The sequence below is a fragment of the Zingiber officinale genome, chromosome 5A, assembly GCF_018446385.1.
Source record: "Zingiber officinale cultivar Zhangliang chromosome 5A, Zo_v1.1, whole genome shotgun sequence".
Lineage (NCBI taxonomy): Eukaryota > Viridiplantae > Streptophyta > Magnoliopsida > Zingiberales > Zingiberaceae > Zingiber > Zingiber officinale.
This window is the reverse complement of record NC_055994.1, coordinates 94,294,530-94,366,618: the sequence shown is the minus strand read 5'-3', so window position 1 is coordinate 94,366,618 and position 72,089 is coordinate 94,294,530. Positions and strand designations below refer to the sequence as shown.

At 41.7% G+C, this 72,089-nt stretch overlaps 2 protein-coding genes across 3 annotated transcripts; both read left to right on the top strand.

Annotated features, from left to right (window-relative positions):
- Positions 1–45,166: 45,166 nt before the first annotated feature.
- On the top strand, positions 45,167–54,300 carry LOC121981039 (DUF21 domain-containing protein At2g14520-like). 2 transcript variants are annotated; one of them, XM_042533370.1, is made up of 13 exons: positions 45,172–45,512; positions 45,592–45,668; positions 45,804–45,887; positions 46,044–46,157; positions 47,149–47,235; positions 47,740–47,879; positions 47,944–48,031; positions 48,569–48,642; positions 50,597–50,769; positions 50,935–51,203; positions 53,044–53,090; positions 53,171–53,408; positions 54,001–54,300. In XM_042533370.1, exons 1-13 carry the CDS (start codon positions 45,329–45,331, stop codon positions 54,052–54,054), a joined length of 1,629 nt encoding a protein of 542 aa, XP_042389304.1. In that variant the 5' UTR covers positions 45,172–45,328; the 3' UTR covers positions 54,055–54,300. The 2 variants fall into 2 exon arrangements, with proteins under 2 accessions (XP_042389305.1, XP_042389304.1); XM_042533371.1 differs by lacking the exons at positions 53,044–53,090; positions 53,171–53,408; positions 54,001–54,300 and having other exon boundaries at positions 45,167–45,512; positions 51,023–51,204.
- A 951-nt stretch (positions 54,301–55,251) lies between these two features.
- Positions 55,252–56,688, top strand: LOC121981041. Its single transcript, XM_042533372.1, has 2 exons — positions 55,252–55,912; positions 56,399–56,688. The coding sequence occupies exons 1-2, from the start codon at positions 55,473–55,475 to the stop codon at positions 56,463–56,465; spliced, it is 507 nt and encodes a 168-aa protein (XP_042389306.1). The 5' UTR covers positions 55,252–55,472; the 3' UTR covers positions 56,466–56,688.
- Positions 56,689–72,089: the final 15,401 nt, after the last annotated feature.

The window sequence follows — 72,089 nt, the reverse complement described above, 5'->3', positions numbered from 1 at the left end:
TTCATCTTGTACTGTTGGTACTAAAGTAGACGTGTCCTCTCTTATTTCTTCTAGAACAATTTTACTCATGGAGTTATGGTTCATTACATAATCATCTTCTAAAAATCGAGCATTGGTGCTAACAATGATCTTCTGATTTTTAAGATTATAAAATAAACCACCTTTCGTTCCCTTAGGATATCCCACAAACAGACAAACTTCTGTACGTGATTCCAACTTGTCAGTATCTCCCTTCAGCACATGTGCTGGACTACCCCATATCCGGATATGATTCAGACTAGGCTTGCGTCCATTCCATAATTCCATGGGAGTAGAAGGAACTGTTTTAGAATGTACCATATTCAGAATGTACACTGTTGTTTCTAAAGCATATCCTCAAAATGAATTTGGTAATTATGAATAACTCATCATCAATCTAACTATTTCCATAAAAGTCATATTCCTTTGTTCTGCCACACCATTTTGTTGGGGTGTACCAGGTGCAGACAATTGAGATTGAATCCCGGCTTCTGATAAGTAATTCCTAAACTCTCCAAAGAGGTATTCGCCACCACGGTCAGACCGTAGTGTCTTGATACTTTTACCAAGACGTTTCTCCACATCAGTCCTATATTCTTTGAACTTATCAAAGCATTCAGACTTGCGGCGCATCAAGGAAATGTATCCGTATCTTGAATAATCGTCTATAAAGGAGACGAAATATTCATAACCACCTCTTACCTGGATAGACATAGGACCACACAAATCAGAATGAGCCAGTTCTAACACATCTTTGTCTCTATACCCCTTGGCCTTAAAAGGTCTCTTGGTCATTTTACTTTCCAAGCAAGATTCACAGGTTGGAAAGTTTTCCAACTCTAATGAACCCAAGAGTTTATCGGCTACAAGCCTTTGAATCTGACTTAAGTTAATATGACCAAGCCTTAGATGCCAAAGATATGTTTGGTTCATTTCCGAAGGTTCTTTTCTCTTATTAGAGTTAGAAGATGTGTTATTAATTTCCATATTTTGCATTGTGGGAGAAATTAGATTTAGAGTATATAAATTGTCAATTAATGCACCAGAACAAATAATAACTTTATTTCTCTTTATAACTACATTGTTACTAAAAGAAACAGAATATCCATCCAAATACAGTTTAGAAACTGAAATTAAATTCTTTCTAAAACTGGGTACATAAAGGCAATTTCTTAAAACCAAACTTCTATTCCTATCAAAAGATAAGTAGACATCTCCCACTGCAACAACCACCACCTTAGTAGCATTGCCCATGTAGACAGTTATCTCTCCTTCAAATAGTCGTTGGGTTTCCTGGAACCCCTGCAAAGAGTTGCAGACATGATCAGTGGCTCCTGTATCTACACACCAGGTGTTGGTAGATAATACTGCTAAACATGTTTCAACTACTAGAGTATGAGATATACCTTTATTGTTCTGATTCCTATGAGGACAGTCCGCCTTCCAATGTCATATCTGCTTGCAGATGAAGCACTTGCCCTTCGGCTTCTTCATTCCAGCCTTTTGTCCTATACCCTGAGGTTTATTCACCTTCTTTGCTGAAAAGACCTGTTTCTTTTTCTTCTTGCGTTTTGACTTAGAAGTAGAACCATTTTTAGCATAGTGAATCTGAGAACTGTGACGAAATATTCCTTCTGTTATCTGTAGTTCTGTCAGAAGTTCCGCCAACGTATACTCCCTTTTGTTCATGTTATAGTTCAGGCGGAACTGCTCAAAACTTCTGGGTAGCGTTTGGAGAATTATATCGACCTGTGTTTCCCCATCGATTTCACCTCCAAGGACTTGTATTTCGTTCAGATAAGCCATCATTTTGAGGATATGATCCCTTACGGATGTCCCCTCTGACATGGTGGCTGTCATTAACTTTCTCATTGCCTCTTGCCTAACAGTCCGACTCTGGTGCCCGAAGAGTTCTTTGAGATTGTTCATTATATCATAAGCAGTTGGTAAATCTTGATGCTGATGTTGCAATACATTTGACATTGAAGACAAAATATAACATCGCGTCATCTCATCTGCTTTTACCCATTTCTTATGATACTCAATCTCCTCTGGGGTAGAATCACTATTAGGTGTATCTGGGCATACCTCTGACAGTATAAACTTATAGCTTTCAGCAGTTAAGAAAATATCCAGGTTTCTTTTCCAATCTATATAGTTGGGTCCAGTAAGTCTATTCTCTTTCAGTATAATGTCCAGTGGGTTGAAAGTCATCCTTAGAATCACAAAATAAATTTTGGTCAGGACTCTAAATTTAGAATAATATTGATTTCTCAAACAATGCTATTTCAAATTTACCAACATCTCAAAATACAGTGAATATTGCATGCCACATTAGTGTGGACGTATACGAATTCAACATTTGTAAGAGGAGGGTGTGACCCATTAATTTTATTATCTTGTCATCCTAACTTTATGACAAATAAAATTAATAGTTGGTTTTCCTTTGGTCACACAAAACAATAGCAATGACTCCGTTGGGGAGGATACTATTGAATGCGTCTAAGTGTATACCATTACTTGATACTTAGTCCATTAAATAGGATTGTGCCTCTTCAGTTGGAGAAGATCACACGCTCCTAAATAATTTCCTATAACCATCCATAAAGGAAGTTTGATCTAGTGATCCGCAACAAACCCATCCGTTGTGGAGAGAGGAACTCAAAGCCAACACACAAGCTTGTTGCATCACTTACAAATCAATAATGGAGACCGTGAAATTTATTTTAAAAAAATCCCTCTCCCACTTAGTTATTTAAGGTGAGGAATTTTAACCTATGCTAGCAAATAACACATGCACACACACAGAGTAAATAAAAGCAATAAATTTGGAAATTAATATTCCAACTATTATGACATTTTCATCATTGTCCTCCGTGTGCTCCAACCCTAGCTACTGCCATCTTTAGCCACCGCCATCGGGTCGAGTTATCGCATCTATCTTGCTTCTTATTCCGCTGCGCCTCTGGTCCTCCAATAACACCATGCCTCGCAAAGATACGATCCACGACAAAAATAGAATTTTACATATATCGATCCTATATTCCATAAAGGAATGTACATGTATTCTAGATCGAACAAAAAAGTAAAATTCTAAAACTAATATAGCTCCTGCTGTATTTAATACATACAATCATGCACACACAAAATAATGCTCTTAGCATGTCCAAGGGTCCAATCACACACAATATCTAAATACCATAATAGTTGGAGCCTGTAACCACAAAGTTAGCACATCCTACTATTATCCTGCCTAAATTATGTATGACATGTGCATAATTAATTTGAAAACCAAATCACACAGAGGCAAACCTAGCTCTAATATCAATTGTTGGTTAGTCCTAGGAAGATCGTACCGGTTCCACTGTACAAAAATTTTGTACAAGTGTCGAACCTTTCCTAAATAACCTATTGTGTTCTTTAGAAGTTAAATAAGGAATCGCAAACAGAACTTAACATTATTGATTCCAAATTTAACTTATCTGTTCTTAATGATTTAAACTTGGATCGCAAGCGGAACTTAACACTATTGATCCAAATCCACCTATGTTATAAATTTAATTAAATATTAATTTCTAAAATTGGCTTCCAGGTTAAACATGGTGAGGCACTAGGCCTTCTTGGATATGAGAGCAACCACCACTTCCTAGACAAAGTCTTTTAAGGAAAGCTAATATTTAATTTCCTTATATAACTCTAGGTTTAACAAAAAAGAACAATCGAATCACAAATTCGAAAAACATAAAAAACACAACTTCGAAACAAATCCGAAAAACTAGAATCTAATGCCTCTTGTGTTTGGAATTCATACAAAGAAAAATAACTAACATGATGCGGAAGAAAATTACTAGTTATACCTTCTCTTTATATGCTAATGACCTCGAGATCTTCTGTCGTATTCCTCACCTCGCCTTGGACGTCGTGTGGACGACGATCCTCCAAGATGAACACCACCCAATAGCCTTCTTCTCCTTCTCTATGTTTCGACCACCACCACCTTAAGGGAACCATAGAGCAAAGGGAAAAGAAGAGGGGAGAGGGCCGACCACAAGAGGAGCACCAACAAGAGAATAAGAATTGTTATCTCATGAGGCCTCCCCTCCCCTTCTTTTATATTACTTGCCTAAGATAAATAAGGAAAGACTTTTTACAAAAATTAAAATCTTCCTCTTGTTTTTCCTTTTTCATTTTTATTTTTCCTTTTCTTTCCTCTTGATTGAATCAATCACCAAATCAATGATTGGATGATAAATTGATTGGTCGGCCCCTTGCTTGGGCACCAAGCAAGGGTGGCCGGCCACTTAAAAGGAAGGAAATTCTTTTGTAAAAATTTTATAAGCAAAGAAGAAAATTCTTATAAAATTTTACAAGCCCTCTTTTAAATTTCCCAATGTGGATTGATCCGGTGGTAAGAGCCCGGGACCCCCTAACGAGGGGTCAATGCCACGTGGAGGTCAAAGGGCCAGGTGGTCCGTCGAAGAAGGGTGAGCCGACCGGATGCATGGAAAAAGGGCAGGCCGATCGGCCTGCCCGTAAACGTTTGATAGGGAAAGACGCCCTGACAGGAGTCAGGGTTCCGACGCTCAATGAAACAGTAAATAATGACCGAGCGGAAGGCCTAGGAGAAGGCAGGACATAATGGGCGCGTCGGCCGGCTGGCGCGGGGAATTAGGGCCATCCGGACGACGCTCTTCGCGCCGGTCGGCCGGACGGACGTCCTGGCCGGGCGGTGAGTGAAGGATAGGAACATCTTCTGACAGCCGACAAGTCCTATGGCCAGGCCATACTCTAAGTCTGACAACAAGTTATTCTATTGTCCCATCGAAGACATGATTGAACTGTAGCAGTATGGTGTCAGGTAAGCTCTCTGACAGGTACATACCGAGGTATGGGCTGCGGACACGTATGCGCCCCGGGGGACGTGCATTAGTTCTTTCATCGCTCTATATAAAGAGCCTCTTCCTTTGCCGGAGGTACGCAATTTTTTGGACAAGCTTGGGAGCTCCTTTTTCCACTACTTACCTGACTTGAGCGTCGGAGGGTCGCCGCCGGGAACCCCTACCCGGCCCGACTCCTGTGCAGGATCGCCGGAGCTTCGGAGGCCTGCGTCATCGACTAGGAGAGCGCCACGTGCCCAGCGTCCTTTGGTTCGGCGATTCGGACAGGATCAATTTGGCGCCGTCTGTGGGAACGCTCCTGCATCCGAACGGGAACAATGGATGAGGCTGGACGACAACACATGGTGACGCTTTCGAACGAGGAACTCGACGCTCTGATCGAGATGAGGGCCGCTAAGCTAGTAGAGAAAAAACAAAAAGCCACAACCGAGCGGCCGGAGTAACAAGCAACATCAGCGTCTGGTGGCCGAGCGGAAGCACCACCAACGACAGTACCATTCCATCGGGCTCTCTTCCGCACTCCTGAAGCTGTAGCAACTAATCGAGAGCGGGGATCATCTTCGGATGAAATACCAAGACGGGACAACAGAAAAGGGAAAGCCCCCCGAGCGGACGCATCTCCCGAGCGGATCAATCGCCAATTTTCGGAGGCCATTCTACAAGACCCTCTGCCCAAGCACTACGTGCCTCCGACGATCGGCGAGTATAATGGGACGACCGACCTGGATGATCATCTGGGTAAGTTCGATAGCACAGCCACTCTCCATCAATACACAGATGGAGTAAAGTGCCGAGTTTTTCTCACCACTCTCTCGGGATCGGCTCAACGGTGGTTCCGGAGGCTGCCGGACGGATCCATCACAAGCTTCAAGGACTTCCGAACGGCCTTCCTCCATCATTTTGCAAGTAGTCGGCGCTATCAAAAAACGAGCGTGAGCCTGTTCGCCATCAAGCAAGAAGCCCGTGAATCGCTTCGAGCTTACATCTAGCGGTTCAACCAAGTGGCGATGGACATTCCAACGGCCACCTCGGAAACCATGATGAATGTCTTCACACAAGGCCTAGTGGATGGGGATTTCTTCCGATCGCTCATCCGAAAGCCGCCCCGAGACTATGATCACATGCTACACCGGGCGAACGAATACATTAACGTGGAAGAAGCACAAGCGGCAAGGAAAAACTCGACGAGCGGGCTCCTCGGTAAGCGGAAGCAACAAGCCGCTCATCACCGCCTAGAGGACCAAGGGTCGAAGCAATCCGATCCCACGCCAGGTCTCATGTGCAAGAGGTAGCTGGCCAAGCCAAAGAAGAAATGGACCCCGATGTTACGCTCCTTCCAGGACGGATCGCACAACACAAGGATTGCCAAAGTCTTCCTTCGTGGCTCATCCGTGCCGGAATGGGCGGCAGTGCGCCGATCGATGGCGACAGAGAACTCATGAAGCCGATCGGACGCGAGCAGCAACAAACTCCGATTGGCATCGTTCCCCAAGGAAGGAGAATCGCCGAGTAGAACGATCTTGACCATCCGCTCGGAAGAGGAAAATAGAAGCAATACTTCCGGCGAGATCAGCGTTATTCTTTGGCGGGCGGAGGAGACTCAACCGAGCTAGGAAGGCGGCGTCCGTGACTCAGATTCACCGGTCATTGTAGCCAGAAAAGCGGAAGGACCGAAATTAGTTTGGGCCGGGGACTTGGAAGGAGTTGAAGTACCCCATGACGATGCTCTGCTCATCAAAGCGGTAATAGCCAATTACACAATTCACCGCGTATTTGTTGACACAGGGAGCTCAGTCAACATCGTATTCAAGAAGGCGTTCGATCAGTTGCAAATTGATCGAGCCGAGATGCTACCCATGACAACTCCGCTCTATGGGTTCACTGGTAACGAAGTTCAGCCGGTCGGACAGATCCGGCTGGCCACCTCGCTGGGAGAAGAGCCGCTCAGGAGGACAAGAACAACAAACTTCGTGGTAGTCGACTCTCCCTCTTCTTACAATGTCATTTTGGGACGATCGGCGCTCAGCGAATTCCGAGCGGTCGTCTCAACCTTCCATCAGAAGATCAAGTTCCCAGTGGAGGTCAAAGTGGGAGAAGTACGGGGAGATCAGCTAGCAGCTCGGTGATGCTACATCGAGATGGTCCGAGCAGAAGCCAATTCCGCTCGGAAGGCGCCTCGGATTGAGGTAAACGCCATCACCGAAAAGCCACCCTCTTTAATTTATGAAAAAAAAGAGGAAGTGCAGATTCGCCCAACCCGATCGGTGGCCACGACGTTTATTGCGTCCGATCCGGAGGAGAAGCAGAAAGATGAATTGATCCAATGCCTCCGAAGAAATCATGATGTCTTCATCCGGTCGACACATGAGCTGCCCGTAATTTCGCCGAGCATAGCGCAGACGAGTTGCATGTCCGACCGGACGCTCGGCCATGAAGCAAAGAAAAGGGACTTCAGCAGCGGAGGTGGAAAAGCTTTTGAAAGCCGGCCATATACGCGAGGTGCAGTTCCCGAGCTGGCTGGCTAACGTAGTATTAGTCTCGAAGTCAGGCAACAAGTGGAGAGTGTGCATTGATTTTCGGGATCTCAACAAAGCTTGCCCGAAAGATTTTTATCCTCTGCCCCGGATAGATCAGCTGGTGGACTCTACGGCCGGCTGCGAATTAATCTGTATGCTCGACGCCTACCAAGGCTATCACCAAGTGTCGCTCGCCCGTGAAGATCAAGAAAAGGTTAGCTTCGTGACGGCCGACGGCACTTATTGCTATAATGTAATGCCGTTCAGATTGAAGAATGTGGGGGCCACATATCAGCGCTTGATGAATAAAGTATTCAGAGAGCAGATCGGGCGGAACCTAGAAGTTTATGTGGATGATATTCTCATTAAGTCCCGCCGAGCGGACGATCTCTTCAAAGACATGGAGGAAACCTTCCGAACGCTGCGCAAATATGGAGTCAAGCTAAATCCCCAAAAGTGCCTGTTCGGAGCAAAAGGAGGGCACTTTCTGGGGTACATAGTGACCGAGCGGGGAATCGAAGCAAATCCTAGCAAGGTGAAAGCTCTACAAGATATGCCGCCTCCAAGAAATACAAGGGAAGTGCAGCGTTTGACCGGTCGGATCACCGCTCTGTCCAGGTTCATCTCCAAAACCGCCGACCGGAGCCTTCCTTTTACAAAATTTTACTGGGACGAAGAATGCGACCGGGCGTTCGAAGATTTGAAAGCATTTCTGAACTCTCTCCCGATATTAGCCAAGCCGATTGCGGGTGAGCCACTTCATATGTACTTGTCTTCAACCGAGCACGCAATCGGCTCGACTTTAGTGAGGTCGAGCGAGTCTATATATTTCCTTAGTCATATTTTAAAGATCTTGAATCTCGCTATCTTGGGCTCGAGAAGGCGGCTTTCGCTATGGTCTGGCGCTCGGCGCCGTCCATACTTCTGGCGCATCGATCATTTTAAAACCAATAGCCGCTCGGACGTGTCCTACTAAATCCAGCATCCGGACGGCTCATCAAATGGACGGAATTAAGTGAGTTCGATATTCAATACCAGCCCCTCGGCGATCAAAGCGCAATCCTTGGCGAATTTCGTGACTGTGCAAAGGCCGGAGCCGGAAGCTAGGTGGAGAATATATGTGGATGGGTCGTCCACTCGGCTCGGAAGCGGGATTGGAATATTGTTGCTCTCCCCTCAAGAAGAAAAGATGCACTTATCCGTCCGGCTGGATTATAAAGCTACCAACAATGAAGCAGAATATGAGGCCCTCATAGTTGGCTTGCAGGCTGCTCGACATGTGGGAGCCGGTCGGGTAACGCTTCATTTGGATTCGCAGTTGGCCGCTCAGCAGCTCTCTGGTACCTTCGAGATTAATAATGCTCGCCTCAAGCTCTATGCTGAAGCCTTCAAAAAGCTCAAAGCCGATTTTAGAGAAGTTATTGTTCAGAAGATACCCAGAGCAGAAAATCAAGCGGCCGATGAGTTAGCCAAGCTTGCAAGCTCAATAACGCCGATCGCCATTCAGCAGCCAATTGAAAAAGTATTGTTGGTGGCGCATGTCGACCGGATGGCAGGCCTCACGATTCAGAGCGACTGAAGAACACCCATCATAGAGTTCCTCCGCTCGGGCGCCACACCATCCAATGAGTATGAAGCTCAGCTGCTAAGGAGAAGAGCCGGTCGGTTCACACTCATCGGCGATCAGCTTTACAAAAAGGCTTTCTCACGCCCATTGTTGAAATGCGTGAGCTCGGAGGACTCGGCTTACATCCTCCAAGAAGTACATCAAGGATCGTGCGGAGGACATCCAGGCGGACGATCGCTGGCTAAGAAGATCCTGTTGGCCGGGTACTTCTGGCCAACCTTGCAAGCAGACGCCGCTCGGACCGTGTCGACGTGCCTTTCATGCCAGAAGTACCATAACTTCTACCACCGTCCGGCAGAGGAAATGAAGGCATCTACAGTCTCGTGTCCGTTCGACCAGTGGGGAATGGATATCGTTGGTCCATTTCCTATGGCGATCGGACAGCGGAAATTTCTACTAGTGGCGGTAGATTATTTTTCCAAGTGGGTGGAGGCCGAGCCGCTGGCAAAGATCACCGAGCAGATGGTCAAAAAATTCATCTGGCAACACATCATCTATCGGTTTGGCATCCCTCGCCGATTGGTTTCCGATAATGGGCGGCAGTTCACAGGGAAGGTGCTAGAGGAGTGGTGCAAAAGCTACGGCATCGAGCAACACTTCACGTCCGTGGCTTATCCCCAGAGCAACGGTCAAGCCGAAGTAGCCAATCGGGAAATTCTTCGTATTCTGCGCGCTCGGCTCGACCATTTGGGAGGAAGTTGGCCTGATGAAGTGTCGAGCATCTTGTGGGCCATCCGGACGACTCCGAAGGAAGGGACGGGTGTCACACCATTCCATTTGGTGTATGGGGGCGAGGCAGTTATTCCGGTCGAAGTCGGCGTCGAGTCCGTCCGGATTCAGAGTTATGATGATGGCAACGCCGAACGGAGGAACATGGAGCTAGATTTGGTCGATGAGGAGCGAGCCAAGGCGTCCGTTCGGCTGATGGCGTACCGGCAACGGATGAAGCAAAATTACAACCGCCGTGTAATCCCCAGATCATTCCAGGTCGACGATCTTGTCTGGAAGAAAGTCAAGCCGGTCGGCGATGTTGGCAAGTTAGAAGCTCCCTGGGCGGGCCCCTTCAAGGTTATTGAGAAGCTCCGATCGGGAACATATTATTTGGAGGATGAAGACGGGCGGCAGCTGGATCGACCGTGGAGTGCGAATCATCTCCAGCCTTATCGAGAGGGGTGAAAGGTGCACGAATGTAAATCATTTTTGTATATGTTAGTCGCCCGTGTCCTTGTAATGCAGGAATCAAAATTAATTCAAAGGATGGCCCATGGGTCCGCCGATCGGCAGTATTAAAATTAGCCTTGAAGGCCGTCGAGCTCCGACGTTAAATATCGAGAGATGAGCCGACGTCTATAAACATCCGAGCGGAAGACCGTCGAGCTCCGACGTTAAATATCGAGAGATGAGCCGGCGTCTATAAATCATCCGAGCGGAAGACCATCGAGCTCCGACGTTAAATATCGAGAGACGAGCCGGCGTCTATAAATCATCCGAGCAGAAGATCGTCGAGCTCCGACGTTAAATATCGAGGCGCAAGCGTCCTATAAGCGGCGGAAGACCGTCGAGCTCCGGCGTTAAATATCGAGAGGCGGCGTCTATAAATCATCCGGCGGAAGACCGTCGAGCTCCGGCGTTAAATATCGAGAGGCGGGGGCGTCTATAAATCATCCGGCGGAAGATCGTCAAGCTCAACGTTAAATATCGAGAGCCGAGCGGAAGAACGTCCGGCGGAAGACCGTCGAGCTCCGGCGTTAAATATCGAGAGGCGAGCGGGTGTCTATAAACATCCGCGGAAGACCGTCGAGCTCCGGCGTTAAATATCGAGAGACGAGCCGGCGTCTATAAATCATCCGGCGGAAGACCGTCGAGCTCCGGCGTTAAATATCGAGAGACCGGCGTCTATAAACATCCGAGCGAAAGTCCGTCGAGCTCCAACGTTAAATATCGAGAGACGCCGAGCGTAAGAACGTCCGGCGGAAGACCGTCGAGCTCCGGCGTTAAATATCGAGGGACGAGTCTATAAACATCCGGCGGAAGACCGTCGAGCTCCGGCGTTAAATATCGAGGACGAGCCGGCGTCTATAAATCATCGGCGGAAGACCGTCGAGCTCCGGCGTTAAATATCGAGACGAGCCGGCGTCTATAAGCGTCCGGCGGAAGGCCGTCGAGCTCCGGCGTTAAATATCGAGAGCCGCGTCTATAAGCGTCGAGTGGAAGACCGTCGAGCTCCGGCGTTAAATATCGAGAGACGGCCGGCGTCTATAAATCATCCGGCGGAAGACCGCCGAGCTCGACGTTAAATATCGAGAGGCGAGCGGGCGTCTATAAACATCCGGCGGAAGACCGTCGAGCTCGGCCGTTAAATATCGAGAGACGACGGCGGCGGAAATCCGTCGAGCTCCGACGTTAAATATCGAGAGACGAGCCGGCGTCTATAAATCATCCGAGCGGAAGATCGTCGAGCTCCGACGTTAAATATTGAGAGACGAGCCGGCGTCTATAAACGTCCGAGCGGAAGACCGTCGAGCTCCGACGTTAAATATCGAGAGACGAGCCGGCGTCTATAAACGTCCGAGCGGAAGACCGTCGAGCTCCGACGTTAAATATCGAGAGACGAGCCGGCGTCTATAAACGTCCGAGCGGATAGCCAGTCACATGATACAATCAACGATAGCCTGGTTATACGGCTGAGCGGCTCTCTCATCAAAAATGTACATTAAATCCCTTTGGGGGTAAGGCACAAAGAAAAAGTTGGTCAGTGAAAGTTAGGGATATTAGCATGTAAATGCCGAGCGGTTACGTTCGAAAGCTTAGCGGCTGCGCGGTCGCATGATAGATGTAATTAAGACGATCGAATTGAGCCGAGCGGAAAGGATATAAAGAACACTTGCGTCATTACAAAGATAAGTTGGGCCGAACGACTGGAATACAAAAAAGTTTATATACAGAAAACGCTTATCACGCGTCAAAGTCAAAAAGAGTGTCGGGGATGGCGCCCATCACGGTCGCGAGGTCCTCGGGGGGGATGGCCAGCTCGGCGGGCAGGTGGCCCTTGGTCTTCAGGTAATCCACCGCCGCCTTGATCGCTTCTTCGAAAGTGAGGGATATCTTGTCGGTAAACTTCTCTCCGAAATCATCCGAGCGGAGATACGCCTTCCTCACTTCGTCAGAGCGGGCCGACTCCCCTTCTTGATATCCTTTAAGCGCGGCGTGGGCATCGTCGCTGGCGGCTTGGAGATCCTTCAAGTCTCCATCAAATCTTTGGAGATCGGCCGAGCGACCCTCCTTCTCGGCAGCCAGCAGAGCATCCAGATCCTTGATGCGTTGCTCCAGCCCTCGGATCTCCACCTTCATCCGGTCCATATCCTCGATGGCCTGGAGCTTCCTGGTGGTCGTCGTCTTGATCTCCTTATCTCGTTGCTTGATCATCGCCTCAAGCCGGACGACCTTGCTCGCCGATCGGAAGCCCTTTTCCATTCAGCTTCCAGTGATTTCTTGGCCTTCTCCAGAGCGACCGTCGATTGTTGGTTGTCCCCGGCGGCTTTAAGTTTTCTCAGTTTGTCCTCCAGCTCGGCCAACCGATTGCTAATAGCAATCTGCTCCACCCAGTTCTACGATCAAAGGTGAATATGTTAAAAACTTAATTCAACTACACGAATAAAGAAGAAGGGCATACCCCGGTGGCCTGTTGGAGGTTGCTGTCGCCGAGCTGCCCAGGAGTCATCTCTTTTATGCGACGCCGAGCGTCCTCCCAAGCTTTTGCAAGGTGGCCCGTCAAGGTGATCTGCTGCTCGGGGACCACGGGCCGATCAGCAGCAGCCATGTATCTCTCTGAGGGGAGGCGCAGAACGGTCTTAATTAAATTCGAGTCGCTCGGCTCGCTCTGAGAGGCATCGGCCTTACCGGTGGACGAGGAGGGGAGGTCACCCAAACGCCTGATACGGCGCAGAGTTCTGGAAGGGCTGGATGGAGGCACCTCAGAGCTGGCCCTCGGAGAACCACGAGGGGTCGAAGTACTCTCGAGGGAAACCGTCCCGGACAGCACCGGTGCATCCGCGCCCCGTTCGGGCTGTGACTCATCAAATGTAGTTGAAGCAGATGCGGATTCTGGTCGTCGGCGCTTCCGAGTGTGTAGCGGCACGTCATCGGCCGAACGGCCCTCCACCTCGGCTTCGGTAGGAGGTTCTATATCGCCCGCGGCCTCATCGTGAGAGGCAGGGGCGTCTGAGGCTTCGGGGATAGTTGGTGTCCCCTCACCTCCTTCACCGGCCGGATCAGCTGGAGAAAGGCCCCGTTCGGCGACCTCTTTGTTCGTCACCGCCTCAATCTGAACGGCCTTCAATTTGAGCTTCTTGGTAGCTTTGGCGCGCCACATGACTTCAGCTGCAGAAGCAAAAAATAAATCAGTTAGAACAAAACAAACGGGAAGATAAGGGAACTTACTCATGCTGCAGGGCAGGTCGGCTGTGGTAGAGGACAAGCCGAATATGTGCATTACTCCCGGGAGGAGTAGCTTGTCAATATGATAGCGCTGGCCAACTAGCCTTTCGGCTGCATGAAGGTAGGCCGAGTCGCCTCTGAATTTGCCGAGCTCCGGCTGCGCTGGCATCGCCGTCTGCCACTTGGTACGAAAAGTTGGCCGCTCGGGAAAACGTATATAGAAAAAGTGCTCCTTCCAATGTTTGTTGGAGCTCGGCATGCCATCGAAGAGGACGAAACCTATCGTAGATTGAAAAACAAAAGTTCCCCACTCGGCCTGCTTGGGATAGTAAAAGTAGTGGAAGATTTTTGGATCTAAGGGGATGCCGTTCAGTTTGAACAAAACTATTACTCCGCTCAGCAGCCTAATAGAGTTGGGAACTACCTGGCCGAGCGGAATGCGGAAGTAATTGCAGACTTGCAGGAAAAATTCATGGGGTGGGAAGCGTAGTCCGGCCAGAAATTGGTCTCGGAAGAAAAGAACTGTGCCGATCGGCGGTTCATGAGGCCGATCGGCCGGTGTGGCTTATACTATTTGGTGGTCGGAAGGAATGTCGTAAGTCCGAGCGAGACGCAACGCGTCCTCCTCGTCAAAACGACTTTCCATGGTCGAGTACCATAGACCCGGAGCACCGCCGGTTGACTGCGAAGTACTAGTCATGATCGAGAGACAGGAATGCGGGACAAAGGGGGAAGGTTTAAGCAAGGAATGGAGGAAAACTGAATGAAGGAAACGATTAACAGGAAGAAGAAAACGTTGGGAACGAGAAAGAGGGTCTTACGAGCAAGAAAGATGATCGACGGGGGCCTGGGGTTGCCGAAAAGTTGAGGTGCGAGGTCGCCGGAGAAAAAAACGGGCAGAGGAGCGCCGGAGGAGGAGGAATCGACAATGCGACGGAAACGAAGTCGTGAGCTTTATATCGCCGCCCGGGAGCAACCTCCACCGTCCGATCCAGGTCGTTGATAACGAGGCCATCATCCAGCCGTTCATTTCAAACGGCGGCTGTCCCATCGGAAGTGACGCCACCGCCATACGCTGACAAACGCACGATCGCCGCGTGTCAGCAGGATATTGACCACATTTAATGAGCTCCCCTTACCGTGCGCAGCGCACGTGATGGGTAGTAAGGGAGAGAATAGGGCATGGATTCCAAGAGAACACAAGGCATGGACAAGATACCGCCGGACGGATGAGCATCCTTACGCCTGGCCGATCGGCCCAATGCAGCCATCATTGCTCAGTCAGATCGGCAGTCCAGTCAGTCGGACTTCGCCTCCTTCGACTAGACTCGAGAGGGAGGCAAGTGATCCGGTGGTAAGAGCCCGGGACCCCCTAACGAGGAGTCAATGCCACGTGGAGGTCAAAGGGCCAGGTGGTCCGTCGAAGAAGGGTAAGCCGACCGGACGCATGGAAAAAGGGCAGGCCGATCGGCCTGCCCGTAAACGTTTGATAGGGAAAGACGCCCTGACAGGAGTCAGGGTTCCGACGCTCAATGAAACAGTAAATAATGACCGAGCGGAAGGCCTAGGAGAAGGCAGGACATAATGGGCGCGCCGGCCGGCTGGCGCGGGGAATTAGGGCCATCCAGACGACGCTCTTCTCGCCGGTCGGCCGGACGGACGTCCTGGCCGGGCGGTGAGTGAAGGATAGGAACATCTTCTGACAGCCGACAAGTCCTATGGTCAGGCCATACTCTAAGTCTGACAACAAGGTATTCTGTTGTCCCATCGAAGACATGATTGAACTGTAGCAGTATGGTGTCAGGTAAGCTCTCTAACAGGTACATACCGAGGTATGGGCTGCGGACACGTATGCCCCCCGGGGGACGTGCATTAGTTCTTTCATCGCTCTATATAAAGAGCCTCTTCCTTTGCCGGAGGTACGTAATTTTTTGGACAAGCTTGGGAGCTCCTTTTTCCACTACTTACCTGACTTGAGCGTCGGAGGGTCGCCGCCGGGAACCCCTACCCGGCCCGACTTCTGTGCAGGATCGCCGGAGCTTCGGAGGCCTGCGTCATCGACTAGGAGAGCGCCACGTGCCCAGCGTCCTTTGGTTCGGCGATTCGGACAGGATCATGGATGTTAAAAAAGGAAAGTTTTAAAAATTAAAACCAAGTTTTAAAATTTAAAACTTCTCTTATAAAATTTTCTTTTTTAACATGGTTACAAAAAATAGAAAATTTTAATTTTAAAATTTCTCTTCCATTTTTTCTAACAACCATGAGGATGGTTAAAAAAGGAAAGTTTTAAAACTTTTAAACTTTCTATTAAACCATGTGGCCTAATTCAAATAAGGAAAGTTTTATATTTTAAAAACTCTCTTTTAAAACTTGTAGTTTTCTACAAAGAGAAGATTTTAAAAATTCAAAACACCCCCTTATAATTCAAAGTTTTATGTTTTGGTGGTCGGCTGGAGCACAAATCAAAGAAGCAAAATCATGTGTGGCGTCTTCTCCAACAGTACCATGAAATGCGCCGGTGGAGGTCCGGGCATTGGGGGGGGAGCGGTAGGAGGGGGTGCATGGTAGAGTTGCCAAGGTTTGTTTCTGGACTGTTCTAGCAAGTTCTGGCAGGAGATGGCTACAGAAATCTCAAACGGTTCTTCGTCGGTGCTGCATTTATAGGAAATGCATTTAGAGCATACCTGATCAGATCTTGGTTCTCCATCTGATGTATGATTGTGTGAAGTCCATTGAGGATGTCTTTTATACTCGCATGCAATTGACTGGCGGATTCTCTTTCCTATATTTTAATGTTAAATAATTTATTTAAACATAAGTCTTTTTTTGTTACCTTTACGTCATTGGTTCTTTCATGTAGTTCTATGAGATTGTCCCATAGCTCCTTTGTGTTTTCATGTGGGTCGACGTGGTTGAGCTCCTCCTTTGTTAATCCGCACTAGATTGTGTTGAGGGCCTTGAAGTCAATTTGGGTCTTCTTCTTCATTTTTGGATTCTAATTTTTTGGCTCCATTGGAATTCCGGCATTGTTAACGGACGCCTTGTATCCTTTGGTGATGCTGAACTATTGGTTGAAGTCAGTCTTCAGATATACTTCCATCCGCTTCTTCCAATATGAAAAATTGTCTCCGTTGAAAAGTGGCGGACGCACGGTGCAGTATCCTTCATTTGAGAAATTTAGAACTGAAATAGAAAACTAGAAGAAAGGTACCAAGACTTGGTCTTGGATTAGTAGAGTCTTAAGAAAATAAAATATATTGAGAAACTCGAGTGGTATTGCACCAACTTCGAGTAAAAGTCGAACGAAAAAGAGTTATTTGAAGAGGTAAAATTTTACTGATTCAAATATAATGCAAAAAATTGAAATCCAAAGAAAATAAATCAATTCCCCTAGCTTGATTAGTGGCTGCACCAATTTAGAGTAGAACTTGGCTCTGATACCACTTGTTGGATCAAATCGCACATGAGAGGGGGGGGGGGTGAATCATGTGATTTTTAAAAATTATCATTTCTTTTCAAATTTAAAAACAAAGTATGCAACAGAAAACACAGAAATAAAAAACACAAGTTAGAAGACAAAATTAGACATAGTCGGTTTACTTGGTTTGAAGCTTTCGGCGACTCCTACTCAAAGACCCAGGTCCCGCGGATCTCTCGATGGGTAATCCACTAAAATACCTCTTCCAGTACCTCCAGAAGAGTGAATCAAGTATAAAAGAATTTTGAACAAGTGCAACACCCTACACTTGTCCTTTTGCAGTAATTAAGTACACAAATGAAAAGATTACCAAACACCCTTTTAGTATAGTCGGCTTGAGCTTGGTGTTTGAGTGGCTTCTTAGTAGTAGATGAGTGTAATAGCATAGCAGCAGAGTTATAGCAGGAAGTCAGACCGTTCAGAAGTCTGATCGAAAGCGCAGATGTTTGTATGAGTGTATCATTTGATGGCTTGGGCGAGCTCCCCTTATATTGAGCATGAAAGGCGCCTCCAATATGTTTGTATGAGTGTATCATTTGATGGCTTGGTTTTAAATGGTCCCCTCGGATGGGTCTAGTGGCTAGCACATGAAGTATTGTCACAATGAGGTCTAGGGTTCGAATCTCGGCAAAGCCGAGGTAAATGACTCCCTTATGTGCTAGTCACTATTCCAAAGGCTAGTAGTCGCCCATGATTTACCTCCTCCGTGTTGGCCTTGGGACGGGTTGGTGGGGGCGCTGGGGGCGAGCGTATTCACCTTTTGCCACAATGAAAGGCGCCTCCAATATGGCCATTCTGATCCCGAACAGTTTGGTTTTTATCTTTGATGAATTCTGAACGTTATCCTGCGAAAGGCACCTTCCATGCACTGAAGGTGCCTTCTATGAATAGTGCCAACGCGCTTTTTGCGCTCTTCTTGCCCTGCAAAGTGTTAGTCCAATAAACCAAATAATAATCTGCAAGACAAGTGTTAGCACAATCATACTGAGTAGTAATTAGATTCTATCTCCTAGAGATCAGGATCTAGTCAAAGTCTCAATTTAGGAATTCGAAATGGACCTAAACTAGACTGATGCCTACTATCCCTTAACCGGAATACATCCTCACCGAGTCACTCTCCTCCAGTGACTTACCTTTACTTACCAACTTACAGCCGGTTGACTAGCCTCTTGACCCACCAAGTCTTCATGCTAGTTGTTAGGTCTGTAGACCCAATTGGACTTCTGCCAGTTGTCAGGTATGCAAACCCAACTGGACTTCTGCTAGCTGTCAGGTCCCGCATACCCAATCGGACTTTCTGCCAGATATCAAGTCAGCTCATTGACCTATCTGGACTTCGTTGTAAAATACCAAAAATAGGCGAATATTAATAAGGGAGTTTTTCAAAATTTTTGGAAATTTTTCGGGAATTTTTCGGAGTTCGTACGGACGAGTTAACGGGGATCAAGATGGGGCCCGGAAAAGCCTGTTTAGGCTACCCAGTTTTAGTAAGGAAAAGTTTTATTTTTCTTTTCCTTTTTACTTTTCTTTTTCTTTATATTTTTCTTTATTTTCCTTAATTCCTCCGTTTCTCTCCCTCGCGCACCCGAGCCCATCCCGACGCCGCCTCCTTTCTCCTCCTTGCCCTAACCGCCGGCGGCGGTTTCTTCCTCGCCGAAGCTTTAAACCCTTCGGCCACCTTCTTCTTCTTCTTTCTCCAGAGCCGAACTCCTCTTCCCATTGCTGCCAGCGACGGCAAACGCTGTTGTACAACGTCGCCGACGCCCTTCTCTCGATCCCTCCTCTGGTCCGATGAGCCATCGCCGGACACCCTTGCTCTCGGCCTCCCTTCTGCACTAGCCGAATCCCTTCCACCGCCGGCAGCCTGAGTTCCTGCCGCCAGCCGCCGAACTCGCGTGCCCTAGAGGTTTGGGTTCACAGCAACGCGCCGATTCTTCTCTGTGTTCGGCCTCTCCACCGCCGCACACCGCTGAGAGCCGACTCTCCTCTGTGCCCTAGGTTCTTTGCCGGCACGGTTTTGCTCGGGTATGTGCCAGATTTCTTTTTGCTCTGTACTGTTTTAAGGTATTTTAGGTTGGAGGACAGCAGTGTGTTGTTTGTTCTTGTTACCTTTCGTTGACACCTTTGATTTTGGGGTAGATCGTGAAGTCACAGATTGTATGAAAGCTTCCGGCTGTGTAGAAGTTTGCTGCCATCGCCAACCTAGGGTTTCCGACGACAAGATTTGGGTGGATTTCCAGCAGCTACTAAATTGCAGCGGCTGCCCTACCTGGCTGAGGATCGACGGGAGAAGTTTTGTGTGAATTGTTAGCTGATCATAGAGGAATTCTGTCATTGTTGATTTCTGCAGCAGCAACTCCTAGTTCCGGTCATTATCGCCCCAAGGTAAGTGTCTCCGGTAGTGACTCAATAGCCGGGTATACGGATTTGGGTGAGCCTTGATGTTATTTCATTTCTATAAAGGATGATAATAGTGATGTGGATTACGGTCTTACCCTAATTTAGTGTCAGAGCTTTTTATTTAGCTATTTATTTTGGATTTAGCTGAATAAAATATACGCATTAATTGGTACAGGATTTTGACGCGAGACGAACATCTCGGTTATCGGATTGGACTTTCTTATTGGAGGCGGGTACTTTTGACTTATTGTCTTTGATATGCTTAGTAATGAAATAATATGTTGCATTAATTGTGTTTCCTATTTGTTTCGGTTAATCACTGCCCAACACATGTTACCTGTTTGATTGATTGTTTGATTTCATTTCGTATTGATCTTGTACCGATCTATCATGCTCATGGGTAGTGATATAACCATGTTTTACCATGTCAGGACCTAGGTTTGATACCTTATTTGATCAGTATACCTTGATATGATTTATTCACTATGGTGCCCATTGTTATATGTCCAGAGGTTGGTTTAGTATATTACCATGCTTAGTGACATGCACCATTTGCATAATCGCATGTTGTGCGATAGATTGCTCCATTATTGTTGAGCACTTTGCTAGTTTTCATCACTGTTCGGTGCTCCGTTGTGACGCTCATGGGTAGCGTGACACAGCGTAGTAGCACGTCAGTTTGACTCTTCCGGTGCTCCGTTGATCCGCTCAGGGGTAGTGTGACGCAGCGTGTAGCATGTTAGAGATTCCTCCCCGTCATAGCGTACCGGGAGATGAGAGCATTGCGCTCCCCCATTTATGATTTGGGGTAGGAGTATGTATGTACTCCGACAGCATCCCGTCCACTCGATCACTCATCAGGAGTAGTGTTGCTGAGTGCACGGTTGTCACAGCCCTACCCACTTGGTCCCACTTTTGTTGTGAGTTGGTCGAGTCCGGGGTGACCATGACATTGGCATCATATGCATGATGCATTTATTGTTTGTGATTGTGTTTGCTGCATTTATATGCTGCATATTGTTTGGATACCTATGTTTGTTATGCATACAGGTCTTCTATACCTTTCGGACTGTTTGTCCTTATACCGGGTCCTGGTTAGTACAGATTCTCTCCTGTCTTCTTCGGTTTGCATTTACCTTTATCTTTATCAGGAGACTGTACGCATGATTAGTGCTAGGTGTTATTTCTTTACTTTGCATATCAACTGTACCTGCTGAGTGTTGGACTCACCCCGCCTCCATTGTTGTTATTTTCAGGTTGATGCTGTCAGGAGGGAGTTCCAGTCGCTAGTCCCCACAGCACGTAGTGCTAGATCTCTGCAGACCTCGATGGTTTATATATCGTTTAGTTTTGTTTTGCATTTATTGATTATGTGTGGACTTGGTTTGTTTGGATACTTGGTTGTTGTATGGATTTTTGTGATGATGATGGATTTTTATTCGATGTGTTTTTTTTACTACGTGCCTGCTTGGACGGCAGAAGAGGTGAGTTCGTCGGTTTTGAGCTTTACGAGTGTAGTTGAGTAGGGTGGTTTTTGAGTCAGAGTATTACTACTTTGTTTGATTATATATAACTGCGTGGTGATGTTTTATTTTGTTGTTATTATTCCAGCCGCCTGTGGCTGAGGTATTTGTGAGATGTAGAAAAGTTTCAGATTGTCCACCGTACAGGGGAGATGCTGCCGAAATTTTCTCGGACAGGGACTCCTCTGGGGCGTGACATTCGCACCAGCTATCCGATCTCTCAGACCTAACTGGATTTCAGCCCAATGTCTGGTTCTCTAAACTCGTCAATTCATGCACGCTTAGTAAAGCACTTAGATCACAAATACACCTAATTTAACTCATTTGTCATTTATCAAAATCTGAGTTAGACCGTTAGTGCAAACTGCACCAACACATCCAGCTTCAAAGGCTCCTCGTGAAGCTTGGTTAGATTAGCCCAGAACTCGTAGGCATCTCTGTGTTCTCCAATTTTGCATGTAATCTTGTAAGGTAATAAATTTGAAATTAACTTAATTACCTTTTTATTTGACTCCAAATTTTGGGTAGATTTCTTCAATGCAATGTCGCAATCGAAGTCGTCCATCATAACAAAGCTCTCCATCTGACGCTTCCATATTCTAAAGTAGTCCTTGTCATACAGTGGAGGTTCATGGATGGTTCATCCCAACATCTCTTTGTGCATCGATTCTCTTGCACGACATAATTTTAACAAGATATTTCAAAACTAGGTATTGGGGTAAGTAGTACAGGAGAGATAAAGAAAATAAGGGTGTTTCACTAATTTTGAAAAAAAAATAATAATAAAATATTATGACAAATTTTGTCAAAAGGATTATTTCACTTTAATCAAAAATGATATATAATTTTTTTTAAAAAAAGGAACCCCTGCTCGATTGGTGGTTTCACCAATTAAGAGCGGTCTCACTATGATACCACTTGTAGAACCGTAAATATGCTTGGGGGGGTGAATACTGTTTTTCAAAAACTTGCGAATTAAAGCAAAGTATGCAGCGGAAGAATAAAAGAAAGAAACTAGAAGAAGAAAAGACAATCACACGCTAACACAAGTAATTTTACTTGGTTCAGAGCCTTCGACGACTTTTATTCCAAGACCTGTACTCGTCGAATGCTTTTGTTGGGCAATCCACTAATAGTTTGAATGATTATAAAATTAAGTATAAGAACTATAAGAAAATATTACCGATAATAGAGAAAATAAACAAATCTTGATCGTTGGTTGTCGAAGGAGCTTTACAACATCGTAGGAGCTTTTTCGAAGCACCGTGCAGGAATGAAACTTATAGCAGATGATGTTCTAAAGCTGCTAGTCGAAGACCCTTACATAGGCCCATTCTGGGCTAGAGCCGTCAATTTGGGTTGGGCCCGTCGGGTTGGCCCGTCCCGCCAAACAATTTAAGCGGGTTGGGTTTGAATTTTATCAACCCAAGTCCGCCGTGGGCCGATCCGCCTAGGCCCGCGACCCGCACGGGTCGGCCCGCTCGGGCTTGGGTTGGCCCGCGGGTTGAAAAACACATGTAAGCTAAGTTTTAGGCTAATTTATTATATTTATTTGTTATAATTTTGAAATAAAAATAGTACTTTTCATCCAACATAAGTATTCATTTGTGTTCATTTATATTTAAAATACATATTTATGTATACATTTAATTGTAGAAAACTTTTTCGAAGTAAAATGTTGAAGATATGAAATATTTTTTAATTTTTTAAAAAATTTTTGATGAGCCCGCGGGTTGGCCCGCCAAACCCGCAACCCGCCTTAGAATGGGTTGGGTTGGAAATTTCCTAACCCGCCAAGTTGGCGGGTTGGCTCGCCCCGCCCCGCCAAATGGTTAGCCCGCCATGGGCCGACCCACCCCGCCACGGATTGGCCCGTCTGACAACTCTATTATGGGCGCCTGGAACACCTAGACCATGCTGACGTGGATCGACTAGTCGACGTGCTTCAACTCAGCTCCTAGATAAGTTTTGTGGTCCGAGCGACTGGACCAACTCCAGGCACCTAGACTGTCCGAGTGCTTGCAGTACCCATCCGAGTGAACTGGTCTGGGCACCCAGATCCCTTCCAAGCGCCCAGACTCCCCTTTTCTTCAACAACTTCTTCCCTGCAAAAATGGATTAGTCCAGACAACAAAAATATATTTACCCTGTAAAACATAATTAGCACAACACAATAAAGTAGTAGTAATTAGATCCCTTCTTTCTGAGACCAGGATTTAGTCAAGGTGTCAGCTTACGTTTCCCAAATGGACCTAAGCTGAACCGACGTCTACAGTTCCCTTAATGGAGAACACATCCTCACTGGATCTCTCCTCTAGTTGTTTACCTTTACTTATCAACTATAGTCGCTTGACTTGTCTTTGATCCACCAGGTCTTCCCGCCAGTTGTCAGGTCCACAAACCTAACTGGATTTCGGCTGGTTGTCAGGTCTCGCGGACTCAATGGGACTTTCCGCTAGATATCGAGCCCCGCGGACCTATCTGGACTTCCCACCAGCTATCGCGCCCCGCAGACCTAGCTAGATTTTAGCCTGGTGTCAGGTCCTTCAGACGAGACAACTCATGCACATTTGGTAGAAATATTAGACAAACAACACATATAACTTTAACTTATTTGTTATACATCAAAACTTGTTTATTAGTGCAACCTGCACCAAGTTGTACCTTACTTATTATGTCAGATTTGTAGGTTGAAACTCTTCCTTCATCATTGCTCTCTTCTAAAGTGGCTTCGTCATCATTTTCTTGGTGGCTAGCCATTAATGCTAGTCTGGAGTATTGTTCTGTCTTAGACTCTTCTAATGATGACTCACTGCATGTTGCTTTTAGGTTCTTTTGTTTGGACCTTCTTGTTGTTGGTGCAACCTTAGGTCAAGGTTGACCTGGGTGACCCGACTCGAGTTGACCTGACTCAAGGTATATTTTGATGTTTGACAAGAATGGAGAAGTTATATTTTGATGTTTGACAAGAATAGGAACTTGGGGTATTGTGGGTGCAACCTTTGGTCAAGGTTGACCTGGTTGACCCGACTTGAGTTGACCTGGCACGGGAAAAGTCCAAGTATGGAGACTTGGCACGGAAAGGTCCGAGCAGGGAGCTTGGCACGGGAAAAGTCCAAGTATGGAGACTTGGCACGGAAAGGTCCAAAAAGGGAGCTTGGCATGGGAAAAGTCTAAGTATGGAGACTTGGCACGAAAAAGTCCAAGCAGGGAGCTTGGCACGGGAAAAGTCCAAGTATGGAAGCTTGGCATGCGAGGTCAGAGAGGGCTCGGTAGCTCGTTCTCTGGACTGGATGGAGTCGGAGAGGGCTCGGTAGCTCGTTCTCCGGACTAGGTCAGAGAGGGCTCGGTAGCTCGTTCTCTGGACTGGATGGAGTCGGAGAGGGCTCGGTAGCTCGTTCTCCGGACTAGGTCAGAGAGGGCTCGGTAGCTCGTTCTCTGGACCTGACGTGGAAGTTGGAGAGGGCTCGGTAGCTCGTTCTCTGGACTAGGTCAGAGAGGGCTCGGTAGCTCGTTCTCTGGACCGGACGTGGAAGTCGGAGAGGGCTCGGTAGCTCGTTCTCTTGACTAGGTCAGAGAGGGCTCGGTAGCTTGTTCTCTGGACCGGACGTGGAAGTCGGAGAGGGCTCGGTAGCTCGTTCTACGGACTAGGTCAGAGAGGGCTCGGTAGCTCGTTCTCTGGACCAGGAAGACGTTAGGGTTTAAGGCTGGGAAGCTCTAAAACCAACAGAGGCATTGGATCGGTCTGTTGACTGATCCAGTGATACTTTGGCTGTCTGGATCGGTCTGTCGACCGATCCAGTGATACCTTAGTTATCTGATCGGTCTCGTGATCGAGGTGACCACACAGAAATCAAGAAATTCAGGGTTTAGGGGATAGAGAATAGGGGATAGGGGATCGGTGCTGGACCGATCCACCTATCGATCCAGCCCTCCGATCGAGGCCAACCCTCTGTGAGAGTTGGGATCGGTCTGGGGACTGATCAGACTAGGGACTGATCGGTCCACAGACCGATCAGAGATTTCCTGGACCGATCAGGCCATAGCCTGATCGGTCCAGGCCTAGCCGTTGAGTCACAATGGCTAGATTTCTGTGTCTTCTTTGTCTTCTTCACAGGTTGGTTATAAATCGAGGTTGAAGGCAAAGAAGTGGGCTACTTCTTCTTCTTCCTCCTTGCGATCTGAGCTTTGTTGAGCTCTCTACTGCTGAAGCTTCGTGTGAGCTTCCCTCGGCTGGGTCTCCAACAACAGTTGCTGCTGTGGTTGGCATCCGTGAAGTTGCTGCTTCATCAATAGTCGACGAGAAGGCAAGCAAACTAGTGTTTTTACATTCATATTGTTCTTGACTTCTTGCTATATCTTTGTACTCCGATCTTACTGTTGCAAGAGAGATTGTGGCGAGGTTTCTCCACCCAGAAGGAGTTTTTATTAGCTGGTTTTCCGGGGTCTCATCCACCGACGGATTGATAGGATTCGTCCACCTTACTGACACGCCGAGGAGTAGGAGTATCATCTCCGAACCTCGTTATATTGTCGCGTTTGAGGTTTGATATTCTTCGTTTCGTTTCTATCTTTTATTTCCGCTGCGCTAACTCAATTTGTAGGAAGAAACGAGAATTTGGGGTCGGCTATTCACCCCCCCCCCTCTCTAGCCGCATCCGAAGATCCTAACAAGTGGTATCAGAGCAAGGTCGCTCTTCGTCGGATTAACACCCGGGGGAGCACGAGCTAGAAAATGGATCAACTTGGAGAAGACGTCACGATTCCACCCTTCTACGATCGCGACGACTTCGCGTATTGGAAGGTAAGAATGAAGTATTTTCTTATGACTAATCTAGTAAATTGGAATTGTGTACAAGTAGGTTTTATTCCTCCGGTGGATAAAGAAGGAGAACCTCTCGAGAAGAAGAAGTGGACGAAGGAACAAATCCACCAATCCATAATCAACGACGAGGTAACGAAAATCTTTGAATTTTCATTACCTAATGATATCTTGTGTAAGATAGGTGGATACAACAATGCCAAGGAGTTGTGGAACAACTTGGCTAATTTCCATGAGGAGAGCTCCAATTCAAGTCATGAAGAGGAGTCAAGTGAGCCAAGTAGCTCACATCATGGAGGTATGGAATTAGAAGTTGAGGGCTACTCAACATCTAAGGAAGAAGAGGAGGAGAGTTCTTCTTCAAGACTGGAGCAAGAAGAAGAAGCCTCTACCTCCGGAAGGGATGAAGGAGAGAGCTTATATCCATCCTCAACCCTAGGTAACTCAAGCAACTTAATTTCAAGTAAATTACATATAATGTGCTTTGAGTGTAGGGAATATGGGAATTACAAAAGTAAATGTCCAAAGAGGATTAGGAAGACTCCACCGGCACCAAAAGTCAAGGAAGCCAGAGTCCCGATACGCAAAGGCAAGGAGCACGTGGTGTGTTTCCAATGCAAGCAAAGGGGACATTATAGGAGTCAATGTCCAAGGGGGAGGCAACCTCACAAGAACAAGAGACCAAACACATCTATAGGGGGAGCTAAGGCAAACCCTAAGGTATCCTTTAAGGCACATTCTTGCAATTCTAATAAGACACATGCTAGTAGTTTTATTGCAATTGTCAATAATGATAAGCATGATAACTATAGAAACCGATACATGTCCTTAGGTGCCAAACATGTTAGCCTAGATAAGGACAATGCTAGAAATGCCAACCTTAGAGTTAAATCATCTAAGGTTAAGGAAAACCTAGATAGGAATCCCAAAACAACTAGACATATGTATAGGAATACCTCAAAGAAAAATGGAAAATTAAAGCTTAAGGTATTAAAGAAGGAAAATCAAGTCTTGAGGTCAAGACTTGACACTTTAGAAAAGGCTCTTAAGAAGTTGGAGAAGCCAACTCTAGGGTCTAAGGGTCAAAAATCAAAGCCCAAGGACATGAGAGGTTTGGGTCACAAACCTAAGTCTCAAGTGAGCAAGCTCGCTTACCATAATGTTCCATTCGATTATGGAATAAGACCTAGGGCTAAGAAGACCATCACCAAGGTCACAAGGGGAGTCACCCCTAGAGTTGATCTTGATGAGTCCCAAATGACCAAGGCTTTGAAGCCTAGGAGGGTCATTAGGAGGGTTGCTATGGAAGTCATCCCTAGTGAATATTTAGTGAACCCAATGAGCTCAAATAGGTATTGGGTTCCTAGGAGCGTGATCCCTTCACGCTAGATGGTTTAGGGTGTGCCAACCTTAATTGGATAGGTAGTTAACCTACTCATGGCAAAAGGTGGCATTTTAGGAATTTTCAAGGTGTAATCAAGCCTTGAAAATGAAATTAAGAATTATTCCTAAGGTGATTAGGATGTGCCAACCACATTTGAGGAGTTTTCTAGGATCAATCTAATTGGCACATAGTGATCTAAAAATCTCTAGTTTATGATTTTAGGTCTATTACACTTAGGAATATAGAATTTATGGCAAAATGATCAAAATTATCAAAAATGGCAACTAAGGCTAGAATTAGGTATTTTCTATACATTTATATGTTATTTGCCATACATTGTTTGTCATATGTCATGTCATGACATCATATTTATTATCATTTGAAATGTCATGATAATACTTAGGTTAGTTATATGTCATGCCTTATTTAAGTTTCATACTTTATGTCATGACATCATGACATTGGCACATATTTCCACTTATGATATTATTTTATGTCATGTCATCATCTCTTGCATTTATGATCAATTAATTTGATTTAAGGATAAAAACACAATTTGATATGGAGATCTAATTGTTGTTTAGAAAATGCATGAGAACTTAGCTTAAGATGACCTAAACTCATATCTCACATCAAAATTGACTTGGATGTGTTTGATACACCTTAGATGTGTGTGAGATATTAGGATTATGAGTTAGGATCAAGGTGCATAGTTCTTGTACCTAGATGAGCCTAATTCGAATTTGAGGATCATAGAGAAAACTTGTGCACAAGTCATGTACATTTAGCCCTAAGATTGTAGTCCTGAATTGAATGGTTTAAGATCATTTCAAAATTGATTTGAAAAACCTTGATGAAGCTTTTCTAGTGATAGCATTCATCATTGAGCAAGTTGATACAAAGATGGATTAACCTTGAGCTATTTCAAAGTCTTTCAAACTTTGTATCAAGATTAAAAAATGGGAGTTATTTTCATAGAAAACTATTTTTCCATGATAATATATGTTATAAGGAATGTATCCTCAAAATTTTACAAATTTTGGAATTTTCTGTAATTTTTTAGGGGTTTCTGAATTTCGGGAGAAAAATCAGAAATTCTTATCAGAGAATTGTTGACCGATCAGAGAGGATTCTGATCGGTCCAGGGAAGTCTAGATCGGTCACTGGACCGATCCAGGGTAGTGTGGATCGGTCTGGTGACCGATCCAGTGAAGTCCTGATCAGTCTGGTGACCAATCAGAGCATGCCAAAATGCTAATTTTCGACTGTTGTCTGAAATTTCAGCTATGGAAGTTGGTGTTTTAGATTTCTAAAGGGTTGAAACTCTCCAAGACATTGTTGGTGCAATGGTCAAGGAGGAGTTGACCTTTAGGGGGAGTTTTACCTATTGGTCAAGGGGGAGTTGACCTTTAGGGGGAGTTTTTACTCGTCAAGATTTCTGAGGATCAGTGATATGGGATTATCATTGTTGACTTTAGTATCAAGGGGAAAATTAAGGGTTTCAATGAAAGGTATGGGACTTTCATTAGAAAGAAACTCTTGACCTTGATTCACCCCTTTTGATGTGTGTCAAAAAGGGGGAGAATGTCCAGAGAATGTTCAAGGAAGAACATTGGAGTTTGGGGAGAATGTTCAGAGAATGTTCGAGGAAGAACATTGGAGAACTATTGGAAAACCTAAGTTAGGTTATCGGGTTAACCTAACTTGATTATGGTTTTTGTCAAACATCAAAAAGGGGGAGATTGTTGGTGCAACCTTAGGTTAAGGTTGACCTGGGTGACCCGACTCGAGTTGACTTGACTCGAGGTATATATTTTGATGTTTGACAAGAATGGAGAAGTTATATTTTGATGTTTGACAAGAATAGGAACTTGGGGTATTGTGGGTGCAACCTTTGGTCAAGGTTGACCTGGTTGACCCGACTTGAGTTGACCTGGCACGGGAAAAGTCCAAGTATGGAGACTTGGCACGGAAAGGTCTAAGCAGGGAGCTTGGCACGGGAAAAGTCTAAGTATGGAGACTTGGCACGGAAAAGTCCAAGCAGGGAGCTTGGCACGGGAAAAGTCCAAGTATAGAAGCTTGGCATGGGAGGTCAGAGAGGGCTCGGTAGCTCGTTCTCTGGACTGGATGGAGTTGGAGAGGGCTCGGTAGCTCGTTCTCTGGATTAGGTCAGAGAGGGCTCGGTAGCTCGTTCTCTGGACTGGATGGAGTCGGAGAGGGCTCGGTAGCTCGTTCTCCGGACTAGGTCAGAGAGGGCTCGGTAGCTCATTCTCCGGACTAGGTCAGAGAGGGCTCGGTAGCTCGTTCTCTGGACCGGACGTGTTAGTTGGAGAGGGCTCGGTAGCTCGTTCTCTGGACTAGGTCAGAGAGGGCTCGGTAGCTCGTTCTCTGGACCGGACGTGGAAGTCGGAGAGGGCTCAGTAGCTCATTCTCCGGACTAGGTCAGAGAGGGCTCGGTAGCTCGTTCTCTGGACCGGACGTGGAAGTCGGAGAGGGCTCGATAGCTCGTTCTCCGGACTAGGTCAGAGAGGGCTCGGTAGCTCGTTCTCTGGACCAGGAAGACGTTAGGGTTTAAGGCTGGGAAGCTCTAAAACCAACAGAGGCATTAGATCGGTCTGTCGACCGATCCAGTGATACCTTAGTTATCTGATCGGTCTCGTGACCGATCAGTAACCACACAGTAGCTCTCTGTGGGTTATCTGATTGGTCTGGTGACCGATCAGTAAGAAGAGAACAATAGGGGGATCAATAGGGGGATCGATCTGTGGACCGATCCACCTATGGCCTAATCGGTCCACAGACCGATCAGGGCTCGGCAACCCCTCTCTGTGAGAGTTGGGATCGGTCTGGGGATCGATCAGAGATTTCCTGGACCGATCAGGCCATAGCCTGATCGGTCCAGGCCTAGCCGTTGAGTCACAACGGCTAGATTTCTGTGTCTTCTTTATCTTCTTCGTAGGTTGGTTATAAATCGAGGTTGAAGGCAGAGAAGTGGGCTGCTTCTTCTTCTTCCTCCTTGCGATCTGAGCTTTGTTGAGCTCTCTACTGCTGAAGCTTCGTGTGAGCTTCCCTCAGCTGGGTCTCCAACAACAGTTGCTGCTGTGGTTGGCATCCGTGAAGTTGCTGCTTCATCAACAGTCGACGAGAAGGCAAGCAAACTAGTGTTTTTACATTCATATTGTTTTTGACTTCTTGCTATATCTTTGTACTCCGATCTTGCTATTGTAAGAGAGATTGTGGCGAGGTTTCTCCACCCAGAAGGAGTTTTTATTAGCCGATTTTCCGGGGTCTCATCCACCGACGGATTGATAGGATTCGTCCACCTTACGGACACGCCGAGGAGTAGGAGTATTATCTTCGAACCTCGTTATATCATCGCGTTTGAGGTTTGATATTCTTCGTTTCGTTTCTATCTTTTATTTCCGCTGCGCTAACTCAATTTGTAGGAAGAAACGAGAATTTGGGGTCGGCTATTTACACCCCCCCTCTCTAGCCGCATCCGAAGATCCTAACACTTGTCTCTTTCTTCTTTTCATTTTCTTTATTCTTTAATTTGGGGCAGTTGTTATTGACATGCCCTACTTCATTGTAGTTGTAGCACTTTACTGTTCTCTTCTCTGAAGTGCCTTTGTTGTCTGTTTCTTATCAAAGTTGTTAGTTTTTAAAAATTTATTGAATTTTCTTACCATGTATGCTTCTTCATTTTCATCGAGGGATGATTCTGAATCTGGTTTAGTCTTCTTGACTTTTAGTGTTAAATTATGATTTAACTTCTCTTTATTTTTTGAGTCTGCACATCTGGACTCGTGTAATTCGGAGGTAGAAAATAACTTTTTTAAAGTACTTACCTCTAAGCCTTTTGAGATGTAGTAGATATCTACTATTGATGTCGGAAAAGTGTTGAATGCATATTGGAAAGAATCTCAATTTGAAACTGTTTCTCTGAGGTTGGTCAATCTAGTGATCAGTTCTTTGATCTTTGCGTGTAGTTGAGTCATCTTCTCTCCCTTTTCCATCTAGAAGTTCATTAGTTGATTTTGGAGGATATCTCGTCTTACTAACTTAGTCTCCGATGTTTCTTCATGAAACTCCAGGAACTTCTCCCAAAGTTATTTGACAGAGTCGTAGGCGCCGATCTGATTGACTTCTTGGGGGTGGTACCATGATAGTATTCTCAACAAATGAAATTCTACTTTATCGCTGACCACAAAGTCAACATGTTGCTTTTTGTTTCATTGATGCTCTTCTTTTTCTTCTTCATTCTCATTCCTAGGTGCTTCAAAACCATACTTAATTATTAGCAATATATCAAAATTTGTTTTGAAAAATATCTTTATACGATGCTTCCAAAGCACGAACTCCCCCTCGAGGCAAATGCTTGATTCAGTCATCTTCTTGTTGTTGTAGTCGGTAGTTAGTCCTTCTAAGACGTTCGAGCTATGATATCACTTACTAAATCGGGTGGACTGACTAGAGGGAGGTAAATAGCTTGTAATAATTGTTGGTTGCTACTCGGAAAACCTAATGGTTCCACTGTACAAAAATTTTGTACAAAGGTCTAAACCTTTTCCTAGCTACCATGTGTTCTTTTAAATTAAACTCGGATCGCCTGCGGAACTTAACACATTTGATCCTAAGTTTAATTTATTTGTTCTTTTAGGTTTAGACTTGGATCTCCTGTGGAACTTAACACGTTCGATCCAAATCACCTAGGTTATTAATTCCATTAAATATTAATTTCCAAAATTGGCTTCCAGGACTGCATGGCGAGGCACATGACCTTCTTGGATATGGGAACAACCACTATCGCCTAGACAAAGCCTTTTAAGGAAAGCTAATATTTAATTTCCTTAAATAACTTCCTTTTAATGAATTATTATTGATAAAATTAAGTTGTGTGTTCGGGGCGAGCACGGGATGCTTAATTTTATCGGGAGACCAAAACCAATTCCTCCTCTCGGTCCCTATCGTAGCCTCTTAATTATAGAGTACTATACCCACCTATACCCACCTTCTTACCCATCCTATAGAGGCCGACCAAGCTAGCTTGGAGACCAAGCTAGGGCCGGCCATGGGTATGTTCATGGGTGAATTCATGTGGCCATCCCTATTAAAATAAAAAGGAATTTTAATTTTAAAATTTTTCTTATGTGGATAATATAATTTAAAAGAGAGTTTAAAAATTTAAATCCTTCCTTTTATAAGATTCTACAAAAGATTAAGAGAAGAGTTAAAATCTCTTTCCTTATTTGTAGATTAAAAGGTTGATTTTAATTTTGGTAAAACTTCCTTTTAATTATATTCATGATTTAAAAGAAAGTTTAAAAATTAAAATTCTCTTTTATTAGTTTCTACAAAAGATTAAGAAAAGATTTAATATCTTTCCTTATTTGTAGATTGAAAGGAGATTTTAATTTTAGAGATAACTTTCCTTTTGGAAATTATCCACATGTTTAAAAGAAAGATTTTAATTTATAAAATTTCTTTTATTAACCAATCATGAAGGATTAAAATTATTGGAGAAATTTTTATAAATTTCTAGAAACAAATTAGGAAGTTTTAATTTTGTTTTAATTAAAACTCTCCTTGTTTTGGGGAGAAGAGTGGTCGGACATTATAATTTGAAAAGAGAAAATTATTTTAATTAAATAAATTTTCCTTTTCAATGGCAAAAGAATTAAGGAAGTTTTTATTAAATTTTCCTTATTTGCCAAGACCAAGGATTATAAAAGAGGGGGTAGAGGAGGCTTCAAGGCTAACGACTCTATTCGATTTTTCCTCTCTTTTCTCCTTGGGTGTGGTCGGCCCTTTCTTTCCTCTCCTCTCCTTTGTGTGGCCGAAACCTTCTCATGGTGGAGATAGCTTTGGTGGCCAGATCTAAGAAGGAGAAGAAGGAGAGAAAAGAAGCCTCTTTTCTAGCATCCCTTGGAGCATGGTGGTGGTGGCCGAACCTCTTCATCCTAGGAGAAGTTTTGATGGCCGAAACTTGTAAGGAAGAAGAAGGTGCTTGGTGGTTCTCATCTCGGAAGATCGTTGCCCACACAACGTCCGAGGCTAGAAGAGGAATATGGTAGAAGATCAAGAGGTCTTTCTAAAAGATATAACTAGTCATTTTTCTTTCCGCATCATACTAGTTATTTTTGGAAATTATACCAAATGCAAGAGGCATGCGATTCTAGTATTTCGAATATATTTTTCGATGTTGTGTTCTTTTGTTTATTTTTCCCCTTGTGATTTGATTGTTCTTTTCGATTAACCTAAAGTTATTTTAGGAAATTAAATATTAGCTTTCCATAAAACGTTTTGTCTAGTCGGTGGTGGTTGCTCTCATATCCAAGAAGGTCATGTGCCTCGCCACGTCAGTACTGGGAACCAATTATGGAAATTAATATTTAATGAAATTAATAACTTAAGGTGATTTGGGTCGAACGTGTTAAGTTCCGTAAGAGACCCAAGTCAAAACCTAAAAGAACGAATAGATTAAGTTTTGGATCAAACGTGTTAAGTTCCGCAGGTGATCCAAAATTTAATTTAAAAGAACACATGGTAGCTAGGAAAAGGTTCAGACCTTTGTACAAAATTTTTGTACAGTGGAACCTTTAGGTTTTCCGAGTAGGAACCAACAATTGGTATCAGAGCTAGGGTTTTGCCTTTGTGTATTTAGTATTAGTTTAATTATGCACATATCATATATAATTTAGGCAGGTTAATAGTAGGATGTGCTAACTTTGTGGATGCAGGATCCAACTATTATGGCTTATAGTTATTATGTGTGTGACTGGACCCTTGGACATGTTAAGGGCATTTTATTGTGTGTGCATGATTGTATTATAAAATACAGCAGGAGCTGTATTTAGTTTTATTAGGATTTTATTTTTGATCTAGTTACATATACATTCCTTTTATGGAATATAGGATCGATGGATGTAAATTTTATTTTATGTTCGATCTAGTTTACATGTACATTTCTTCGAGGAATATAGGATCAAAATGTAAAATTCTATTTATGTCGCGGATCGAATCTTGCAAAGCGTGGAACCTTCTAAGGACCAGAGGCGCAGCGGAACTAGGAGCAAGATGGATGCGACAGCTAGACCCGGTGGCAGTGGCCAAATATGGCAGCAGCTTGGGATGACAACACACGGAGGACAACAAGAGATAAAAGCCATAATAGTTGAAAATTAGATTTTCTATTTATTGCTTTTATATTGTGCTGTGTGTGCATGTTAGTTTACATATTTAGTAGGCTAGCATAGTTAAAATTCCTCATTTATAAATAACTAAGTGGGAGAGAGATTTTTAAGTAAATCTCATGGTCTCCATTACTGGTTTGTAAGTGATGCAAACAAGCTTGCGCGTTGGCTCTGAGTGCCTTCCTCCATAACGGATGAGCTTGTTTGTGGATCACTAGAACAGACTTCCATTTTTGGATGACTATAGGAAGTTAATTAAGAGCGTGTGATCTTCCCCAACGGAAGGGGCATAATCTTATTAATGGACTTAGTGTCAAGTAATGGTATACACTAAGACACATCTAATAATATCCTCCCCATCGGAGTCACTGCTATTATTTGTGTGACTAAATGATACCAACTATTAATTTTATTTGTCAAAAAGTTAGGTTGACAAGATAATAAAATTAATAGGTTAAAACCCTCCTTTTACAAATGTTAAATTTGTATACATCCACACTAACGTGGCATGCAAAATTCACGGTATTTGAGGTGTTGGTGAATTTAAATAATATTGTTTGAGGAATCACATTTTTTTTTTAATTCAAAAGTTTTTGACCAAATATTTGATCAAAGACAGATCAACTATTAATTTTATTCGTCATAAAGTAAAGTTGACGAGATAATAAAATTAATGAATAAAATCTCCTCTTCGATTTTGTATACGTCCACACTATCGTGACATACAAAATTCATGGGGATTTTTAAGGAGTTGATCTTGACCAAGTATTTTTGTGATTCTTAGGATTTAAAATGTTTGTCAATCCCCTAGTAGTCATACTATAAGAAAGACTTAGTAATCCCAATTGTAATGATTGGAAATAGGACTTGGACATTAAAGTAGAGTGTCTTCTTAGAACTAAGAACAATATAGGTGTATTTAATTCATTAGTTGAAACATGTTTAGTGGTGTTATCTACCAAAACCTGGAGTGTAGATACAGATGCCATTAATCATGTTCGCAATTCATTGCAGGGTTCCAGGAAACCCGACAACTAAATGAAAATTAAAACACCGTCTACATGTGCACTACTGTAAAAATGGTAGCTGTTGCAGTGGGAGATGTTTATCTTTTGATAAGAATAAAACATGGATTTTTGAGTAATTGTCTTTACGCACCAAGTTTAGAAAGAACTAGTTTTCAGTTTCTAAACTATTCAAAGAACTTGATATTCTGTCTCTTTTAATAACAAAGTTGTTATTAAGAAAAAGAGGGAAGTTATCTGTTCTGGTACGTTGGTTGGCAATTTATAAATCTAATAACTCTCACGATGCAACAAATGGAAATTAGTAACACATCTTCTAACTTTAAGAGAAAGTAATCTTCGAAAATGAACCAATTATATCTTTGGCTTCTAAGGCTGGGTTATATTAACTTGAGTAGGATTCATTGGTAGCTGATGAACTTTTGGGTTCATTAGTAGTGGAAATCTTTCCAACCTACGAGTCTTACTTGGAAGGAAAAATAACCAAGAAGCTTTCAAGTCTAAGGGGTATGGAGTCAAAGATATATTGGAATTGGTTCATTCTGATTTGTGTGATCCTATGAGCATCCAGGCAAGTGGTTGTTTCAAATATTTTATCTATTTTATAGACAACTATTTGAGATACGGATATATTTACTTGATGTGCCGCAAGTCTAAGTGCTTTGATTAGTTCAAAGAGTACGAGACTGATGTGGAAAAATGACAAAGTAAAAGTATCAAGACACTACGGTAAGATCGTAGTGGCAAGTACCTCTTGGGAGAATTTAGGAGTCATTTATCAGAAGTAGGGATTCAATCCCAACTAACTGCGCCTGGTATACCCCAACAGAATGGTGTAGGAAAAGGAAGGTATAGGACTCTTATGGAAATAAGTAGATTGATGAGTTATTAAGAATATTATCAAAATCATTTTAAGGATATACTATGGAAACGGGAGTGAATATAGTACCTTCTAAAGTCAGAACTCTCTACTCATATAGAATTGCTGAATAGGCGTAAGCCTATTTCGAAGCATATTCGGATTCGGGTAGTCCAGCACATATGCAGAAGAGAGACAATGATAAGTTGGACAGGAATTCACTTGTTTGTGGGTTATCCTAGTGAAATGAAAGTAGGTTTATAGTCTTAAAAATCAGAAGGTCATTGTTAGCATCAATGACCAATTTTTAGAAAAGGACTATGTAATAAACCATGTGCCCATAAGAAAATTTGTTCTTAAGGAAGTAATAAAAGGCATGTCTAATCTAGTACCAATAAGATGAGATACCACAAGGAAATCGCAACACGTATCATAAATGATACACAATTGTAGAAAGTGCCTTGTCGTAGTGAGAGGTTGTTAGGCAACCTAAAAGATTCATGTTTTGGGAGAGTTTTTGGACTCGATCCCGGAGGACATGAACCCGATCTCCGGACTATTACGAAACACTCCAAGATAAAGATGCAACATCTTGGCAAAGAGTAATGAATAACAGAATTAGAATATATGTATTCTAATAAAATCTGGAAGCTTATAGAACCACCAAATGGTATAAAAGCCTTTGGGTGTAAAAAGGTCTATAATAGGAAAAGAGGGATAGAAAGGAAGGTAGTAACTTTCAAAGCAAGGCTTGATGAAAAAAGAAACTTTTTCACTGGTAGTCATGCTTAAGTCTATCCGGATTCTTTTATCTATTTAGCAAGTGGATGTCAAGACAGCATTCCTTAATGGAAGTCTTGATGAAAGCATCCATATAAAGCAGCCAGAAGGGTTCATTGCAAAGGGCTAAGAGCATCTTGTGTGCAAGCTCAATCAGTCTATAGACTGAGGCAAAGCTTCAAAGTCTTGGAACATCCGGTTTATCAAAGTAATCCAGACCTATGGATTTATTGAGTAAACGGATAAGTCTTGTGTATACAAAAGGTGTGATGGAAACGTGGTGGTATTTCTTGTACTATACGTAGATAACATTTTTGGTAGTTGGAAATAATATCAAAATGTTGTCAGAAGTAAGAGTATGGTTGTATAAATAATTCGATATAAAGGACTTGGGAGAATGTATATATTTTTGAGATCAAAGTAATAAGGGATCGAAAGAAAAAATATATTTTACTTATCCCAAGCTTGATACATCGGAAAATCCTTACTCGTTTTAAGCATGCAAAACTCCTCGAAAGGTTTCTTATCTTTTAAGCATGGAGTGTCTTTATCTAAAGAGATGTCTCCGATGACATCAAAGGAGATTGAGGACATGCAGGCAGTTCTTTATGCTTCGGCAGTTAGACAACCTAATGTATGCTATGCACGAGATCAGAAATCTGTTTTGCCAAGGGCATAGTTAGCAGATATCAAAGTAACCCTGGACAAGGACAGTGGATTGCAGTAAAGCATATATTGAAGTACCTTAGAGGCACTAGAGATTATATGCTAGCTTACAAGGCAGTTAATTTGGTTCTTGTGGGTTGCATGGATTTTGATTTCCAATCAGATAGGGACAATAATAAGTCAACCTTGGGGTTTTGTGTTTACTTTAGGAGGTAAAGTCATAACTATGGAAGAGTGATAAGCATAGGTGTTTTTCTGGACTCCACCATAGAAGCTTAGTATATGGCAAGCCTCTGAGGTAGCCATAAAAGCTGAAAGACTCAATAACCTCAAGATAGACTTAGATATGATTTCTGATTTGTCCAAAGATTATTACAATTTATTGTAATAATGTTGGTGCAGTAGCAAACTCAAAGAAACCATAAGTCTATAAGGCAAGTAAACATAATAGAGCGCAAGTACCACCCAATACGAGAAATCGTATAAACGAGGAGAAGTTGTTGCCGCCTAGATTGCATCAGATGATGACCTATAGATCCTTTTACTGAGGTCCTTAAGGCAAGAGCTTTTGATGGGCATGTTGAAGGGTTAGGAATCAGATGTATGGCAGCAGATATAGCAGCTTAGTCTTTTAGTATAAGTGGGAGATTGTTAGGATGTATACTAAAAGCCTAGCTTTTGGTATAAACATTTATCTAGAAATAAGAATCACATTGGTCAAATGTCTACATTTATGATAAATGTAGTTGTTCAATTAATTTATATTGTAGATAACATGGTGTGTGGTGTCACACACAGAAGATCATGTTATCGGTTCCTTATAAATTATAAACAGTAGCTCACGACCAAGATGGAAAGGAACAAACCATTGGAAGGTCGTAGTGTAATTAGGTATTAGTTTATCTTAACTATATAATTACACTAGTACACTTAGAGTGTATTGAGTAGGACCATTTGAGGTCGTTCCTTTTATACTGACTTTATGAAGGAACAAAGACCTCAGTTATTATGGAAGTGTGTGCTCTTAATCCTAATATAATAACAAGCACATATATTTGATATTTATTTCTTTAATTTATCAATGGGTGAGATTTAGTTCGATGAATCAATAAGCCCGATAAGTTGAGAAATGATATCACTTATAGTGTGTGTTGTTGATTATAGAAGGAAACTGTGTCCTAGTGATCTAAGTTGAGAATGTCCCCAAGAGGAGCTCATAAGGATTGTCATGTTAAACCCTGCAGGTGGACTTAGTCCGACATGACGATGAAGTTGAGTGGTACTACTCTTGGAGCTAGATATTAATTAAGTGAGTTGTCAGTAACTTACTTAATTAGTGGACATTTGTTATCTTAAACACAGGGAGATTAACACACTCATAATAAGAAGGAGCCCAAAATGTAATTTGGGATTGGTGCGGTAGTTCAATAATAGTTCTCTAGTGGAATGAATTATTATTGATAAAATTAAGTTGTGTGTTCGGGGCGAGCACGGGATGCTTAATTTTATCGGGAGACCAAAATCAATCCCTCCTCTTGGTCCCTATCGTAGCCTCTTAATTATAGAGTACTATACCCACTTATACCCACCTTCTTACCCATCCTATAGGAGTCGGCCAAGCTAGCTTGGAGACCAAGCTAGGGCCGGCCATGGGTATGTTCATGGGTGAATTCATGTGGCCGTCCCTATTAAAATAAAAAGGAATTTTAATTTTAAAATTTTTCTTATGTGGATAATATAATTTAAAAGAGAGTTTAAAAATTTAAATCCTTCCTTTTATAAGATTCTACAAAAGATTAAGAGAAGAGTTAAAATCTCTTTCCTTATTTGTAGATTAAAAGGTTGATTTTAATTTTGGTAAAAACTTTCCTTTTAATTATATTCATGATTTAAAAGAAAGTTTAAAAATTAAAAATTCTCTTTTATTGGTTTCTACAAAATATTAAGAAAAGATTTAATATCTTTCCTTATTTGTAGATTGAAAGGAGATTTTAATTTTTAGAGATAACTTTCCTTTTTAGAAATTATCCACATGTTTAAAAGAAAGATTTTAATTTATAAAATTTCTTTTTATTAACCAATCATGAAGGGATTAAAATTATTGGAGAAATTTTTATAATTTTCTAGAAACAAATTAGGAAGTTTTAATTTTTGTTTTAATTAAAACTCTCCTTGTTTTGGGGAGAAGAGTGGCCGGCCATTATAATTTGAAAAGAGAAAATTATTTTAATTAAATAAATTTTCCTTTTCAATGACAAAAGAATTAAGGAAGTTTTTATTAAATTTTCCTTATTTGCCAAGACCAAGGATTATAAAAGAGGGGGTAGAGGAGGCTTCAAGGCTAACGACTCTATTCGATTTTTCCTCTCTTTTCTCCTTGGGTGTGGCCGGCCCTTTCTTTCCTCTCCTCTCCTTTGTGTGGCCGAAACCTTCTCATGGTGGAGATAGCTTTGGTGGCCGGATCTAAGAAGGAGAAGAAGGAGAGAAAAGAAGCCTATTTTCTAGCATTCCTTGGAGCATGGTGGTGGTGGCCGAACCTTTTCATCCTAGGAGAAGTTTTGATGGCCGAAACTTGTAAGGAAGAAGAAGGTGCTTGGTGGTTCTCATCTCGGAAGATCGTTGCCCACACAACGTCCGAGGCTAGAAGAGGAATACGGTAGAAGATCAAGAGGTCTTTCTAAAAGGTATAACTAGTCATTTTTCTTTCCGCATCATACTAGTTATTTTTGGAAATAATACCAAATACAAGAGGCATGCGATTCTAGTATTTCGAATATGTTTTTCTATGTTGTGTTCTTTTGTTTATTTTTCCCCTTGTGATTTGATTGTTCTTTTCGGTTAACCTAAAGTTATTTTAGGAAATTAAATATTAGCTTTCCATAAAACGTTTTGTCTAGTCGGTGGTGGTTGCTCCCATATCCAAGAAGGCCATGTGCCTCGCCACGTCAGTACTAGGAACCAATTATGGAAATTAATATTTAATGGAATTAATAACTTAAGGTGATTTGGGTCGAACGTGTTAAGTTCCGCAAGAGACCCAAGTCAAAACCTAAAAGAACGAATAGATTAAGTTTTGGATCAAACGTGCTAAGTTCCGTAGGCGATCCAAAATTTAATTTAAAAGAACACATGGTAGCTAGGAAAAGGTTCAGACCTTTGTACAAAATTTTTGTACAGTGGAACCTTTAGGTTTTCCGAATAAGAACCAACATGGCCGACCCTAACTTGAACCCAAGCTTAGGTGGCCAGCCCTATTAAATTAGAAAAGAATTTTAATTTTAAATTTTTCTTATGTGGAAGATATAATTTATTGGAGAGATTAAAAATTAAAATATCTCTTTTATAAGTTTCTACAAAAGATTAAAGAAAGAGATTAAATCTCTTTCCTTATTTGTAAATTAGAAGAATGTTTTATTTTTCTTCTTTGTAAATTATTGACATGTTGAAAAATTAAAATTATAGAAATTTCTTTTTATCAACCATGAAGGGATTTTAAAAGGAAATTTTATTTTTTAAAATTTCTGAAGACAAATAAGGAATTTTAATTGGTTGATTGAAAATTACCTTGTTTGCTTCCTTGGTGTGGCCGGCCATATACACTAAGAAAAGGATTTTAATTTTAATTAATTAAAATTTTCCTTTTCAATGACAATAGAGTTAAGGAAGTTTTTATTAAATTTTCCTTATTTGCCAAGGCTAAAGGATTTTAAAAGAGGGGGTTTTGGGTTCCTTGAAGGTGAACAATCTCTATTATTTTTCTCCCTCTTTTCTTCCTTGGTGTGGCCGACCTCTTCCCTTTCTCTTCTCTCCATCTTTGTGGCCGAACCTCTCATCCTCCTTGGAGATCTAGTGGTGGCCGATTTTTAGCTTGGAGAAGAAGGAGAGAAAGCTTGCATTCCTTGGAGCTTGGTTGGTGGAAAAAGATCTTCATCCTTTGGAAGCTTTGTGCCACTAGAGAACTATTATTGAACTACCGCACCAATCCCAAATTACATTTTGGGCTCCTTCTTATTATGAGTGTGTTAGTCTCCCTGTGTTTAAGATAACAAATGTCCACTAATTAAGTAAGTTACTGACAACTCACTTAATTAATATCTAGCTCCAAGAGTAGTACCACTCAACTTCATCGTCATGTCGGACTAAGTCCACCTGCAGGGTTTAACATGACAATCCTTATGAGCTCCTCTTGGGGACATTCTCAACTTAGATCACTAGGACACAGTTTCCTTCTATAATCAACAACACACACTATAAGTGATATCATTTCTCAACTTATCGGGCTTATTGATTCATCGAACTAAATCTCACCCATTGATAAATTAAAGAAATAAATATCAAATATATGTGCTTGTTATTATATTAGGATTAAGAGCACACACTTCCATAATAACTGAGGTCTTTGTTCCTTCATAAAGTAAGTATAAAAGGAACGACCTCAAATGGTCCTACTCAATACACTCTAAGTGTACTAGTGTAATTATATAGTTAAGATAAACTAATACCTAATTACACTACGACCTTCCAATGGTTTGTTCCTTTCCATCTTGGTCGTGAGCTACTGTTTATAATTTATAAGGAACCGATAACATGATCTTCTGTGTGTGACACCACACACCATGTTATCTACAATATAAATTAATTGAACAACTACATTTCATAAATGTAGACATTTGACCAATGTGATTCTTATTTCTAGATAAATGTTTATACCAAAAGCTAGACTTTTAGTATACATCCTAACAGGCCACCCATGGACTAAGGTTTGGCCGGCCCTAGCTTGGTTCTCAAGCTAGCTTGGTCGGCCCCTACACCATGGGTATGAAGGTGGGTATAGGTGGGTATAGTACTCTATAACTAAGAGGCTACGATAGGGACCAAGAGGAGGAATTGGTTTTGGTCTCCCGATAAAATTAAGCATCCCGTGTTCGTCCCGAACACACAACTTAATTTTATCAATAATAATTCATTCCACTAGAGAACTATTATTGAACTACCGCACCAATCCCAAATTACATTTTTGGGCTCCTTCTTATTATGAGTGTGTTAGTCTCCCTGTGTTTAAGATGTCGAATGTCCACTAATTAAGTGAGTTACTGACAACTCATTTAATTAATATCTTAGTCCAAGAGTAGTACCACTCAACCTTATCGTCATATCGGACTAAGTTCACCTGCAGGGTTTAACATGACAATCCTTATGAGCTCCTCTTGGGGACATTATCAACCTAGATCACTAGGACACAGTTTCCTTCTATAATCAACAACACACACTATAAGTGATATCATTTCCCAACTTATCGGGCTTATTGATTTATCGAACTAAATCTCACTCATTGATAAATTAAAGAAATAAATATCAAATATATGTGCTTGTTATTATATTAGGATTAAGAACACACACTTCCATAATAACTGAGGTCTTGTTCCTTTATAAAGTCAGTATAAAAGAAACGACCTCTGATGGTCCTACTCAATACACTCTAAGTATACTAGTGTAATTATATAGTTAAGATAAACTAATACCTAATTACACTACGACCTTCCAATGGTTTGTTCCTTTCCATTTTGGTCGTGAGCTACTGTTTATAATTTATAAGGTACTGATAACATTATCTTCTGTATGTGACACCACATACTATGTTATCTACAATATAAATTAATTGAACAACTACAAACAAATGTAGATAATTTGACCAAATGTGATTCTTTATTCAAAATAAATATTTACAAAAGCTTAGGCTTTCAATATACACTCTAACAATAATAAATTAAAAACTTCTCTTGCTTTTGAACTCAGCAAGGACACACTTATTAATTTAAAAACAATAATATAAAAGAAATAAGAGGTCGGTAATTATTTGGTTACAATATGAGTGATTGTTCAAGACAATAAAAGTGCATTATCAAAAATTCCTTTTTTGATAATGTTGGAAGCAGAGAAGTCTCATGTAAGAGTTGGAAGCTCAAAAATGAAGTACAAGAAATGTATACTAAGTGTGTTGCTAAACTCCTAGCTTTGAGGTGCTATTTATAGTATTCTGGTCACATGTGACTATTGATGACGTGACATTGGAGGTACCTCAGATCACTTAGAGGTGTCTCCCATTGGATAAAATTTTATTCTCAATGCAATGACAACCTAATGGATCTATGGGATTGGAGGTGTCTTCGATCAATGGGAGGCGCATCGACTAATGTTCATATGAAGCGCCTCCAATCAACTGAGGCACCTCGGGTCACTTCTATGGAACTGTTCTACTAGGCATCCAAGGCATCTCAAGTCAACTGAGGCACCTTGAGTCTTCATGGTCAACATTCAAGTTGACCATTTTCAGACCCCGCTCGTTTGGGTGATATTTGATCGTTAGGAGTTGAGCTCACCTTAACCCAATTCTGACTTTTTTTCTTGAGTTGACTTCCTCCTCGACTTCTCATCCCTCAGATGTGCTATGCGCGTCTTTTCTTGCTCTACCGATGTACTCTTTCGCAACTCCTCTTTTCTTGTATGTACTGAGTCTGTTGACTTCATTCTCGTGTTATCCTTCTCGCTCACTGTGTCTTACGTTTGATTTCTTGTGTTTATAAGTTTCTGTACACTTTGACGTAAGACATCAAATCTGTAAATCTTAACTTAACTCTGTTGATCAATATTAAAAATAATTCGGATACTTATATGAAGGGGATCATTCAGATGATGACTTCACTTTTTCAACATTATAAAATATTAAATCTTTGGTAAATTTTGGAGGTATTTGGTCCCTCACTTCCACTGCCTCATGTAAATTAACTATATCGTATCTATTGGGTCGGCACCTAACCCTTCACACTTTATCTAATTATAGTAATAATAATAATTAAGTCCCTAACAGCCGAGATAATTATGCCACTGAGCATGCAATTTAAAGGAATATGCCTATTTTGGACTTGCAGATACACTGAAGACAACAAATGCAAATGGACTTTAAAGTTTGCAAGTGGAGGTGGGTCTGCCCTTTTTCTTTTACCTACTTGTGACATTTTCGAATGGAAAAAAAAAAAAAAAAATCTTATCGATAATCTCGTTATTTTTTTTATAATTCAGATATTTAATGTTTTTTAAATCGATTAATAATCATCGATATGATTCTATATAAAATTTTGACAATTAAAATAAATCTAAAAATATGAATGTCTTATCACCTCACACTTAACGTTCCAAGATTATCTTTCCACTGACAAAAATTAACTCAGTATTGTTACCGTGGTTATCAATCTTCTACTGTCTATATTATTATTTTTCAAAAACCTTTTAAATTTAAAATAAGGGATAATTGCCATCCAAAGTTCACTGTTTTTGCGAAATCCCCCTTGAAATATTTCATGATCAAATTATATTTATTTCTATTTAGAGTTGTATATAACCCACAAAATGGCTATTAGCTGATTAAGTACAAAACATGGATTAAAACAAAATTAGTATGTTAATGAAGCAATAATTAAGCAACTAGTGACTTTGATCCGGTCCAAGTCTACTTTTAAAACGCTTAATTCCAATACCATTCCCTCAGACCAGAGTAAAAAGTAAAAACCCACCGCTCTCTCACTGCTCTGCTTCCTCGGATCGTTCGATCGATCGCTCATTCGCTTGCTTGCTTCGAGAGAGCGGGAGAGGTCGGTGCAGTGGTCGTTGGAGGAGGAGAAGGCGGCGGAGGTGGTGGAGGAAGATGGCGGGAGGAGGAGATCATTCCTGCTGCGGTGCGAAGTTCTGGGTGTACTTGATGGTAGCCGTGGGATTGGTCTTGTTCGCCGGCCTCATGTCCGGCCTCACCCTTGGCCTTATGTCCCTCAGCCTCGTCGACCTCGAGGTCCTCGTCAAGGCCGGTCAGCCCAAGGATCGCCGAAACGCCGGTCTACTCCCGATCCCCATTCTCCTCTCTCTAGCTTCTGTTTCTCTTTCTGTGTTTCATTTTACGATTGTTTTCCGTAGCCAAGATCCTGCCCGTGGTGAAGAATCAGCACCTCCTGCTCTGCACGCTGCTGATCGGGAACTCCCTCGCCATGGAGGTCTCTAATAGTGATTTATCTCTTCTGCTGTGTCTCTTTATACGTTAAAAATAGTTTTTTTTTTTGAAAAAAAAAAAGAAATAAAAACTTTTGTTGAAAGGTTCGTTGATTACTTTTTGTTCATTCTTTGTCCAGGCGCTGCCCATATTTCTCGATGCTCTCGTTCCGGCTTGGGGGGCCATCCTGATATCGGTAACTCTTATCCTGGCTTTCGGCGAGGTAATTGGTCGAGATTCGTCGATCCCCTCTATTTCTTTATCCAATCCATGTCAAACTGTGCAGTTTTAGATAGATATATGTGTTTTAGATTGACACGAGTAGCCTATTGGAGAGAGAAAGTTCATTGTGGTTTCTGCATGGTGGTTTTTCTCTCAGATACTTCCTCAATCTGTGTGCTCGCGCTATGGCTTGAGCGTGGGAGCTAAAACAGCAGGAGTTGTTCGCGTGCTTCTTTTGATCTTCTTTCCTGTAGCTTATCCCATCAGCAAGGTTATCATTTGTTGCCTTTTTTACTTGTTGGTACTTATTTAAATGAAGCTCTTCCAGAAAATCAGTGGAAGCTTTTTCCCCTCCTTTTCTTAGATATTTTTTCCTTTAATATTTGTGTGCGTGTATACTCTGCATTATGTTAATGGAAGGATATTAGTTAATATTCTCCTACTGATTTTGTTCAGATCATCTACAAATATTTCCTGATCTGCCACCAATATTTTGTGTACTTGCAATGATATGTTTTCCGTTTAGTACACTAAACATAAAATTTCAATTAGCAAGGAACCATTGATAAGGATGGTTGTGGATGATACCAAGATAACACCTGTGTGTTTTGACAAATTCACGAAGTAGTTCCCTTCAGGGGTTAAAATTTCCATTGTTCAAGAGTTAACATAGGATCAAGCTGCCCATGATGAATAACAGAAAGCTTGCACTGATATTCTCAAAGTCTTAGCTTCAATTTACAATAATAATAGAAGCTGAAAACAAAAATAAAGTAAAAATACCACTAAATTTAGCATCAGAGGAGTAAAACATAGGGTAAATACATTTGGAATCTTATATGTGTACAAAGGATGCTACCGTATGTTAGATCTGTTAAAAATAGATCCAGTCCACATTATTTGTTACAATTCTGTACATTCTATTATACTGTGTGTTCCTATACATCAGCATGAAATTGATTCTTTTCCTCAACCAAGTGGTTGTTTGTTATGTTCCATTAGGATACACACATTATGCTGTGGCTTTCTTATTTCAACCCAGTCATTAGATGGTGGGTTGACACAATTGATAAACATAAGAAACCTTTACTTTGCATGCAAAAATTGTACAATTATTGAATGCTAGAAAACTAGTAAAATGCACTTCAAACTATTATATCTTATGTTGCATGCCTCAATTATTTATTTATTTTTTTATATTTCCCTGCATAGGTATCTTCTATTTGATTGATTTGTTTTGATTTTTACTCTGTTTTGCATAGTTATTGGACTGGCTTTTAGGCAAGGGGCATTTTGCACTTATGAGAAGGGCTGAACTGAAGACACTAGTTGATATGCATGGAAATGAGGTAAGCTTTGAGTTAAGGATCGCTCATTGTTTAGACAGTAGTTTGTTAGAATATGTAGAACTACATATGATTTCGACAGTCACATATGGTTTGGGTTGGTTGTCCTACAGGATAATGCAACTATTTCAAATCTTTGATTTCTGTCGGAGTTGTCTGATGCACAGCATCACCATTTAAATTGGTGAGCACATCGTGACATAATGAAAATATACAAAAGGGGGAGTAATGAAATGAAAAAAATGTTGAACACCATTAGTTCATATGCCGGTGCTAATTTCTGTATCTTTCCTTCTCCAAGTATAATAAACTTAGATCCATTCACGAGAATTACATTTATTATTTCATATCTGAAAAAGAATTTGCTTCCACTGTGAATTTGTTTAAGTTTTTTGACTTTGGGTTTCTTGCTTTTCTGGACTGGTCATTTTAAATTGTCTAAATTTTCTGAATTAATGATTCCATAAAACTTATGGAAACTCTTATGATTCGCTTCTTGATTCTTAGGCAGGGAAGGGCGGTGAACTGACTCATGATGAAACAACTATTATTACTGGTGCTTTGGAGTTGACTCAAAAGGCTGCTAAAGATGCAATGACACCGATATCAGAAACTTTTTCACTTGACATAAATTCTAAACTGGACATGTATGTTACGTTAGTTATTAAAGCCCTTTGATATTCCCCAATGTTAATCTTTATCTATTTTCAGGCTCACTCTAGGTTTAATCATGACAAAAGGCCATAGTCGTGTACCAATTTACTCTGGCAGCCCAACAAACATTATTGGCCTTATCTTGGTAAATTTATTAGATATCATTTATATTCTTGTGTTTCTGGCAATTATTTTGTTAGTTCTTCATTATTGTCTTCAGAATTTTATCCATATTAAAAGAGTTGTAATTGTTGTTCCAAGAACAAATTGAATCTGCAATGCAGCACACTCTCATTACTAAAACATTAAGTGCATTTAAACAAAAGTTTCTCTAAGGGGAACTAAACTTTAAGGATTAGATGTTTCTTAATTATTTCTGTCGTATGAAGGGCAACACAGTCATTACATTTTGGTTCTTGGGAACATTATACATAGTGCTAAATGACCATATATCAGTTAAAACACATGGGAAATGAATTTGGGGAGAAAAGGAGATGGCTTGGTCTGGCTTCAGGAAGTAAGCAAATAATACCGAGACAATATAATGAAAGTAATGAGATGAATCACAAAATCTCCCTCTCTGTTGCAAGCTTGAGTTAATATTCAAATCAGAAATGTATGCTTCTTTTCTCTGTTAATCTGCTCAAGATCCTTCAATTTACATATATTTAGTTGTTCTCAGGTTAAGAATTTGATTACTTGCCGGCCTGAAGATGAAGTTCCTATAAGAAATGTTACTATACGATGGATTCCCAGGTACAACCTAGCCTTTGTATTCAGATATGTTATGAAACAATATCTTTAGATTCGATATATGTTTAAATACTCAAAGTTGTTGAAGTGATAAAGCATGGACTCATCAATGGTTTGCTTCCTTGCCCTTGTCCTCACAAAAACAATGTGAAGGGTTGGACTAACCATACAGATGAACATAAAAAAAATGCAAAAAATATAAGATGCAAACTAACAAAAATTAGCAAGTTTATTATCTTAGTCATGGACCCAAAAGAAGAAATTATGAGCTGAGCTGTGAACTACAAAAACCATGATAAGGTATATGATGAAAAAAACTTGCATATCTATCTGGTGCAACTATCTTCTCTCTTTTTATTTTGACTTTTGTGATGTACATGAACCAATTTTTTTATTTAATTCCTTCGTATAAATGACTTGTGTTTCTTTCTGGTCTTTGTGTGTTTCTGTGTTTGTCTAATTATGCAACAAGGATTTATTTGTTTATTTAGTAAAGTCTGAATATACACATAAGATCGAAATATTATTAATACTGTAATCCTTATCATCTTCCTCTACAATTTCTTCAAAATATTTTATCCTTTGAACATTACTCGTCATCTTGTTGTGTGTGACTGGAAGACAGATCATTTTGCCTACAGATGCAACACAAACTATGCTAAGCATGCCACATGCAACAAGAGAGAAATAGAAGATACCTACTAGGCTAGATTTTAAGAACTAGAACGGGTCAGCCAGTTCAACCGGTTTGAACAGGGAACTACTAATTGTTCCAATCTACTTGAGGTGAAAATGGTAGTAAAGAACCATCCAATTCTGGTTAAAACGGCCAAAACAGTGTCAAACTAAGAAACCGGAAATAGCAGAAATAAGAAATGAAAAATCATATAAATAATAAAAATAGCATGTTGAAGATTGTAACAGAATAAATGGTACAAAAAGCAAAATAAACCCTGAAACAATATCTAAACAAGAAATCTTAAAAAAAAAAAACATTTTAGATGTACTCAATGTCATATTCTACTCTACGATCTCATGCTGTTGCGGAGGATGGATGCATTTCTACTAGGAGATTTGCAATATGAATTAAGTTTCAGCTTCAGATATTCTTAGAGATGGTGAAGAATGAAGAGGAAAATAAAATCGTTATTAGATTAGAACCAGAGATAGGTTTAGAGAGCAAGGAAGAGGTTTAACAGGGAGGACTATTGTGATTGTGCCTCCAACAGAGATTATATATACCTGCAAGAACTGGGGTTGTTGAACTAGCTGGACTTGCCAAATGGGAGATTGGCAAGATCACCATTTAATGGTCCATCCAGTTTTTAAAGCCTTGCTAGGTGACACTGTGCCTAGAGCTTTTATTAAGGCATGTGCTTGCTGCCTTTTATCACGCACCTAGGTGAACTTGTGCGCTCAATTTGTAATGACACACGAGGGATGGAGCTACCTTAGTGCCTAGGTTCCCTTTTCAACCCACTGGGCTTGTGGTCATTTGACTGCATATTGCCTGCATACGTTTTCTAGACTGTGATATATGGGTTTTGTGCCACTTCACAGACATAATTTGGTGCTAATTTTTAGAGAACTATTATTGATCTCCATTTAAGCAAGATTTTAAAGACTCGTTATTGCAGGTTAGGGGACTTCTTTTTTTTGTTGCAGTAGATGCAAAATAGGCATTAGATCAACAAATATAACTATCTGAGGATACATCTTCTCAGAAGGTTAAGCCTAGTAGACAAACCTTTGTACAATAACTAACTAAATATTGTTTGCATTTCCCTTCAAATGCATTATGTGATGCAGACTTACAGTATCACATGTTTCAATATGGCATTCACATTAACTCATGGAGCATGCATCGAAAATTATGCAATTCTTTCACTTTCTATGTCTGGATTATTTCTTCTGCTATGATTTTATAGGATTTGTAAAACTAAATTGGCTTTGCCAGGGTCTTCGGTGATGATCCTCTCTATGACATACTGAATCAATTCCAGCAAGGGCATAGTCATATGGCAGTGGTTGTTAAACGCATAAAAGACAATGACTTGCCTGCTGAGAAGAACAAATCTACTATGCCAGACAGCATAATGGATCAGAGCAGGAATCAAAATGACATCCATGGTATTCCCCCCAAAATTATGACAGTCTTTTTGTTTGTTAATGTGATGAATTTGAACCAGAAAAATAGAGTATCAGATTACTTGATATATGTATATAAATAGGGACTTGCATGTAGTGGAAACTTGTAATTTGTATACTTTGAGGTAGTGATTCCTGATTTTCCAGGCGATGGATCCCAAACAGTTATGTCTGATCATTTGAGTAGCACTATCAATGCATCTCCTGTGAGTAATAATATTCAGCAATTTCATAGTCCTGCAAAGAGAAGCAACATGGAGAAACGTGGGGATGCACGCGCACAGGGCAAGAAATCTGAACGAGGACGGCATGCCAATATTCTTGATGTTAATGCGGACACTCTTCCAAGCTATTCATTAGACGAAGAAGTAGTTGGAATTATAACAATGGAAGATGTTATGGAGGAACTACTACAGGTGGATAATTTTGTAGTGGAAATACTTTTCCCACAATTTTCTAAGCTAGCCTCTTTTATTATTTGCTTAAAATATTCTTCCATTTGCTGAAGTGCAAAGTTCTCATAATTTTTCTGCAAGCTTTCCTGGAAATGAAAGCTTTCATTTTCCTTGTGGTTGTGAGTTGCCTGCAGCTTGGATTGGCACATCAAATTCTCAATGGTTTTCTGATTGAGATCCATTTTCTGGGGTGCTTGCTCCAATATTCACAGTTAATTTTATATGTTATCTGTTAATAGGTCTAGTGAATGCTTGATCATTTCAACAATAATGTTTAAATTACTGTATGTAATAAGATGCTTTATTTGCATTGTATATATTTTTATACTCATGCTTAGGTTTAAAGTCTTTAACGTATAGTATGAAGCCTTAAGGAAATATTTATTACCTTGTTTATGAAAATATCAGAAAAGTTATGTGATTAGGCGATCCTTTAATTGTTTAGAACTGAATATACATTATTTAGAACCGAGTATACATTCATTGCAGTAGTTTACTTCCTCCTTGATGGTATAAAATCTTTTACTTCACTGTGCTTATTGTTTCTGATGAGTAGTTCGTTCAACATCCTATTGCTGCTATGCGTTCAACTTTAATCAGATGATCAAACAGAAGCTAACCACTAACAACTCAACTAATGTAGTTTGTTATGGGCAGTTAACCATTTGTAGATGATGGGTGATATTGCTGTTTCTTTTTTGTTCTAGTGAAAGATAAGTTTGACTTTCAAGCTGCTGCATCCTGAAGCATAACTTGATGCTTCTAGTGAATGTCAAAAGTGACAATTGACAACCAGTTTTAAATGCTCAACTAGCGAGTTCTAGATCACTTGCTATCACTTGAAACATGATATGTCTTTTAACTAAAAATAGAAGAAAACGTCTCCTTTGCTTGCCTCATGCGGCTCCATATCGTCTTCCTTCTACCTTCTAAATTTTGTTTCATGCAGAATATGTCATGAATCTAAATATAGAGCACTCTCTACATGATAATGAGGATAACTGATACTTGGATGTTATTTTAGCAGATTTATAGAAAGACGAATTACTAATTTGTTTGATGACATGATATTTGAAAGCAAAGCATACTAGGGGGTGGTTCTGTTATGAACATTTTGTTCTTTACCTGACTTTTCAGTATTGCTATTATGACGCAATAACAATGACAGTTAAGTTTGGCCGGCTCTGTTTTCTTGAGGCATTATGCAGTTTTTATGTTTTATACCAATGACTTTACAATAGGTAAACCCAAATGCTGGGCATGAAATAACCGTTGCTTTGGTTTTTGTTCTGTTCTGTCTAGTTTCCTAGCAAATTTGTTTGGAGCGGAGCAATCCTGCATAAATGCTTGAATGTTTTTTTTGTGTGTGATTTTTCACTCTTACAGACACTACATAATTATTTGGCTTAGTTTGGTGACGTCATTTTAAATATAAAAATTCTTGGAACTGCATGTAGCACAGTTGATTAAAAAAAAGTTGCTATGATCACATACTTTTTTCATCTGAAACTACAAAATGCTGCAAATCAAAGGTAGTAAAATACTTATAGCCATGTTTGGTCCACGAGTTCGGTTATCTTGATCTCCCCTTTTACCACTTATGTACTATTACAACAAACATTAATTTGGCAATATCATTGTGCAAACCTTGTCTTCTGCCATATGTATTTGATCATCAATAGAACCCACTAGTAACCATCTGCATCCAAAGACCTGGTTCGATTTCACAAATTCCTTGTGCTTGGATAGTTTTTTCATATCCTACATATCACATCTGACACCTTCTGCCTTTGTTTTGTAGGAAGAAATATTGGATGAGACGGATGAGTATGTTGATGTCCACAACAAGTACGTCAAGTCCATGCATCATGTATTCCACTGCTTTTCAGGTGCTCATGAGTATAATTATTTGATCAAATCTTTTGCAGGATTAAGATAAACATGTTACCTACGAGAAGGTCATCGCTTTCTCAGTTCATCCGTCGAACTCCAACGGCCTCTCCTCTATCTCCATGCCATGAGTCTTCTGTACTACGTTCACCTGTTCCTCAGCACGCTCAAATACCTGTTCCAACACCAACCACTCTGAATTCTCCTGGAAAGTCAGTACCAAGTTCACCTTCTCATCTTACAAGTCATGGTCGGAGTTCACCCGCTACTTATCTAGTAAGTAAATAAAAGGATTTGTCATTCTAAATCAAAGACCTTTTATTTTGTATCACTATTGTTGGGTAGCAGCTATCTCTGTCGATGCAACGAAAGATGAATTTCTAACTCATCAAGTTATTTGAAGCTCTTATGTTTTACCAAATTGGTATCCATAGACAAATCTACTAGATAGTTCTGTTTCCAGCATAGTTAAATCTGCATAGCTCGATATCTTCATTTCATGCACTGAAGTAAATCCATTATCTATTAAATAAGACACTTTGTATAACACCCTGTACTTCACAAATCTGGTGTTCATATCTGCATATAGAAGTTGAAGTTAACATTAAAAAACACCAAAGATCTTTCAACAATGCTGCATCTACTCGGCGCTGAAAAGATAGCACAGTTGAGACAACTTATTTTTTCTTCCTAAAAGTACGAAAGTTATCATAATTGACGTTTATCTATCGGGTTGCATACTTATTTTAAAGTTTCTTTTGTCTCCAGAGTCACTTTCTTAACCTTATAATTTACCAATGACAATCTTTTGGAATCATTAGCCAGGCATATTGTTGGTTTTGGACATTGCCTAACCCTTTTTTGTCAGGTGTCAAGAAAATCATACGAGAAGCTGGACAAAAATGGAGAGAGCAACGTCTGATAGTCCTTGGGTAAAACACAAGGTAATCATCATAATCCTCTACTGAAACCACAAACTGGTAGCACAAAGTTATAGATTTTTCTTCATCAATCTGACTACATAATTAATTGTATCTTATAAACAAAATGTATCTTGTATATTAGTTGGAAAAAAATAGTGTTTTTCGAAGGGATGTGTGTTCATATGTATTTTCAAGCTGCAACAATCAGTAATGTTTCTAAAGAGATTGCTTTTGGTTGATTGTAATTGATTTTTCTACTTAATTTGACGCATCAGTTTAACCTTTTGCTATATGGTGATTGTTGATCTGTTCTGTTTTTTTTTTTTTTTTTTTTTTCTTGGAATTTGTGATTAGCCTAAATATTTTTTTCGTGTTTGAAAACATAATTTGGAAGTTTAAATACATGTGACATGCCTGTTATTAAATGGGCATTTTGTCAAATGACACCTGGATTTTAGAATTTCTTAAAAGATACTTTATAGTTTCATATCATACTTTGAATATCATACTTTTCAAAGGGTGTATTTTTATTTCCAAAATATCTCTCTTATTAATTTTTTTTTTCATAAAGTCGAGATAAATATCTCTATTATGTATTAGTCATTATTTTAAAAGTTAGTAGTTATCCGTGATTTATCTCTTTCGTGTTATCTCTATCATAGGAGATTTTTTTAATAAAAAAGATACTTTTAAAAAAAAATGCAATCTTTAAGAAATATGAAATTATAGTTTTTTTTTTTTGAGAAATTTCAAAAATTCAAGTGTTCCTTTTTTAAATATCGTTATTAAATTATTATTTGAATGCCTGAACTAACGGTATTAATAATTAGGCGGTCAAAATAGTAGAGCTTTTACAAACATTAAAGATATTTTGTTGACTTTGAAAAGTATTTTTTTTCAAAAAGAAATAAATTCTGTCCATTTATTTATTTTCATTTTACTTTTTATTCTACTCATTTTCTATTTCGGCGATAATTTCTTGAGTCTAAAAAGTGCTCTCGGGTCAAATACTCTCTTTGTTTTTTATCATTATTTCCCTTTCTCTTTAACTTTATTTATTTAATTATTTTCTGGTAAATATGATTATGCATTTTTTCCCATTTCATTTCATTTCAATTCATTAAGTATCTTTCTAGCCATTAATCTAATGATCATTCTGCCAAGGTAATGGCCACTCTTTATCTTAATTAATTTCTATTATCTCCAAAAAGAAGCAATTAAGCATCTCAAGGACATGTGGAGCATAGTTTTTGTGAGTAACAAAGATTAATTAGTATTTAATTAATCTTTGTGCTAGCTTAAGTATCATTAAGCACCAAATTAAAAGAGATATTAAACTAATCAAATCAAAGGATTCTTGTTGACCAAATTCTAAAGAACTTTTAAAGCAGTGAATCGAAAACTCTTCTCCCAAGCCATGTTGGAAGGCAACGCGGGCTCTGCAACTCCCCTCGGCGGAGCGCCACTCTGGCTCCCCGGAAAGAAGATGGAAGAAGCCGGCTTCATGGCGGCGGCACCGGTGTCTTCGAGAGCCCTGGAGATCGCCAAAAGCCGCGAGGAGCTGCTCCTGCTCCTGCATGACGTCCCTGAATCCGAGTACGAGCTCTCCCTCACCGACCTCGTCGAGCGTCGCTCTCTGGCTCCAGCGGCTGGCAAGGATCAGAAAGGCTCGCCGCCGGTGGCGCGGAAGGAGAAGAAGAAGAAGAAGAGGAGAACCAGCAGCGGCGGCGGAAGCAGCAGTGACGGAGTTCTGCTCAACTTGTACCTACCGTCGTCCTTGTCGCGGAGCCTGACGACGCCGACGAACGGTAGCCGCCGCCGCCCGGCGGCGGCGAAAGAAGAAGACGGCAAGAAGAGGTGAGGTGGAGTAACATTTTAATTTAACCCTCGAACTTAGTTTTTTATTATTATTAGCAACTTGGCCCTCCCAATTTATACTTATTGTCGCAACGCCCTATAATTTAACTATTATTGTAGATTTATCCTTCCATCGATAACAATAATCTCCAAGTAAATAGAGAAAAAATGATTTTATTATTAAAGATCTTAACAATTTGTGGAGTTTGAGTAGGACTTTGTTTACCGGTCTACAGTCAAAAAGAAATGGCAGAAAATAATGCAAAAGAAATCTGAATTCATTGTTTAATTAATTCGCAAAAAAAGAAGAAGAATATTTAACTTTTTGACAAAGAAAACCGTGTACGGAAACAGAGACCAAGAAGAAGCAGAGAGAAAACCAATGACAAACTAGTAAAGTAGTAATACTGAACAATCTGTTGAAAATTTGTTCATAAAAAAAACTCTTTTTTTTTTATTTTGTTTTGTTTTGTTTGATCTTTACAGGGATGCAAAACTGAGGAGTGTTGGGTGTTGGAGTGGCCTATGGCAGAGAGGGAAGAAAAAGAGCTAGCCATGGCTGAGAAAGCTTGAACTGAACCATGGCCTTCATTCTCATTCTGATAGACTCTCACCATTTACAGAGCAACAGCAAAGCTTATGCTTGGAGTTCTAACATCTGTTTACACTTTTTTTTGTTTTTTGTATTTTGTTTTTTGTTTTTTGGTTTTTGTTGTGGGTTTTGTTTGATTACCAATTACAAAACAAACAGTATGAATGAATGTTTGGATAAACCTTCTCAGCAAATTTAAGATCATAAAAATAATATATTTAATCAAGTATTACTATGAAAATAAATGAATAAATTACTTTTAGAGTATTTAATCAATAATACAATTTGGATATGTATCTAATTTATTGATATTTAATATTTATTTAACATATATATATATATATATATATATATATTGATTTTGTCCGAGTGTGAGTAGACGAACGCTGAGAAGATGGTGCTCACGTTGACTGGATGTAGACTGAAGGCGATGCGGACCTCTGACGAGCTAAGCCTGCAACCACAGAGTCGTTAGTGTTGGAACCCCAAGGTTGTTTTGGTGTGATCAACAAGTTAAGTTAGGTCGTGTGTGTTTTTAACCTGGTGTCTAAGTGTGAAGGAACTTAGGAACACAGGTAGTCGAGCGGAAGACGCAGCTAGCGAGAAGGACGGCACGCGGTACGTCCGAGGGACGAGGCGCTGCGGAAGAGTACGCCGGCGGACGAGAAGGAAGCGTGCGGTGGTTCCGAGGGACAAGAAGCCAGAGCGGAAGACTGCTCGAGGAGCAAGAGACGCAGCTAGCAAGAAGGTCGGTACGGGGTGCGACCGAGGGACGAAGACTGTGGATGAGTACGCTGGCGGATGAGAAGGAAGCACGCGGCGATTCTGAGGGGAGAGAAGCCGGAGCGGAAGCCTGCTCGAGAAGATCGGAAGTTGGGTTCGGGTGAGCCTTATTCCGGATGACAAAAATTACCCAAGCGAGCGGAAGACTCGGTCTGAGGCGAATGGAGCCGGAGCAGAAGACCTGGGCTGGAAAAAGTCAATGGGGTTGACTTTTCCAGCCGGGGAACCCGGAACACTCCGGGGCGCCCGGAGTTGACTTTTTCACAAGATCGAGTTTTGACTCGATCTGAACGTTGGGAGATAAAGTTTATCCCCCCAGGGCGCCCGGAACCCTCAGGGCGTCCCGACCAAGGCTATAAATATAGCCTTGGCCAGAAGCTTTTCAACAATTCAGAATTCAAGCATTCTTTCTCATCTTGTGAGCTTTTTCTGTAGTTTAGCTTCTGTTGTGTGCTTCATTATTGTAAAGGCTTCTCCGCCTGAAGGAGATACTAGTGCTACGCTTTCCTTGGATTAACAACCTCCCCGGTTGTAACCAAGTAAATCTCGATGTGCCTTTTACTTTTCTGAGTTATTTTCTGTTTATCTATTTATGCAAGTGTTAGCTTAAGAGTTCGAGAAGGGTTGGTTTTTGTTTTTATATTTACAGGGCTATCCAACCCCCCTTCTAGCCGGCCGCAACGGTCCTACAAGTGGTATCAAAGCCGAGGCGCTTCAGGAGGACTCACCGCCAATCGAAGCAAAGATAATGGTCGGACCAGGCATCCACCCGTCGAAATACGAAGGGGATTTCGCTACTTGAAAAAAATTGATGCAGGTATTTTTCACAACAGATTTTGAATTAATTTTAACAATGAAACTTGACTTTGTAGCTCCAGAGGACAAGGAAAAATATCAATGGACGAAAAAGGAGCAGGTTGACTACGTGGCGAACGACAAAGCAGAATACCATCTGTTAAGCGTTCTTCCGCCACAAGAAGTCAATCGAATCGGCAACTACAACTCCGCGAAAGAACTTTGGGAGAAGTTCCTCGAGCTGCACGAAGGAACTTCCGAAGCCAAGCTCGCTAGACGAGATATGCTTCGCAATCAGCTCACCAGTCTACGATTTGGGGAAGACGAGACAGTCGCACATCTGCAGATCTACACTCGAAATAAAAAAATCATTAACGAACTTTCGAATCTCGGAGAAAAGGTAAGTAACCGAGATTTGCTTAGGTACGCACTGAATTCTTTTCATAGAAATTCCAAATGGGCATCACTAGTAGATGCCTTTTACATTTCGAAAGATTTAGAAAAAATTTCACTAGAAGAATTCTTTTCAACATTTGAAGTGCATGAGTCAAGATGTGCAGGAATGAAGGAGCCCAAGAACAATGTCGCCCTTAAAGCTTCAAGAGACGAACCTGAGTCGGAATCTTCTCTCGACGATGAGGAAATGATAATGATGGTAAGAAGATTCAAGAAAGTTTGTAAATCTAGATCTACTAACCATCCACAGGGGAAAAATAAAAGGATGATCCGTTGCTACCACTGCAACGAAGAAGGGCACGTCAAGGACAACTGCCCCAAGCTGAAGAACAAGGACAAGGAGAAGGGTAAGAAGTCTATCCAAAAGCGAAAGGTCCTAAAGGCGACGTGAGTCGATACGTCGTCGGAGTCGGAAGTCGAGGCATTCTCCAGACTTGCTCTATTGGCAAGTCATCAAGACGACGACTGTGAGTCAAGCTCTTCCGAAATGAGCATCGAGAGCATCGATGAAGGGGAGCCACGTCAGAAGAAAGCAGCAGTTCAGGGGGAGAAACGGACAACGAGATCGACAAGGTAAGTCAGATACGATCTCTTCCTCCCGACAAAATGTTTAAGTTCGTTAAACTTTTAACAAAAAATTGCTACAAATTAAAAAGTGAAAATAAAATTTTAAAAGTAATTCTAGCTAAGTCCTGCCCCTTAGAAGAATTAGACAAATCAAAATTAGAAAATGAGAAATTGAAATCAGAAAATAAAGATCTAAAAATTCAAGAAGATAATTTGAAAAACCATGCATGCTCATCTAATTTTAGAAAATTTAAAAATTTAAATTGGTATTATAAATATCACCAGAGACAAATTAGGAATAACTCTAGAAAATATGTCCCTAAAAATTTTTTAATCAATCCAGTAGGTTGGAACCTATATTAGGTTCCTAAGTCCTGTTTAAATTAAACTATTGATTAGACTTAGAGCTTTTCAGCGAGAAAATTAAATATTGAAATTCTTTATGAGACTTTGTCAAAGGAAGTGGTTGTTGCTCCAATAACCAAGAAGGCCTAGTGTCTCGCCACGACCTGGAAGCCAAAATATTGAAATAAAAATGTTTAATTAACTTTATGATAAAAGCATTAAGGTGGAAATTTAATAATGCTTTAAAAAGTCTTTTAAACATTTTTCTTTCAAATTTTTTACTTAGAATTTCTTTTAGAAAATTTTCTTTACTTAAATTTTTTTTAAGTTAGAATTTTTTTAAAAAAATATATATCTGTATACTTAGAAAAATTTATCGTGCGTAAATTTTTTTTTGGAAAATTCAAAATTTAAGTTAGAAATTTTTTTTTTGCAAATTCTCTAACTTAGAATTAATTTAGGATTTTTTTTAACCCTTAGATTTTTCGGAACCCCAATTTTTTATGTGATCAAAGGGGGAGAAGAAAAAGTATAAGTCTAGGGGGAGCTAGACAAAATTAATTTCTCTATCTTTTTGCACTTAATTGCAAAATTTAGTTAGTTTATTTTCTTGTCTATTTTACTCTACCTTAACTTGGGTTGCTCACATCAAAAGGGGAAGATTGTTAGAACCCCAAGGTTGTTTTGATATGATCAACAAGTTAAGTTAGGTCCTGTGTGTTTTTAACCTGGTGTTTAAGTGTGCAGGAACTTAGGAACACAGGTAGTCGAGCGGAAACGTAGCTAGCGAGAAGGACGGCACGCGGTGCGTCCGAGGGACGAGGCACTGCGAAAGAGTATTCTGGCGGACGAGAAGGAAACGTGCAGTGGTTCCGAGGGATGAGAAGCCAGAGCGGAAGACTGCTCGTGGAGCAAGAGACGCAGCTAGCGAGAAGGTCGGCACGAGGTGCGACCGAGGGACGAAGACTGCGGATGAGTATGCTGGCGGACGAGAAGGAAGCACGCGGCGATTCCGAGGGACAAGAAGCCGGAGCGGAAGCCTGCTCGAGAAGATCAGAAGTTGGGTTCGAATGAGCCCTATTCCGGATGGTAGAAATCATTCAAGCGAGCGGAAGACTTGGCCTGAGGCGAACGGAGCCGGAGCAGAAGACCCGGGCTGGAAAAAGTCAACGGGGTTGACTTTTTCGGTTAGGGCGCCCGGAGCTATCCGAGGCTCCAGTCAGGGCGCCCGGAGCTGTTCGAGGCGCCCGGAGCTATCCGGGGCGCCCAGAGCTGTCCGAGGTGCCCGGAGTTGACTTTTTCACAAGATCGAGTTTTGACTCGATCTGAACGTTGGGAGGATAAAATTTATTCCCCCAGGGCGCCCAGAACCCTCAGGGCACCCCGACCAAGGTTATAAATATAGCCTTAGTCCAGAAGCTTTTCAACAATTCAGAACTCAAGCATTCTTTCTACACTTGTGAGCTTTTTTTATAGTTTAGCTTCTGTTGTGCGCTTTATTGCTGTAAAAGGTTTCTCCACCTGAAGGAGATACTAGTGCTACGCTTTCCTTGGATTAACAATTTCCTCGGTTGTAACCAAGTAAATTTCGGTGTGCCTTTTACTTTTCTGAGTTATTTTCTATTTATCTATTTATGCAAGTGTTAGCCTAAGAGTTCGAGAAGGGTTGGTTTTTGTTTTTGTATTTACAGGGCTATCCAACCCCCCTTCTAGCCGGCCGCAACGATCCTATAGTTAGTGCCGAGCCAGGGAGGGGTTTCCCGACAATGGCCCTCCGACGTTCAAGTCAGCTACCGGCGACAAGCTAATGAAGTAAAGAAGAAAGGAGCAGCAGCGTGGCTCTAGCTACAGTAATAAAAAAACATACCTCCGATGAAACTTTGGGGTTTCTTATATAGAGTTCCCAGGAGGCGCACACACGCTTCTCGAGGTGTGCATACCCCCCAAAGCATACCTGGTAAGGTCATGTCAGAAAAGCGTATCTGATGTCATACCTTAACAGACCGAGCATATCCCTGATGTGACAGTGGAAGCTTCCACCGTACGATCCTCTGCCTGACCATGTCGCTCATCATGCTGCCTGCCGATGACGCTGGTCCCTAGGAAGATACTGTCAACTGCTCCCTTTGTCTGCTATTGGGCCCAACGGGAGAGCCACTCGGCCAATCTGCTGCCAAGGTGATGCCACGGTCGGGTTGAACGCTCGCTCGCCCACTGATTTGATGTCCGCCTCCGCCTTGTCAGGCTAAGGCTCCTTCGCCTGCCGAGTTGAGGCTGCGTTCACTGCTCGGCCGAGCGGGGCGGACGCTCGGCCCTTGTCTTTCCCTGCTTGGGTTTCATGAGCGTCGGAAGCTCGATGTCCGACCGAGCTGAAGTGTCGAGCCGACTACTCTTTCTACTGCTCGGGAAGGTAGTTCGCCCGATCAGACGCCTACCCATGACGTTGATCACTTTGACCTCCTGCTGTGCGGGCCCCACCTTACCACCGGATCACGTGCCTCCCTCTCAAGTCTAGTCGAAGGAGGTTGTAAGTCCGACTGACTGGACAAGTAGTCTGGTGACCGATTGGCTGATCGGCTAATAGGTGAGTTGGATCTTGCTCGGCCTCTGTAGGACTGATTTTTCTCTCCCGATCGGCGCCTCGAGCCTTTGTACTTGGATATTTTCCCTCATCGCTTTCAGAGGGGGCGAACCGGATAGTCAATGCTGGCGCCACCCAAATCTCTTCGGGATACATGCAAATCACCTCCATTAAGGCCGAGCACGCGCCCATTAAATGCTGCCATGTGGGAGGACGCCACGTGTCACCGGCGCAGCCGCCGCACGCCCGAGGTGACAACTGCTGATGTGACATTTGGCGGTTTGAATTCAACGACCAGATGTGCACTCCGATTCCTGTGCCCTAGATCAGATGGCTCCGGTCGGCCGCGTCTATCTTTATAAAGCCTCAGTGTCGCCATTTCGTCCTTCGCGTTTTCTCCGTGTTCTCCGACAGTTCTGCTCCGACAATTCTTCTGCGTCCAGTGCTCCGACGATTCCTCTATGTTCAGTGCTCCGGCGATCCTCTATCTCTTGTAAGCTTTCCATCTCCATTGTTGTTTTCCCGTTGCTCCTTTTCGGTCACCGTACTTTTCAGTTTTGTGTTTTCCGGCCATCTTTTCTTTCATATCCTCTGCCTTTTCGTTTCCTGGCAATGGCGAGCTCCTCGCAGCCGTCTGACCCCGTTTCCGGTCTTTGGTACGCCACCATGGAGACTCGGTTCGATGCGGGCGACGTCGCGCATCTGATAAATGTTTTCGACCTCCCACCAGACCATGAAATAGTTTTAGCCTCCCCGTTCGACCGACCCAACAACCCGCCGAATGACACAGTTTGATTCTTTTGAGACCAATTCGTGGTCGTTCTTTGATTTCCCATTCACCCCTTCATAACCGAGGTCTGTAACTACTTTCGCGTCTCACTCGCCCAGCTCGTCCCTAACTCTTTCCGCCTGTTGTGCAGCGTGGTAGTGTTGTTTCGAGTGCACAATATTCTACTGACCCCTCAGGTCTTCCACTACTTCTACTATCCCAAACAGTTTGAACTGAGCACGTACCTTTTCCAATCTCGGATCGGCCTAGTCTTCTTCGACAAAATGCCCACCTCCAACAAGCACTGGAAGAAGTACTTCTTCTACTTGAGACTCCCCGAGCGACCAAGCTTCCGGACGAAATGGCAGGTCGGGCTTCCCACTCAACCAGATTTGAAGAAGTACAAGACCCGCCCGGACTACCTCCATACTGCTAATATGCTGGCCGGCCTGAAGTTCGACATTCATAAGTTGCTGCCAGAGGGTGTGATGTACGCGTTCGGGCTAAGTCCGATCCGAACGAAGCTCCCGAGCAACCTAGGTATGAACATTTTCAACCTTCTTCCTTTGAGTCTAACTGATTTTGTTCTTCTTTTGCAGTTGACATCATGATGTACGCCCGAGCAACCGACATTATGAAGGCCAAGCAGGCTGAGATTGAAGCAGTTGCGGCCAAGGAGATGGAGCGGCTCGGCTTGACCCCTGTAGGCTCGCAAGAGGGCACAGTTGGGGAGACAACAACTGTGGGTGATGAGGTCGCCGAGCGGACACCCAGTGTAGGAGGGCGCGGCCAACCCAGGATCGGTCCGAGAAGCGCCACCCGTCATCCCTGCTGAGGGCTCGAGATCCTCGGGTGATGAAGTACCGCTCAACCGCAAGAGACGCCAGACGAACGCGCCTTCCCGTTCCGCCACCTCGGTCGTCCAAGCCTTGAAGGGGGAGGCACCCCGTCCCCAGCTCCCGCAATAGTAGAGGCTACCTCTTCCGATCGGACTCCGTCTGTGGCTGAGTTACCAGAGCCGCTCACTGTGCAGTCGATCACTTCTTTGCCACCAGCTAGGCGAAAGATAACATGATTCACTGTCCTTCCAGTCCCCCTGCCCAAACTTCAGGACCGAGCACTTCTTCTCACACGGCGCCGAGCGGGCGACGATCCGTCACCACCACTCTTCGCCTGTCGACGGAGGACTTTCTTGCTCCAGGAGACCAGCCCAGCTCTCCCCAGCATCAAGTCTATTTTCGTAGTTGGCTCGCTCGCTTTTGGGAGGAAGTAGGGCACGAACGCCCATGAAACCCTCGGGCGCGCTTGCTAATAGCCATCTGGAGATGTCCACCGGGGTTAGTATTTTCAACAATCAATTCATAAATTACCTCCGCTCGACACTAATATTTGCTTGTAGTACTGGGTGGAGAATATTGTCATGTGCCAACGGCTGGCACAAGTGGAGGACGAGCTGAAGAAGCTCAAAATTTCTGGAGAAGCCTCCTCCTCCTAGGGGCCACTGGTCGCCCGTCTACAGGCCGAGCTGGAAAAGACCCAACAACTTCTTACGGCGGAGCAGCAGAAATCGGTCGAGCAGGCCAGTAGGCTGGGCCAGATTGAGGCGCAATTGAAGACCTACGACCGGAAACTCAATTTGGCTTCCACAAGGAAATGACGGGCCATCGCCGATCTAGAAGGGAAGAACAAGGAGGCCCGACAGTTGGCTGAGGATCTGAAGAACGTGGAGAACTCTCTAGCTGCCGAGCGAGAGAGACGCTCGGCTAAGGAGGCTGAGCTTCAAGGCCATGTAAAGCGCCTCGAAGAAGAGCTGACGGCCTCCCGTGCTGCACTGACTACCTACTAGGAGGCTGAGCCAGGTCGCTTCGCAGTCCTAAAGCAACAATACCTCCGCTTGCACCAATTCTTGGAGAAGGCGATCAATTGGATTGTCCATTCGTTTGAGCTGGCAATCGACGCTACGCTCCTCTAGCTTAAGATGAACAGCCATATTTCTGAAGCTCTGTCCGACAAGGATGTCGACCGCGTCAAGCTCCTCGAGTCCATTCCTGATGAAGCATTTGATTATATTGAGTGAGCGGAGGGCTTGTAGAGAGCATATTTTTTGTAAGCTTTGAATGTACTCCTGCCGTTCGGCGGTGTTTAACCTATTAATGAAATCTTTTTGTGCTCTTTCCTCATATGCTATATTTTTGCTAGTATTCAGCTGTGTAGTTTTGATCGGCTGTTACGACCGTACTTTCATTATTTAAATATTCTCTAGGATTATACCTCCGGGGTTTATAGTCGTCACTCGACTCTAGGTTTTAACGTCTCCGCTAGATGATCTTCTAAGGAAGGAGTTTAAGGTCGCCGCTCAACCGTCGATGGAGATATCGGTTTAACGTTGCCGCTCGATGATTTGGTGAAGACCGGGGTTTAAGGTCGCCGCTCGACCGTCGATGAAGATATGAGTTTAACGTCGTCGCTCGAAGATTTGGTGAAGACTGGGGTTTAAGGTTGCCGCTCGATCGTCGATGGAGACATGGGTTTAACGTCGTCGCTCGACGATTTGGTGAAGACCGAGATTTAAGGTCGTCACTCGACCGTCGATGGAGACATGGGTTTAACGTCGCCGCTCGACGATTTAGTGAAGATCGGAGTTTAAGGTCCCCTCTCGACCGTCGATGGAGACATGAGATTAACGTCGCCGCTCGACGATTTGGTGAAGACCGGGGTTTAAGACCGTCGATGGAGATATGGGTTTTATGTCGCCGCTCGACGATTTGGTAAGACTGGGGTTTAAGGTCGTCGCTCGACCGTCGATGGAGACATGGGTTTTAAGTCGCCGCTCGACGATTATTTGGGTAACCTTTCATTTTTCATTTCAATCCTGCAATCAAAGGGCACAGGAAAATGAAAAGTACACCTCAATTACATTGACACACCTTTCATCCAGTTTGGTACGGCTGGAAGTGGTTCGCGCTCCAAGGGCGTTCTAACCGTCGCCTGTCTTCATCCTCTAGGTAGTAGGTGTAGGACCGTTGCGGCCGGTTAGAATGGGGGTTGGATAGCTTGCTAAAATAAGACAACCCTTTCTCGAACTCTCAACAGTACACTTGTATAAAATTAAAGCAATAAATAAAAAGAAGAAAGAAAGAGACGGAAGGTTTTTACTTGGTTACAACCAAGGAGGTTTTAATCCAAGGAATGTAGCACTAGTATCTCCTTCAGACGGAGAAGCTTCTTACAGCAGTGAAAGCGTAAAATAGAGAAGCTAATCTAGAACAGTAGCATACAAGTGTTGGAAATGGAATGCACTGAGTTGATGAAAAGCTTCTGGACCAAGGGTATATTTATAGCCTTGGTCGGGCCCCTGAAGGGGTTCCAAGCGTCCTCGGGGGATAAAACTTTATCCCCAACGTTCAGATCGCGTTTGACACGATCTGGTCAACAAAACAGGTCCGGGCGCCATGAAGGGCTCCGGGCGCCCTAGAGCCTAAAGTCAACTGATGTTGACTTTTTCATCCGGGGACCACTGCTCCGGTTTTGTTCGGCTCGGCCCGAGTCTTCTACTCCGGATCCGCTCGCTTGGGTGATCTCTGCCATTTGGAAAAAGGGCTCACACGAACCCAAGTTTCCGGTCTTCTCGAGTGGACTTCCCTCCAGCTTCTCGTCCCTCGAAATCGCCGCGTGTTTCCTTCTCGTCCGCTGGCGTACTCATCCGCAGTCTTCGTCCCTCGGACGCACCGCGTGCCTTCCTTCTCGCTAGCTGCGTCTCTTGCTCCCCGAGCTGTTAGAGTGTATACTAAAAGCCTAGCTTTTGGTATAAACATTTATCTAGTAATAAGAATCACATTGGTCAAATGTCTACATTTATGATAAATGTAGTTGTTCAATTAATTTATATTGTAGATAACATGGTGTGTGGTGTCACACACAGAGGATCATGTTATCAGTACCTTATAAATTATAAACAGTAGCTCACGACCAAAATGGAAAGGAACAAACTATTAGAAGGTCGTAGTGTAATTAGGTATCAGTTTATCTTGACTGTATAATTACACTAGTACACTTAGAGTGTATTGAGTAGGACCATTTGAGGTCGTTTCTTTTATACTGATTTTATAAAGAAATAAAGACCTCGGTTATTATGGAAGTGTGTGCTCTTAATCCTAATATAATAACAAGCACATATATTTTATATTTATTTCTTTAATTTATCAATGGGTGAGATTTAGTTCGATAAATCAATAAGCCCGATAAGTTGGGAAATGGTATCACTTATAGTGTGTGTTGTTGATTATAGAAGGAAACTGTGTCCTAGAGATACTAGGTTGATAATGTCCTCAAGAGGAGCTCATAAGGATTGTCATGTTAAACCCTGCAGGTGGACCTAGTCCGACATGATGATAAGGTTGAGTGGTACTACTCTTGGACTAAGATATTAATTAAATGAGTTGTCAGTAACTCACTTAATTAGTGGACATTCGATATCTTAAACACAGGGAGACTAACACACTCATGATAAGAAGGAGCCCAAAATGTAATTTGGGATTGGTGCGGTAGTTCAATAATAGTTCTCTAGTGGAATGAATTATTATTGATAAAATTAAGTTATGTGTTCGGGGCGAGCACGGGATGCTTAATTTTATCGGGAGACCAAAACCAATTCCTCCTCTCGGTCCCTATCGTAGCCTTTTGTATATAGAGATTTATACCCACCACATACCCACCTTCTTACCCAACCAATAGGGGCCGGCCAAGCTAAGCTTGAAGCTCAAGCTTAGGGCCGGCCAAGCCTAAAGGTTGGCCTTAAGGTGGCCGACCAATAGCTTGAAGCCCAAGCTTAGGTGGCCGGCCACATCATATTAAAAAGGATTTTTTATTAAAATTATTTCTTATGTGGATATCATAGTTTTAAAAGAGAGTTTAAAAATGAAATCTTTCCTTTTAAAAGCTTTCTACAAAAGATTAAGAAAAGATTTGAAATCTTTCCTTATTTGTAGATTGAAAGGAGATTTTATTTTTAAGAAAAACTTTCCTTTTTAACCATGATAATAATTTAAAAGAGAAGTTTAAAAATTAAATATTCTCTTTTATTAGTTTCTACAAAAGATTAAGAAAAGATTTGATATCTTTCCTTATTTGTAGATTGAAAAGAGATTTTAATTTTTAAGAGATAACTTTCCTTTTGGAAATTATCCACATGTTTAAAAGAAGAATTTTAATTTATAAAATTTCCTTTTTATTAACCACTATGAAGGGAAAATTATTAGAGAAATTTTTTATAAATTTCTGGAGACAAATTAGGAAGTTTTAATTAATTAAAACTCTCCTTGTTTATAGTTTGATGGTGGCCGGCCATGTAAATTGAGAATAGGAAAATTGTTTTTAATTAAATAATTTTTTTTTCCATGGCAAAAGAATTAAGGAAGTTTTTAATTAAATTTCCTTATTTGCCAAGACTAAGGATTATAAAAGAGGGGGTAGAAGTGCCTTCGTGGGTGATCAACTCTATTATTCTTCTCCTCTCTTTTCCTCCTTGGTGGCCGGCCCTAGCTTCTTCCTCTTCTCTTCTTCTTATGGCCGGCGGCAACCTCTCTTTTGGAGCTCTTGATGGTGGCCGGTTCTAGCGAGGAGAAGAAGGAGAGAAAGGTGGTTTTGTTTCTTGCATCCCTTGGAGCTTGGTGGTGGCGGCCGGACCTCTACTTCTCTTGGAGAATTGTGGTGGCCGAAACTTGTAAGGAAGAAGAAGGTGCTTGGTGGTTCTCATCTCGGAAGATCGTTGTCCACACAACGTCCGAGGTTAGAAGAGGAATACGGTAGAAGATCAAGAGGTCTTTTAGAAGGTATAACTAGTAATTTTTCCTTTCCGCATCATGCTAGTTATTTATGGGAATAATACCAAATACAAGAGGCTTACGATTCTAGAATTTCGAATATGTTTTTCGATGTTGTGTTCTTTTGTTTTTTCTTTTCCTTGTGATTTGATTGTTCTTTTCGGTTAACCTAAAGTTATTTTAGGAAATTAAATATTACCTTTCTATAAAAGGTTTTGTCTAGTCGGTGGTGGTTGCTCCCATATCCAAGAAGGCCATGTGCCTCGCCACGTCAGTACTGGGAACCAATTATGGAAATTAATATTTAATGGAATTAATAACTTAGGTGATTTGGATCAAACGTGTTAAGTTCTGCAGGAGATCCAAGTCTAAACCTTAAAGTACAAATAGATTAAGTTTTGGATCAAACGTGTTAAGTTCCGCAGGAGATCCAAAATTTAATTTAAAAGAACACATGGTAGCTAGGAAAAGGTTCAGACCTTTGTACAAATTTTTTGTACAGTGGAACCTCTAGGTTTTCCGAGTAGCAACCAACACGAGCAATCTTCCGCTCCGGCTTTCGTCCCTCGGAACCACCGCGTATTTCCTTCTCGTCCGCCGGTGTACTCTTCCGCAGCGCCTCGTCCCTCGGACGCACCGCGTGCCATCCTTCTCGCTGGCTGCGTCTTCCGCTCGACTACCTGTGCTTCTAAGCTCCTGCACACTTAGACACTATATTAGAAACAAACATGACCTAACTTAACTTGTTGATTACACCCAAATAACCTTGGGGTTCCAACAATCTCCCCCTTTTTGGTGTGATCAACTCAAGTTAAGCTAGGGTTAAAATAGACATTAAATAAAATTAAGTAAATTAACTTAATTTGCAATTTAAGTCTATCTACCTCCCCCTAGACTTATACTTTCTCTTCTCCCCCTTTGATCACAAAAAAATAAGGTTCCAAGAAAAATAATCTAAGGGTTAAAGACTTAGAAAAAAATATTTCTAAAAAAGTTCTAAGTTTTTAAGAAATTTAGAAAATTTTTCTAAGTAATTTAAGCTGAGATTTCTAGTTTCAGAAAAAAGTTTTTAACTTTTAGGAGAAAATGAATTTTTTTTAAAGTACAAAAAAATCCTAAGTAACAAATTTTTGAAATTAAAAAATTCTAACTTAAATCTTTGAGAATTTTTAAGCACATTTTTTAAAAAAAGACTTAGGAAAAAAAAATTCTAAGTAAGTAAATTTCTAAATTGAAATAAAATGTTTTGAATAACCTTTTTAAATCACTAATTAATTCTTGTATTAATGCTTCATTAGTAAGTTAATTAAACATTTATTTCAATATTTTGGCTTTCAGGTCGTGGCGAGGCACTAGGCCTTCTTGGTTATTGGAGCAACAACCACTTTCTTGACAAAGTCTCATAAAGAAATTCTTTGTTTAATTTTCTCACTTAAAACGCTAATTTTAATTTTAAAATTAATTTAAGCATGATTTAGGAACCCAATATAGGTTCCAACCCACTGGATTAATTAAAAAAATTTTAGGGACATATTTTCTTTAAATGTTCCTAATTTGTCCAGGGTGATATTTAAAGTACCAATTTAAATTATTAGATCTTCTAAAATTGGTTTTAGATGGACATGTATGGTTTTTTAAGTTTTCTACTTGAATTTTCAAATTTTGAATTTCTAACTTCAAATTTTCATTTTCTAGTTTTGATTTGTCTAACATTTCTAACGGGTAAGATTCAGCTAATATTCCTTTTAAAATTTTAATTTTCTTTTTCTAACTAGCAGCAGTCTTTAGTTAGTAATTTAATAAATTTAAAAAGTTTGTCGGGAGGAAGTGAACGTACCTGACTTACCTTGATTTCGTTGTCCGTGTCTCCCCCTGAGTTGCTGCTTTCTTCCGACGAAACTCCCCCTTCATCGATGCTTTTGATGCTCATCTCGGAGGAACTTGAATCGCAGTCGTCGTCTTGATGACTCGCCATCAGTGCGAGTCCGGAGAATGCTTCGACTTCCGATTCGTATGATGTATCGTCCCACGTCGCTTTTAGGGCCTTGCGCTTTTGAATAGACTTTTTACCTTTATCTTTATCTTTGTTCTTTAGCTTGGGGCAGTTGTCCTTGACGTGCCCTTCTTCGTCGCAATGGTAGCAGCGGATCATTCTTTTCTTTCTACCCTGTGGATAGTTAGTTTTTCTAGAATTGTATAACTTCTTAAATCGTCTTACCATCATTACCATTTCCTCGTCGTCGAGAGAAGATTCTGACTCAGGTTCGTCTCTCAAAGCTTTGAGGGCGACGTTATTCTTGGGCTCTTTCATTCCTGCACATCTTGACTCATGCACTTCAAATGTTAAAAAGAATTCGTCTAATGAAATTTTTTCTAGATCTTTCGAAATGTAAAAGGCATCTACTAGTGATGCCCATTTTGAATTTCTAGGAAAGGAATTTAAAGCGTACCTGAGCGAATCTCGGTTACTTACCTCTTCTCCGAGATTCGAAAGTCCGGTGATGAGCTCCTATTGTTGGGTTCTTCGGGCCGCGAAAACCGCTTTTCGCGTCGCGGAAACCCCGAATCACCCAAAGCCGTAGATCCGTGCAAGGAAAACCGAACGAAATACAAATACGAGTTTCAAAAACTTTAGATCTACTCCTAGATCTATGTGTTGAGAGCTTTACCCTTGTTGCGTGCCCGTTCGCGTTCCCGCTCATCCAAGGAGTTGCCGGATCTCAAGACCGTCAAGCGTCGGTCCTCTAGAAGTATCCACACGGACACGTAGGTGGAGAAAACCTTACACAAAGGTGTGCTAGCACCTTGGTAAGATTCGGCCAAGCAAGGAGGAGAGGGAGATGGAGAGCTTGAGGAAGAAGAAGGAGTAATCACTTGAATGAGCAAATTGAATTTCTCATTCAATCAAAAGTGGCCGACCACTCTCTATTGTAACTCCCCTCATTAATGCATTAAGTTGTCATCAAGGAGAGAATGTAACCTCCATGAGGTGGCACTCACTAGTAACTCCCATGAGGTGGCACACCATGATGATGTGGAACATCATCATTGGTCCACCTAATGACAACTCACTAATGAGGTGGCAAAAGGTCAAGTCAAAATTAACCTTTGGTCTTCCTTCTTAAGTCAAGTCAAACTTGACCCAATCTCTTCCATGGTTGATCTAATCTAACCATTTGATTCAAGCCAACTTAATATAATGAATCTAATTCATTTAATTAAATTGATTCAATGAGTCAAAATCTAAATTAGACTCATTGAACACATGAATCAACTTGAGTCGAACTCAAGTTAGCCCAATTAGGATTACTCTTAATCCAATTTGATTCATCAAATGAATCTAATCCTCTTGGTTCATCATATGAACCTAATCTCTATCTAATTGTCCTAAGTGTGTGACCCTATAGGCTCTTGTAACGTTAGCAATGCCCTAAACCCATTTAGGAGCATAAGTAATGAGCGGTATC

Excerpts from the sequence above, each read along its gene's own strand:
- LOC121981039 (XM_042533370.1), top strand. The coding sequence starts at position 45,329 with ATGGCGGGAGGAGGAGATCATTCCTGCTGCGGTGCGAAGTTCTGGGTG. Across the intron at positions 53,091-53,170 it reads TATGTTGATGTCCACAACAA|GATTAAGATAAACATGTTAC; the intron begins GTACGTCAAGTC and ends AATCTTTTGCAG. Across the intron at positions 53,409-54,000 it reads GTTCACCCGCTACTTATCTA|GTGTCAAGAAAATCATACGA; the intron begins GTAAGTAAATAA and ends CTTTTTTGTCAG.
- LOC121981041 (XM_042533372.1), top strand. The coding sequence starts at position 55,473 with ATGTTGGAAGGCAACGCGGGCTCTGCAACTCCCCTCGGCGGAGCGCCA. Across the intron at positions 55,913-56,398 it reads GAAGAAGACGGCAAGAAGAG|GGATGCAAAACTGAGGAGTG; the intron begins GTGAGGTGGAGT and ends TGATCTTTACAG.